General features: G+C 35.1%; 2 protein-coding genes across 26 annotated transcripts; one reads left to right on the plus strand and one right to left on the minus strand.

The window, feature by feature from the left end:
- Window positions 1-8,550: 8,550 nt before the first annotated feature.
- LOC101882029 (uncharacterized) lies at window positions 8,551-28,397 on the plus strand. Of its 22 annotated transcripts, none has more exons than XM_087281397.1 (8): window positions 8,551-8,717; window positions 11,509-12,069; window positions 12,797-12,958; window positions 18,415-18,474; window positions 18,817-18,843; window positions 19,396-19,528; window positions 19,772-21,972; window positions 22,028-28,397. In XM_087281397.1, exon 8 carries the CDS (start codon window positions 22,403-22,405, stop codon window positions 28,007-28,009), a length of 5,607 nt encoding a protein of 1,868 aa, XP_087137523.1. In that variant the 5' UTR covers window positions 8,551-8,717; window positions 11,509-12,069; window positions 12,797-12,958; window positions 18,415-18,474; window positions 18,817-18,843; window positions 19,396-19,528; window positions 19,772-21,972; window positions 22,028-22,402; the 3' UTR covers window positions 28,010-28,397. The 22 variants fall into 22 exon arrangements, 20 of the variants coding, with proteins under 20 accessions (XP_087137523.1, XP_088507307.1, XP_087137510.1 ...); XM_088651181.1 differs by having other exon boundaries at window positions 22,298-28,397; XM_087281384.1 differs by having other exon boundaries at window positions 19,772-28,397.
- LOC101885044 (uncharacterized) lies at window positions 9,561-16,942 on the minus strand. Of its 4 annotated transcripts, none has more exons than XM_088651188.1 (6): window positions 16,583-16,935; window positions 15,351-15,455; window positions 13,294-13,726; window positions 12,731-12,940; window positions 11,730-12,041; window positions 9,561-11,684 (listed from the first exon to the last, which is right to left on the minus strand). In XM_088651188.1, exons 2-6 carry the CDS (start codon window positions 15,437-15,439, stop codon window positions 11,505-11,507), a joined length of 1,224 nt encoding a protein of 407 aa, XP_088507314.1. In that variant the 5' UTR covers window positions 15,440-15,455; window positions 16,583-16,935; the 3' UTR covers window positions 9,561-11,504. The 4 variants fall into 4 exon arrangements, with proteins under 4 accessions (XP_088507314.1, XP_088507313.1, XP_087105080.2 ...); XM_088651187.1 differs by having other exon boundaries at window positions 15,351-15,663; window positions 16,592-16,908; XM_087248954.2 differs by having other exon boundaries at window positions 9,561-12,041; window positions 15,351-15,663; window positions 16,592-16,942.
- Window positions 28,398-72,089: the final 43,692 nt, after the last annotated feature.

The raw sequence follows: 72,089 nt of genomic DNA on the forward strand, positions 1-72,089 counted from the left end.
GGAGGAGATAGAGTTTAATTTTTAGTCTCAGAAGAAGAATAATATAGAAAAATAATAATAAGTTTAATAGGATAACAGTAGTCTGGCTTGCTACACAAGCCAGCCTAACTAGATTCTTAAAGTTTGAGAACAAACTTTGAGGCTGGCTTGTGAAAGCCTGACGGTAATAGTTTATTTAGTTTAAACAGTTTTAAAAAGTATGAAAAGATAGATAGATAGATAGATAGATAGATAGATAGATAGATAGATAGATAGATAGATAGATAGATAGATAGATAGATAGATTAGCATGTTATTACCATGATTTTAACGTGAAATAGCATGTTGTTAGCATGATTCTAGCATGAATTAGCATGTTACTAGCATGATTTTAGCATGAATTAGCATGTTGTTAGCATGATTTTAGCATGAATTAGCATGTTACTAGCATGATTTTAGCATTAATTAGCATGTTGTTAGCATGATTTTAACATGAATTAGCATGTTGTTAGCACGATTCTAGCATGAATTAGCATGTTACTAGCATGATTTTAGCATGAATTAGCACAATTCTAGCATGAATTAGGATGTTGTTAGCATGATTCTAGCATGATTTAGCATGTTACTAGCAAGATTCTAGCATGAATTAGCATGCTACTAGCATGATTCTAGCATAAATTAGCATGTTGTTAGCATGCTTCTAGCATGAATTAGCATGTTACTAGCATGATTCTAGCATGAATTAACATGTTGTTAGCATGATTCTAACATGAATTAGCATGTTACTAGCATGATTCTAGCATGAATTAGCACGTTACTAGCATGATTCTAGCATGAATTAGCATGTTGTTAGCATGATTCTAACATGAATTAGCATGTTACTAGCATGATTCTAGCATGAATTAGCATGTTGTTAGCATGATTCTAGCATGAATTAGCATTTCACTAGCATGATTCTAGCATGAATTAGCATGTTGTTAGCATGATTCTAGCATGAATTAGCATGTTGTTAGCATGATTCTAGCATGAATTAGCATGTTGTTAGCATGATTCTAGCATGAATTAGCATGTTACTAGCATGATTCTAGCATGAATTAGCATGTTGTTAGCATGATTCTAGCATGAATTAGCATGTTACTAGCATGATTGTAGCATGAATTAGCATGTTGTTAGCATGATTCTAGCATGAATTAGCATGTTACTAGCATGATTCTAGCATGAATTAGCATGTTGTTAGCACGATGCTAGCATGAATTAGCATGATACTAGCATGATTCTAGCATGAATTAGCATGTTACTAGCATGAATCTAGCATGAATTAGCATGTTGTTAGCATGATTCTAGCATGGATTAGCATGTTACTAGCATGATTTTAGCATAAATTAGCATGATTCTAGCATGAATTAGCATGTTGTTAGCATGATTCTAGCATGAATTAGCATGTGACTAGCATGATTCTAGCATGAATTAGCATGTGACTAGCATGATTCTAGCATGAATTAGCATGTTGTTAGCATGATTCTAGCATGAATTAGCATGTGACTAGCATGATTCTAGCATGAATTAGCATGTTGTTAGCATGATGGATAGATAGATAGATAGATAGATAGATAGATAGATAGATAGATAGATAGATAGATAGATAGATAGATAGATAGATAGATAGATAGAGGTAGATAGATAGATAGATAGATAGATAGATAGATAGATAGATAGATAGATAGATAGATAGATAGATAGATAGATAGATAGATAGAGACAGACAGACAGACAGACAGACAGATAGATAGATAGATAGATAGATAGGTAGAGGTAGATAGATAAAGGTAGATAGATAGATAGATAGATAGATAGATAGATAGATAGATAGATAGATAGATAGATAGATAGATAGATAGATAGATAGATAGATAGATAGATAGATAGATAGGTAGAGGTAGATAGATAAAGGTAGATAGATAGATAGATAGATAGATAGATAGATAGATAGATAGATAGATAGATAGATAGATAGATAGATAGATAGATAGATAGATAGATAGATAGATAGATAGATAGGTAGAGGTAGATAGATAGATAGATGGTGTGCGAGCCTGATTCAAACAAGCCAACCCCCGCCTCTCTACGATGTTCTGATGCTGAGATATAGCTGGTGCCATATCGTTGCTAGGTTAGTCTGTTTTGTTGCTATGGAGTTGATTGACAGCTTAGACTAATGATGTATCAAAGCTTCTTGCCAGTATGAACAGTTAAAAACAACCCCCATGTCTCTATCACAATGCAGCATGACAATATCAGTCTGAACCTCTTTAATGGCAGTCTATGGGACAGTTGCTAGGGTGCAGTATCTAGTTGTTAGGGTGTGGCTAGAAAGTTAAAAGGCAATCAGTGATTGGCTGCTGGCTAGACTGAGTTAAATGAGCTCAGCCATTAGTCTGTAGGACAGTCTGATGCAGAGTTATGAGCTCACAAAGTTTGATCCCATGTAAAGTCAATGAGAGTATTTTGCAATGGAAGTCTATGGGACGGTTTCTAGGGTCCAAAAGTGGTTGCTAGGGCGTGGCCAGAAAGTTTAAAGGTGGTCAGTCATTGGCAGTTTGATAGTCTGAGTTAAATGAGCCCAGTTAGAAGTTTGTGTGACATTCTGATGCGGAGTTATGAGGTCACAAAGTTTGATCCAATGTTACGTCTATGGGATTTTTCCGACGGTCCCGGGACGTTTTTCGGAAAACCGAAAGTCGGATCAGTCGGAAAGGATATAGCAACTCGAGTCAGAATAGTTCGGAGGTCTGACCCGAGTTTGATGGTCATAGCTTGAAAGGCCTAGGACGAGATAGAGTTTAATTTTTAGTCTCAGAAGAAGAATAATAAATATAACTAGATTCTTAAAGTTTGAGAACAAACTTTGAGGCTGGCTTGTGAAAGCCTGACGGTAATAGTTTATTTAAACAGTTTTAAAAAGTATGAAAAGATAGATAGATAGATAGATAGATAGATAGATAGATAGATAGATAGATAGATAGATAGATAGATAGATAGATGTTGTTAGCATGATTCTAGCATGAATTAGCATAATGTTAGCATGATTCTAGCATGAATTAGCATGTTGTTAGCATGATTCTATCATGAATTAGCATTTCACTAGCATGATTCTAGCATGAATTAGCATGTTGTTAGCATGATTCTAGCATGAATTAGCATGTTGTTAGCATAAATTAGCATGTTGTTAGCATGATTCTAGCATGAAATAGCATGTTGTTAGCATGATTATAGCATGTTGTTAGCATGTTACTAGCAAGATTCTAGCATGAATTAGCATGCTACTAGCATGATTCTAGCATAAATTAGCATGTTGTTAGCATGCTTCTAGCATGAATTAGCATTTGACTAGCATGATTCTAGCATGAATTAGCATGTTGTTAGCATGATTCTAGTATGAATTAGCATGTTGTTAGCATGATTCTAACATGAAATAGCATGCTACTAGCATGATTCTAGCATGAATTAGCATGTTGTTAGCATGATTCTAACATGAATTAGCATGTTACTAGCATGATTCTAGCATGAATTAGCATGTTGTTAGCATGATTCTAGCATGAATTGGCATGTGACTAGCATGATTCTAGGATGAATTAGCATGTTACTAGCATGATTCTAGCATGAATTAGCATGTTGTTAGCATGATTCTAACATGAATTAGCATGCTACTAGCATGATTCTAGCATGAATTAGCCTGTTGTTAGCATGATTCTAACATGAATTAGCATGTTACTAGCATTATTCTAGCATGAATTAGCATGTTGTTAGCATGATTCTAGCATGAATTGGCATGTGACTAGCATGATTCTAGCATGAATTAGCATGTTGTTAGCATGATTCTAGCATGAATTAGCATGTGACTAGCATGATTCTAGCATGAATTAGCATGTGACTAGCATGATTCTAGCATGAATTAGCATGTAACTAGCATGATTCTAGCATGAATTAGCATGTTGTTAGCATGATGGATGGATAGATAGATAGATAGATAGATAGATAGATAGATAGATAGATAGATAGATAGATAGATAGATAGATAGATTGATAGATAGATTGATAGATAGATAGATAGATAGATAGATAGATAGAGGTAGATAGATAGATAGATAGATAGATAGATAGATAGATAGATAGATAGATAGATAGATAGAGGTAGATAGATAGATAGATAGATAGATAGATAGATAGATAGATAGATAGATAGATAGATAGATAGATAGATAGATAGATAGATAGATAGATAAAAACAGTAGATAGATAGATAGATAGATAGATAGATAGATAGATAGATAGATAGATAGATAGATAGATAGATAGATAGAGGTAGATAGATAAAGGTAGATAGATAGATAGATAGATAGATAGATAGATAGATAGATAGATAGATAGATAGATAGATAGATAGATAGATAGATAGATAGATAGATAGATAGATAGATAGATAGATAGATGGTGTGCAAGCCTGATTCAAACAAGCCAACCCCCGCTTCTCTACGATGTTTTGATGCTGAGATATAGCTAGTGTTATATCGTTGCTAGGTTAGTCTGTTTTGTTGCTAAGGAGTTGATTGACAGCTTAGACTGATGATGTATCAAAGCTTCTTGCCAGTATGAACAGTTAAAAACAACCCCTATGTCTCTATCACACTGCAGCATGACAATATCAGTCTGAACCTCTTTAATGGCAGTCTATGGGACAGTTGCTAGGCTGCAGTATCTGGTTGTTAGGGCGTGGCTAGAAAGTTAAAAGGCCATCAGTCATTGGCTGCTGGCTAGACTGAGTTAAATGAGCTCAGCCATTAGTCTGTAGGACAGTTTGATGCAGAGTTATGAGCTCACAAAGTTTAATCCCATGTAAAGTCAATGAGAGTCTTTTGCAATGGAAGTCTATGGGACGGTTTCTAGGGTCCAAAAGTGGTTGCTAGGGCGTGGCCAGAAAGTTTAAAGGTGATCAGTCATTGGCAGTTTGATAGTCTGAGTTAAATGAGCCCAGTTAGAAGTCTGTGTGACATTCTGATGCGGAGTTATGAGGTCACAAAGTTTGATCCAATGTTACGTCTATGGGATTTTTCCGACGGTCCCGGGACGTTTTTCGGAAAACCGAAAGTCGGATCAGTCTGAGGAGACATAGCAACCCGAGTCAGAATAATTCGGAAGTCTGACCCGAGTTTGATGGTCATAGCTTGAAAGCTCTAGGAGGAGATGAGTTTTGATTTTTAGTCTCAGAAGAAGAAAATATAACTAGATTCTTAAAGTTTGAGAACAAACTTTGAGGCTGGCTTGTGAAAGCCTGACGGTGATAGTTTATTTAGTTTAAACAGTTTTAAAAAGTATGAAAAGATAGATAGATAGATAGATAGATAGATAGATAGATAGATAGATAGATAGATAGATAGATAGATAGATAGATAGATAGGTTAGCATGTTATTACCATGATTTTAACGTGAAATAGCATGTTGTTTGCATGATTCTAGCATGAATTAGCATGTTACTAGCATGATTTTAGCATTTATTAGCATGTTGTTAGCATGATTTTAGCATGAATTAGCATGTTACTAGCATGATTTTAGCATTATTTAGCATGTTGTTAACATGATTTTAACATGAATTAGCATGTTGTTAGCACGATTCTAGCATGAATTAGCATGTTACTAGCATGATTCTAGCATGAATTAGCATGTTACTAGCATGATTTTAGCATGAATTAGCACAATTCTAGCATGAATTAGCATGTTGTTAGCATGATTCTAGCATGAATTAGCATGTTGTTAGCATGATTCTAGCATGATTTAGCATGTTACTAGCAAGATTCTAGCATGAATTAGCATGCTACTAGCATGATTCTAGCATAAATTAGCATGTTGTTAGCATGCTTCTAGCATGAATTAGCATGTTACTAGCATGATTCTAGCATGAATTAGCATGTTGTTAGCATGATTCTAACATGAATTAGCATGTTACTAGCATGATTCTAGCATGAATTAGCACGTTACTAGCATGATTCTAGCATGAATTAGCATGTTGTTAGCATGATTCTAACATGAATTAGCATGTTACTAGCATGATTCTAGCATGAATTAGCATGTTGTTAGCATGATTCTAGCATGAATTAGCATTTCACTAGCATGATTCTAGCATGAATTAGCATGTTGTTAGCATGATTCTAGCATGAATTAGCATGTTGTTAGCATGATTCTAGCATGAATTAGCATGTTGTTAGCATGATTCTAGCATGAATTAGCATGTTACTAGCATGATTCTAGCATGAATTAGCATGTTGTTAGCATGATTCTAGCATGAATTAGCATGTTACTAGCATGATTCTAGCATGAATTAGCATGTTGTTAGCATGATTCTAGCATGAATTAGCATGTTACTAGCATGATTCTAGCATGAATTAGCATGTTGTTAGCACGATGCTAACATGAATTAGCATGATACTAGCATGATTCTAGCATGAATTAGCATGTTACTAGCATGAATCTAGCATGAATTAGCATGTTGTTAGCATGATTCTAGCATGGATTAGCATGTTACTAGCATGATTTTAGCATAAATTAGCATGATTCTAGCATGAATTAGCATGTTGTTAGCATGATTCTAGCATGAATTAGCATGTGACTAGCATGATTCTAGCATGAATTAGCATGTGACTAGCATGATTCTAGCATGAATTAGCATGTAACTAGCATGATTCTAGCATGAATTAGCATGTTGTTAGCATGATGGATAGATAGATAGATAGATAGATAGATAGATAGATAGATAGATAGATAGATAGATAGATAGATAGATAGATAGATAGATAGATAGAGACAGACAGACAGACAGACAGACAGACAGACAGACAGATAGATAGATAGATAGATAGATAGATAGATAGATAGATAGATAGATAGATAGATAGGTAGAGGTAGATAGATAAAGGTAGATAGATAGATAGATAGATAGATAGATAGATAGATAGATAGATAGATAGGTAGAGGTAGATAGATAGATAGATGGTGTGCGAGCCTGATTCAAACAAGCCAACCCCCGCCTCTCTACGATGTTCTGATGCTGAGATATAGCTGCTATTATATCGTTGCTAGGTTAGTCTGTTTTGTTGCTATGGAGTTGATTGACAGCTTAGACTGATGATGTATCAAAGCTTCTTGCCAGTATGAACAGTTAAAAACAACCCCCATGTCTCTATCACAATGCAGCATGACAATATCAGTCTGAACCTCTTTAATGGCAGTCTATGGGACAGTTGCTAGGGTGCAGTATCTAGTTGTTAGGGTGTGGCTAGAAAGTTAAAAGGCCATCAGTGATTGGCTGCTGGCTAGACTGAGTTAAATGAGCTCAGCCATTAGTCTGTAGGACAGTCTGATGCAGAGTTATGAGCTCACAAAGTTTGATCCCATGTAAAGTCAATGAGAGTATTTTGCAATGGAAGTCTATGGGACGGTTTCTAGGGTCCAAAAGTGGTTGCTAGGGCGTGGCCAGAAAGTTTAAAGGTGGTCAGTCATTGGCAGTTTGATAGTCTGAGTTAAATGAGCCCAGTTAGAAGTTTGTGTGACATTCTGATGCGGAGTTATGAGGTCACAAAGTTTGATCCAATGTTATGTCTATGGGATTTTTCCGACGGTCCCGGGACGTTTTTCGGAAAACCGAAAGTCGGATCAGTCGGAAAGGATATAGCAACTCGAGTCAGAATAGTTCGGAGGTCTGACCCGAGTTTGATGGTCATAGCTTGAAAGGCCTAGGACGAGATAGAGTTTAATTTTTAGTCTCAGAAGAAGAATAATAAATATAACTAGATTCTTAAAGTTTGAGAACAAACTTTGAGGCTGGCTTGTGAAGCTTAGACTGAAAGTTTAAAGTAATTCTAAGTTTTAAGTAACTTAAAGTATAAAAGTAGTTTTGAATGTAAAAGTATTTTTAAGTAATTCATATTTTAGGTTGTTAAAGTTTAAAAGTCATTTTAAGTTTTAAGAAAGTTGAATATTAAAGGTAGCTTTAAGTAGCTTAAATATTTAAAGTAGTTAAGTAGTTATGTTTTTATGTAGCTTAACAGGGAAGTGAAACACTCAAATTTACATTATTTTGTACATTGAATTCCACTTTAATGAAAATATATTAAGCAAACTGGAATGATGTATGTGTGTGTTTTGATGTGGGTGTATGCATGCATCAAGTTTATATGTATATATGTAAGTTTTATAAATGTTGTTTTGAACATAGGTTGATATGCGAGTAATGTATAGGTGCATATACAGGTGTTTTATGTGTTGATAGGTACAGTCTGATTTAAATCCTACATGGCGCCTCATACGATCAACTCAATCTCTGAAAATGTATGAAGAACATTAAAACTTGCCATGTGAAAAACAGCGCCTATCTTAGCTTGGTTTGAACACCAAAAGAGGTGAAGGCTTTAGTGGAGAAGAGTAAATGTACCCGCCCCTATGACGTCACCACCGGACCTGGTTGAAACCAAGGCTGAAACAGGTGAGACCATATTTGGCGCGTGACACGTGACTATCTTTGGCGCGTCTGCTAAATAGGTTAATAACCCTCTGATGCTGAGTGAGCTTCTCTTTCATTATGACCCGGGGCGGACTTACCAAAGACAGCACCAGGACATTTCACGTTGACCTAATGGTCAATCTGGAGTGCCACCGTGAATCTGGACCAATCGCCCACCACCAAGCGTGTAAGTGTATATGTCTGTGTGTGCACTTGTGTGACAATATGCCTATCTTTTTATTGAAAAGGGCCACCCCTTCTCAGGTGTGTTTTTCAGCATTGTGGCTGATTTATAGAATGTATACAATTCTCAGTAGGTCTGTGCAATTTATCGAAAATTCGATTTAGTTTTTTTACTTATAATGATTATAAAAAAAACATTAATCCAGATAAACGATTATTGCATCATATACCGCCCCGTTTAAAGCTGTACACATTTGTTGCTCTGCAAAGCTCAGTTCCACGTGAAAATGACTAAAACCATGTGCTGTAATTTTTGCAACACGGGATGTGCATCATGCATTGATGTACGTTCGAATCCTTTATATTTTTAACAGCGCGTAAGAGCACGTGCTGTTGGGTGTGTGCGAGCCTCGGAGCCATCTTAATGTGAGTGCTTTAATGGTCAAATACATGCACATTTGTGCCAGAACGCGGAGTTTAGTGAATATTCATAATAACCCTCGTTTGTGTAATAAATAAGTTGAGTATCTTGTATATTTGAGTATATATGCAGAAGACATGTGAAAGAGAAACCATATCAGAGCCGCACTATTCTTAAAGAGACAGCGCGCTGAAAGAGCACGTGCTGTTGGGTGTGTGCGCGCCGCATGGAGACATGCAGAGCATACACATCTTAATGTGAGTGCTTTAATGGTCAAATACATGCACGTTTGTGCCAGAACGTGAAGTTTAGTTATTATTCATATTAACCCTCGTTTGTGTAATAAACAAACAAGTTGAGTATCATGTATAGCTGAGCATATATGTGTAAGACATGTGAAAGAGAAATCATACCAGAGCCGCACTATTCTCAAAGAGACTTTTTAATTATTGTTAATAAATCAACAAATGGAGAAAATCTCTGCCCGCTGCTCTTGACTGAAGGGATTTTTTTTTTTTTTAGCAAAAAAGCATTTCTTACAGTGAAGATGCCTAAAGCACAGTTTAAACATAACAAATTTAATAACTCATTTCTAATAACTGATTTTATTTTATCTTTGCTATGATGACAATACGTCATTTTTTACTAGATATTTTTAAGATACTAGTATTCAGCTGAAAGTGACATTCAAATGCTTAATTAGTGTAATTAGGCAAGTCATTGTTTAACAGAAGTTTCTTCTGCAGACAATCAAAAATATATATTGCTTAAAGGGGCTAATAATATTGAGCTATTAAAATAGATTTAAAAATATTTAATCCTGCTTTTATTCTAGCCGAAACCAAACAAATAAGCCTTTTCTCCAGATGAAAAAATATTATAGGAAATACTGTAAAAAAAAAAAAAATCCTCCGTTAAACATAATTTGAAAAATATTTATATATAAAAAAATTCACAGAAGGGCGAATTTTCACTTCAACTGATAATCGTTTTAAGTAAATCGCGATTACCAATATGACCAAAATAATCCCAATTATGTTTTTTTTCCCATATCAGAAACTGTATTTCTCTCTCTCTCTCTCTCTCTCATTTTAATTACATTACAGCATCAATTCTTTAAAAGGAACACTATAAAATTGAAAAAGGCACAATAACTGTTCACCGGTAGTTTATCAATATGGGAAGAAACAATAGCTCAGCATATACCCTCGATCAATGTGTGAACAGATGTACAATGGAAATAATTAAAACCTCAGATTTAAAAATTGGCTTAAATTAACATCAAATAAAATTTAGAGAAGTTAGATTATTATAAGAAAAGTATTACAAAAACTGTTAAGGGTACCTAATATTTGAAATAAAACTACACCCTCTCTGAACTTTACAGATTTCCATGAGACAATTTGTTTTATGATTGGGTGCAGGGAGCCGAGTACTGCTCAGGAACAACAAACACTATAGAATCACTACCCAGGAACACTGATTCCTTTCGCTTCTTTCAATACATGTCCCTCTATGAACTTGGTATGTAAAAAAAAAAAAAAAGTGCGTCACTACCAGCACTGTAACACAGTTTGACATAACGTAATGTTTTACAGCATGTACCTTCACTTTAATAAAGCTTGAAAGAATTCACACTTACTGTTCCCTGTATGCCGTGATGGAGGTGGGTGATGAGAATTTGGCAAATGGATAATGGTGTAGCCATAAATAATTGAAAACATAATTATTATTAAAACCTAAAAGGTTGACTTGACAGTTTGATATAGTTCAAAAAGTTTTATGATAGTTAATGGTGTGAAATGATTAGACTTACTATGTAATGCAGAATTATAATGGTAAATAAACACAATTTACACACATTTAATTTTTTATTAATTACAATTGTATAATTGTGTTAGTTAACAAAACCGAAATACACATACATTGTTTCAAATATTTAATTCAACTAGCCTAATGTAAAATAGAAACCGTAAAGAACAAAGGTAAAACAGAACTGTAAAGAACAAATTTAAATGACTGTAGCCTAATTGAGAAAATTAAGCAAACTGGAAACTTTACTTGAGGGTTGTTCATTAGACTGTCATGAAAACTTTAAAATCATGACACGATATGTATATGAAAGAGTTTATGCATGCTTATGACAACTGTCATTAGCACAGTTATGCCATTTTAAATGCTAAAATTACATAATGTGACATGGCAACACGTTCATAACAACATGACATAAATGCATCGTAACCTATTTTTTGCTTTGTGACACCTAATGACAGTTGTGATAAGCTGGCAAAAAAAAGTTTTATTCATTATACATGTCACGATTAAAAAGGTGAGTTTTATGAACACCCCTTGAACCTTTCCTCACAAACCCTAGAAAAGGCAGTCCATTGAGTCCTGAGTGTCTTCTGGATGGACCTGATTGGGGTCAGCAGATCCTCCACTGTGAACATCTGGAGGGCCCTGATCCGCATCAGCAGATCCTCCACTGGGAACATATGGAGGAACCTGATCCACACTGGCGGATCCTCCACTAGGAACGTCTGGAGGGACCTGATCCACACCAGCAGATCCTCCACTAGGTACGTCAGGAGGGACCTGATCCACACCAGCAGATCCTCCACAAGGTACGTCAGGAGGGACCTGTTCCACACCAGCAGATCCTCCACGAGGTACATCTGGAGGGACCTGTTTCACACTGGCAGGTTCCACGTGGAGGACGCTTCCACAGATGTGCCTGAGTTTTAATTGAAGTGGGAGCTGGTTTGCCAGCTCCTCAATAGTGCCTGCATAGAAATGTACAGGCACTATGTACTCATCCATATGGCTATCCAGGAGGATGAGCTTGTCGTGCATCTCTGACACTCCAACGATCTCAAGAACTGCCTCCTGGATATCCCTATCAATAAGCTGGAAAACAAAAAAAAATTTAGAAAAGGTTAGTAGAAAAGATTCAACTTGCATTTGATAAAAGTAACCGTATTTTCTGTGGATTAAGTTATATTTTTTTAAATCATAAAGGGCGCCTATTTTATCAATTTTTTTCAAGGTTTAAGATAAGTTTTTGTGTCTCGAATGTTTTTGTAAAATGTTGGCTCAAAATACCCATCAGATTATTTATGATACCTTTCTCTATATATGAAATTTGAGCTGTAATGATATTATAGCTGTTTTGTTGCTTGTGCCTTTAATGCAAATGAGCTAGTTCATTAAGTTAAATCCCAAATTGATTTGCACATACAGTATTTTATAGAAACTATTCAAAAGTGCAATACTATATACTAATTGCAAATAAGGGTTTTCAGATTCATCAGATGAACTACATTTTGGTAGAAAAAATATATTTTTTTCGTATACATTTTCCAATAATTTATGTAATGCGAACAACAGAAAAAAAACTTAAGGAAAAGTTTAATTTGTACTCTTCGTGTTATTTTAATCAAACAGCCTTCTGTGATGTTTTATCCACTGTTCATCTGACACTACTATAATCGTTATTAAGGCAACAATGTCATTTCATTTCTAAATTTTTAATGTCTCTTGAAGGTTAACACTTTTAAATGTGTGTGGATTACAGATGTGCAGCATATAATGTTTACCTTAAAAGTTGTGTGATTAGAAGAGTCGAATTTTGCTCTTCCATCTGGTCTTCCGTTTACTTTCAGGTGACTGAGCTCAATGATGTCCCCGACATAGAGCTCGTTAAGTGCTTCTTCCCGCCACAGTGAGACATCGTGTACTACGGAGCCACATTTCATCCGCAGGTCCAGGATCGGTATGTGAGTGCGAGTCATTCTAGGCACTTCAACCTGGAAAATGACAAAAAGGTAAGTACTATAGTGTTTTTATTTATTTATTTTTTTCTTAATCCTGACACAAGAGTTTACTGTCATTAAGTCGGACTGTATGTTTTGGTGATTTGAAATGTCAACATTAGCAGAAATCGCCTGTCTAAAGACATGCGGTACAGCTGAATTGGGTAGAGTAAATTGTCTGTTGTGAATGAGTGTATATGTGTATGAGTGGATGTTTTCCAGAGATGGCTGGCAGCTGGAAGGGCATCTGCTGCGTAAAACAAATGCTGGATAAGTTAGCGGTTCATTCTGCTGTAGCGACCCCGAAAAGAAAATGAATGAATGAATGAATGAATGAATTCACTTACTTTTTCTAACTGCCCCCGTAGACTCAGGTACCCAGTTTCACTGAAGATATCCTCTTCCTCTCCTGTTATAGGTCGTGAAGGAGGACAGAGGGCCTCCCTTGCAGCTCTTTTAGCCTCCTCACTTATGGCTAGCGGAGCCGTCCTAAATTTGATGGTGCCTTTATTTACAAATAAACATCGGCGGCCATATTTGTTTGAGATGGTTACATTTTTTACAATATATGAGTGTCCCTCTTCAAATTCAGGGTCACTGCCGTTTTTTATGGACAGATAAACTGCATCACCATCCGTAAGGGCACATAAAGATGTGACTTTGTAGGTGTCAACAATTATTTTGTTTTCATGTTTAATAAATGTCACAGCCTTTTGGCTACTGTGCACTTTAACACAGGTGATGTGCAGTGGTGGTGGGCGGCTGTACGGTGTTGCCATCCTAAGAATAAGAAAAAAAGGTTACTCTGTATTAGTTGTAAATATTATGTAGAATAAATTATTATTTCTTTTTAACTCAATTCATCAATTAAACATATCAATTAATCTAAATCTGTTTGTCTTGACTGGAATGTTGTGCTACATCCTCCTTCAAAATATCATATATTGTGTTTTATAGAAGAGAGAAACTCAAAGATTTGTAAGCATATAAGGGGGGAGTAAATTGTTGTTTTTTTTTTTTTTGTGAGGGGGGTATTTATGCTTTTTAAAGATTATTAAATATTTTGCATGGCCAAAGTCTAACAATCTAGGCCCAAATCAAGGCCTTCCTAACATCTCAAGCATAAAGACAATTGGAAAATAATTGGCATACAATGAAGAGTCAAACTCTTTAAAACCAATAATTTACCAAACTTGTCACCAGTAATGGTTAATTTTACCAAATCATGCCCTAGGTGGGTGTGGAATGTCCTGACCTAACATTGTCTCAGTCTGCCCATGCATAGTACTGTATAACTATAATCATATTGGCATATCAGAATTAACAATTGGATAATTATAAATTGACACATTTTTACAGAATACCATCGATGCACTGTTTTATGAAACTCGTCACAATATTAGTCCTGCCTCTGACAATATAGGTTATAATGCTGTAATTGTTAAAACGAGGATAAAATACCTGGAAAAAACACTTCCTATCAGATCAAATCCTGTCAGAAAAACTATTATAGTTTACAGATTTCTATTTATTTCTTTAGATTTTGAGATTCTTGGTATGGGATTTCATCGAGGTCTGCAGTGTAGTATACAATTCATTGAAAATCCAGTAATAAATAATGCATTTATTCTTAGGAGTATTAACCTGTGCAGATACTCAGAGCACCGTTAAATATAAGCCACTGTTATTTTTTTAATATTTTATTATAAATTGGGCATATAGTATTACGCAATGTTTTATTTATATAGAGCATTTTTCTAAAGTTTTTTTTAATTTTTATTTTATTATAACACAAGAAGTTTGTAAAGGGTTCACTGTGAACATCAGCCTGCTTTCAAGATTTAAGATAAGTCTTTTGTGTCTTCAGAATGTGTCTAAAGTTTCAGCTCAAAATACCTATCAAATTATTTATTATACCTTCCTGGATATATATTAAAAGTCACATGAACATTATTTGAAGTAAAAAGTTAAACACAAACACAGCTAAATGAAATATTGAGTATTATTCAATTATACGACTAGTCTGTAACAGTTAGCAGAGTTTTTCACAGCATTTTTATTGAAGAAGTGGTAATTTCTTATTTATTTCAGTCACATTAACTTTTTAAAATTAAAATAAGAATGAAGTAAAAAACTAATTTAGATAAAATTGCCTCAAACACTAAAAACCCCATTCCTGGCGTATAAATGATCATACTATAATTATTAAACTTAACGTTACGCATCCAGCTGTATTCTGACAAGATTTGACTGGACAGAAGTGTTATCTGAGGTATTTAAAAACAAAAAACAAAACCATGTTATTTTATAAAGGCATCTGTAGAATTTATAGTATAATATCATAATTTAATTATACTGTAATCATAATCATATAAAAGCTAAATAAGAATTAAAAAGCTCTCACCTCAGAAGTATGCTGTCTGTTGTACAACTGAAAGAATTGACAGTGATGTGTATCCAGTCAGAAGCGAGACATCCATCACCAAGGCTCATGACGTCAGATGGAAACCTTTATCGAATGATGTTCATGCATTTTTGTTTATTATTTTTATTCATATAATAAATGTTGATTGACAATGTGGCGCATCCAATCAGAAGCGAGACATCCATCACCAAGGTACATGACGTCAGATGGATGTCCATGTGGATTGACAGTGAGGCGCATCCAATCAGAAGCGAGGCATCCATCACCAAGGGACATGACGTCAGATGGAAACCTTTTATCAAATGATATCCATGTCTTTTTTATTTTTTATTTTATTCGTGTAATGTTAATTGTTATTTAAAATTCATTATATGTAGTACATTGAAACATTTCTGAGGTCATAATTCATTAAAATATCACACTGATGTATTCTCTTATTAAATGAGTAATGTTTTACGTTGGTCACTAGAGTGTTAAAAGACGATTGTATGCTTATCAAAACAATTATTACGATTTTGTTTTGAGTTTTATCAGTAACAATACTTATAATTTTAGTTAATATCTTTTATATTTATAATTATGTATTGTACCTTATTTTGTACTAATATTTTTTAGATATAAGCAAGATAAGTTTGCGAAATACCTTGGTATTTCTTTAAAAAAAAAAAAAAAAAAAGGTAAACAAATTTTAACGTAAACATAAGAGCTGGCCAATGAGACCGCTGGGATTTTCCATAACCTGTCCTTAATCATCCGGTCCGATGGTCCGCACATTGGGTCTCGCATTAGGAACGATTTCTGAGGTAAATTTTCAATTAAATGTTAAAAAAATGCGTACGAGTGCTTAAATTGGCTATACTCAGACAGATATATTATGAACTAATTGTTTTTGAGAAACGAATAAATCGTTATTAAGCATTACTATTAAATTAGTCTTGTGAGGGAACTATACCGGATGGTGTGCGACGAATTTTGTCCTCAGTCTAATTTACTCGCATTTTATACCTCCTGTTCGTTATTTTGCCATGTAAACAGTATTAATTCAGTTTATAACGTTTGACCCCTTAACGTTATATGCTTTATAAAGAAATGCAGTCGTTTGTCACTAAATAAACTCTTGACTTTTATCCCAAAAGTATGCATTTTTTTCTGTTAGTCTCCAGATTTGATGAAATATTGATGGAATATCATGTCTTTACTTGATATTTTACCATTTTTACCCATACTGAGGCGATGAACTTAGAGCTTCATGCCCATTTCATTCATACGGGAAACCAGAGGGCGCCATACATAAAGGCCTTTGGCCTAGCGCAGGGGTGCTCAATCCTGTTCCTGGAGATCTACCTTCCTGCAGATTTCAGTTGGTACCCATATCAAACACATCTGCCTGTAATTATCAAGTGGTATGCAGGTCCTAATTAATTAGTTCAGGTGTGTTTGATATGGGTACCAACTGAAATTTGCAGAAAGGTAGATCTCCAAGAACAGGATTGAGAATCCGTGGCCTAGCGGATCGCACGTAGATATTTACACGCACTTCGTCTTTCCTTTGTTTACTAGCGTTGCTAAGCAACGCAAACAGATGACAGTAAAAACTTAACCCGTTATATAAGATGTAGTAAAAGCATTTTCATAGTATTCTCATTTTGTACATTTTATTTCTTATTCTGTGATAAGAATTTAGCCTGATGTAACCTTAGGAAAGCAGCACATAAACCACAAAAGTAGTTAAAGTGCTGCCTAACAGACAGACAAATAATGGAACTTTACATATTTATCTTAATAGACACATATTCATCCATCCCTGTGTATTATTTGGCACATCTCCCTTTTCTCCACGTTTTTCCCTTTTCAATTCAATCATTGTTTTGTTTTGTTTTTGGCATGACAAATGTATTGCCAGATATACAATAAATTCCTGTCTATGTATACTTAATATTCTAATGGTTCGACATTATATATTAACAATAACAATACAATTTATTCCTGGCTCAAAATAAGGCAGAGGTGGTGATCAAGAATTTTTTTCCTACTTGAAACAAACACATTTTGCATCAAGTAAATATAATTTAATTGAAAAGAGACATTAAATGTAATTACAAAACATTATTAGCTAATCTGTTTATTTAAAGTAATCTCACATTCTATGATATATATGAGTAAATATGAAATGGATGCAACAATAATTTAAAGTGACGCAGTGGGTTGCACGATCACCTCACAGCAAGAAGGTCGCTGGTTTGAGCCTCGGCTGGGTCAGTTGGCATTTCTGTGTGGAGTTTGCATGTTCTCCGCGTGTTGCCGTGGGTTTCCTCCAGGTGCTCTGGTTTCCCCCACAGACCAAAGACATGTGGTATAGGTAAAGTCTGTAGTGTGTGTGTGTGTGTGAATGGGTGTGCATGGATATTTCCCAGTGATGAGTTGCAGCTGAAAGGGCATCCCCTGCTTAAAATAAATGCTGGATAAGTCGGCGGTTCTTTCTGCTGTGGCGACCCCTGGTTAATAAAGGGACTAAGCTGAAAAGAAACTAAATGAATAATTTACAGGTGTTTTATTAAACTATAAAAAACTGAATTCAACTAAGTCTGAGACAGACCAAGGGTATTTTAAAGCTTACTGTACAATTATTTCAAAGATTTTTTTTTCTGACTACTGATGAAATGAGACCAAAAATAAAATAATAAACCAGCAAAATAATCATGTTCACAGCACAAATGCCATAATGACTTCATCACGTGTAGCTGTGACTGGTTACCTAATTGTTGTCAAGGTGGATGTGGTACAAATTTAACAAGAGAGAATTTTCTATGCAAAATCATGAATAATAATATTGTAACTTTAAACTAATATCAGTGAACTATAATAATGATTTCTTTATTTTCTTTTTATTGCTTGTCTATAAATGTGCCATGTCTATATCTTTGTATACCAGATCATTGCACCCTCTGCTCCAAGTTATCTTTTAACTAAATGTTTTGGCAGTAACTGTCAAGGTTTGTATTTGTTTATTTATTGATCTACTTATTTTTTACTCATCTTTTAGATTGTGTTGTCCTCTACCACTTCTTCCAGCTGAAGAGTGATCACCAGTACCTTTCTTAAGGTAATTAATGTTCATTTTCACCTCATTAGTAGTGATTTACAACTAATTTGTTTAATTTTTCTGTGAAAATTCTGAATCGTCTTAGATATTTCTTTGATTTAATAAATGTTTTTCATGGGATTGTGGCTGCATTGGCCTTCTTTGCAAGTATCATTTTACATGTTACACATTATCTGTTTAAATTTTAATTTATTGTACATGTACTGTAAGTTCTACATAGACATTGCCATCATAATTATCTACCATTTACAGTCCATATAAACATGTAATGCTAAGTAACACCAATGTCTCGAAGACTTAATGTATCAGATTGTGTAAACAAAATTGTCACTTTTATTACAGCAGTTGGACATCTTTATTACTGTCTATGTAAGAACCATTTTTTAACCATCTACTTAATGACTTTTATTTATATTTTTAGTATTAATTTTCCTCCCTCAATTCAATAAGTAATCATTTTGAAATTATTGACATTATATATTATTATTGTTATTATATATTATTATTAGTAGTATTATTTAGTAATTAGCTGTTAACATATTTCACGTTTAGCTGATCATTTTGTAAATCAAATGCAACCGTGTATAAAGAATGTTATTAACTATTTGTGTGTGTGTGTGTGTGTGTGTGTGTGTGTCTTGGTGTGGTTGTGTCCTTTACTGTCCTTTACTGTCCTGTCCTATCTATACCTTTATAATCATTTTTCACTCAAAACTTTGTATTGCTTCAATCTCCACCTCTTGCTCATTCCATTCTTTCTCTTCCGAAAACCAAAAACTTGCTGGCTGCTAAAAACCCAAAACGCTGCTGCACTGCTTGCTGCTTTGCTTGCCTGCGACCCAAATATATTACCACCCAAAACGCAATCCAACATGCAAAATCCCAAATGCTAATGCGTGCTTGCAATTGCATCTCAAAAAGAAAAAGCCAGAACAAATCTCAAACTCTTTGAAACCAAAAACTCTTGACTGTGAAAAACTCTTGATTCTGAAAATTATTTGACAGTAAAAAAGTTGATTGCCTGTGAAAAGCTCAAAGTAAACATCAAACTGAGGTAAGAACTACTACTGATTAAGAAAAGAGAGAAATTAATTTTCAGATTTCACCAACATTGAATATCAACTCTTTTGGAGTCAACAATCATTTTTGATTGATATAACTTCACAATAAGTAATACTTACTGTTATCTTGTTATACATCATATATTTTACATTTCGTTGTGACCTTTTACCTACTAGTACATATCTCTATTTTTAGTACTCATATCCTTTCACATCTGCATTTGCTTAATTGCCAGTTTCGAAACATCACAATGCCAAAAAAAGGAAAGAGGAGTGAATCTCAGAAACAGCGCAGAAAACGAGAAGCTTCATTTGGCACCAGTAGCAGTGCCAGCTCTGTATCAGGTAAGAATGATGCATACGTTATGTCTGTTACAGCATCCCACTGCCAAAACGATGACAGGTACAGTAGTTACTCTAGAAACCGCCAGTGTACTTGCAATTCATTGATGTTCCTAGCAGTCCACAATGAACGCAATGAGCTAAAGAGTTTTGACTTAGACTGGATTTTACAGAGAGGCGATGCAGTTTACACTGTTGTCAAACAATCGCTCCAAACCAAAGGCCAGTTTGTCGATAGTTTTTTAAACTTTGATGAGCTACCAAACTCAATGCAGACAAATGCTCACCAGTATGACATTCTTAAACATCCTCAAAGATCTGGGCTTCTAAAGGATACACCTGCCCTAGATGAGTATGAAAATCTTGAGAATACACTGCAGTGTCTTAAAAATGATGCGACTCATGCATTGCTGCTGTGTGGAGGATTGTGTATCGCTGTATTCAGAGATCGCTCAGGGAGGTTTGGCTACTTTGATTCTCACTGCAGAAAACCAGATGGCATGTATACAGGTGAAAGAACAGGGACAGCCGTGATGTTGACGTTTTTCCATTTAAAAGACATGGTAGAGAGACTACTTCTTTTGTTTCAAGGGTGCTTCCAGTTTAGTGATCAAGAACAATTTGATCTTTTACCAGTGTCATTCATTGAAGTTACAGAAACTGATGTGCATTCAGAAGTCCCAATGAAGTGCCGTGTGCTTGAACGTGAAGGAATACCATGCGTTTCTTTTGAGAAGGCTCCAAATCATCATTCACAATCTACAATTAAGCAGATAAAAACATTCAATAAGACTCAAAATAATTTTCTATCAGTTGCAGCATCCCACTGTCAAAGTGATGTCAGGTACAACAGTAACTCCAGAAACCGGCAGTGTACGTGCAATGCCTTAATGTTCCTAGCAGTCCACAATGAAAGTAATCAGCTACAGAGTGCTGATCTAGATTGTGTCTTACAGAAAGGTGATGCAGTTTATAGTAGTGTCAAACGATCTCTCCAGAACAAAGGCCAGTTTGTACATGATTTTTTAAATTTTGATGAGCTACCGAGCACAATTGAGACAAACTCCCGATGTTACAACATTGTAAAACATCCTCAGAGGTTTGGTTTTCTGAAAGATACACCTGCTCTAGGAGAGTATCAAAATCTTGAGAATACACTGCAGTGTCTTAAAAGTGGTTTAACTGATGCATTGCTGCTCTGTGGAGGCTCATGCATTGCTGTTTTTAGAGATCGCACAGGGAGGTTTGGCTATTTTGATTCTCACAGTAGAACACCAGATGGCAAGTATACTGGTGAAAAATCAGGCACAGCCGTGATGTTGACCTTTCTTCATTTAAAAGCCATGGTAGAGAAACTACTTCAGTTGTTTCAGGGGTGTTTGCAGTTGAGTGATCAAGAACAGTTTGATCTTTTACCTGTGTCGTTCATTGAAATTACTGGAAATTATTTCCACACGGAAGTCTCAGAGGAGTGCCATGAGCCTGAAGATGATGTAGCTAATGAACTGTCCCATTCAACTTATCAAGATAAAATTAATGTTGTAACTACCTTCACTAACAATCAGGGCAGATTAAAACCCAACGTATTAAGTGAGTTTTCTCATGACATCTCGTCAACTTGTCAGTTGGCTTTGTCAGCTTCAAATCAAATACATTCACCGTTGACATTTGAGAAACCAAAAAAACTGAATAAAGCTCAAAGGCGAAAGTTTTATTGCAACAAAAGGCGCAAAATAATGGCTCAGAGACAAGATAATTATACAAAAATACAGAATGCAAGTAAGGATTACGTGTATAAAACAAGTAGTGAATACAGACAAAAACATAAACAAGCCATGAAAAACAGCTATTGGAACAACATGATTTACAGAGAGCAGCACAAAAAAGCTATGAAAAGCAACTATGAAATTAATGAAAATAGAGAGAGAAAAAAAAGTAATGCAATTAGCAAGTACAGGAATGATGAACAATACAGAAATAGGAAAAAAAGTAAAATAATGTTAAATTACATAAATAATGAACAATTTAGAAAGAGACAAAGGAATTATATAATTCAAAAGTACAGGACAAATTATCAATTCAGGGAGAGACAAAAGTATTATATAATTCAAAAATACAGGACTGATGATCAATTCAGGGAAAGACAAAAGCATTCTATAATTCAAAAATACAGGACTGATGATCAATTCAGGGAGAGACAAAAGCATTCTATAATTCAAAAATATAGGACTGATGATCAATTCAGGGAGAGACAAAAGTATTCTATAATTCAAAAATATAGGACTGATGATCAATTCAGGGAGAGACAAAAGTATTCTATAATTCAAAAATACAGGACTGATGATCAATTCAGGGAGAGACAAAAGCACTATATAATTCAAAAATACAGGACTGACGATCAATTCAGGGAGAGACAAAAGCACTATATCATTCAAAAATACAGGACTGACGATCAATTCAGGGAGAGACAAAAGCACTATATAAAGGAAAATTATAGAAACAATGCCAAATATAAGGAACAACACATGCAATATCTTGTTAATAGATATTTAAATTATCCAGATTTTAGGCAAAGGCAAAGGGAACATTATAGAAACAGATGCAAAAATGATCCTCTTTTTTATGAAAAAAGAAAAAAACAATTTAAGCAACGTTATCAATGTGATGCACAGTTTAGGGCTCGCCAGAACAATTATAATTTATTCAAATCTAAAAATTTGAAAAAAAATGAAAAAATGTCTAAACTTAAGGCTCTTCACAAAGTGCACTGCGCACAGGGCATACAATGTAAATACAAAAAAATGTTTCTGATACGCCAGCAAACAGAAATGTTACAAAATATTCAGCCTGACATAGATCCAGTCATGGTAACTGCCTTAAATATGTTCAGAGATGTTATAAAACAGGGTCCAACTTATGTCTGCACATGCTGTGCCAGAGCACTCTTCTTAAATCAAGTACGTAGATGTGATCGAGAGAAGTATCAAAAGAATCCAGAACTGGTTTCACTTTGTTTGACTGCGAACTATGTACACAACAGCTCCAACTGTTCAGATCAATGTAACTTGGAAGACATGACAACAGAGTGGATCTGTCATTGCTGTAATACGACCCTTTTGACAGGTCAAATGCCAGATATTGCTGTAGTCAACAAGCTTCAGTTTTTTCCCATTCCCTCAGAACTTTGTAATTTGAATATCCTAGAAAGACATGTTATTGCAAAATACATTCCATTTGCTAAAATTTTAACTCTTCCTAAAGGTCAACAGAGAGCTATTAAAGGAGCTGTAATTTCTGTTCCATCTGAAGTAGAAACAACAGTGAATAGTTTACCTAGACCAAGAAATGAATCACAGCTGCTAACAGTGAAACTGAAAAGACGTCTATGCTACCAGGGTCACTATCAGTTTCAGACTTTAAACATGCATAAAGTTTTGTCTGCTTTAAAAAAACTGAAAGAAGTCCATTCAGAATATAAAAATATATGCATTAATGCAGCACTTTTTGAAGAAGAAATGTTTAGTGAGCATGAAGAGGATGAAATGAATATTGAAGATGGCAGCCAAAATGAGAACATTGAAGAACAGAGCAATGAGAATGTGCAAAATGATGACACTGAGACCACTGCAGAAGAACAATCAAGAGGTCTTGCTTTGGATACATGTCTTCAACCTCCAGATCTTGCTCAGCAGCTATTGTCCTATGATGATGGGATATTTTGTATTGCCCCAGCTCAAGGAAACACACCTGTAAGCATTTTTAAAGTACCTAAACTCGAATCCATGGCATTTCCAGTGCAGTTTCCAGACGGAAAGAACACCTTTGATGAGCCTCATAGAGCCAAACATATTTCCCCTAGCAGGTATTTTAATTCTAGACTGTTCTCTATAGACAATCGTTGTGCAAGAGATACTAACTATATCTTCTTTGCACAATTTGTGACCGAAATGCACATGGCCACATCTAGTATGTCTATCCAGCTGAGGAAAGCAAAACCCATGACCCGTGATGGACGAAGAATAAACTGTTCACTGCTGCAGGACAAACGGGAGTTAGAAAAACTTGTATTAAATAAGGAAGCAACACGTTTTATGCAGCCATTAAGAGGGACTCCAGCGTACTGGGAGAAAACTCTTCGTGATTTGTTTGCTATGCTTAGGCAGCTGGGCACTCCAACATTTTTCTGTACATTTAGTGCTGCTGAAATGAGATGGCCTGAAGTGATTACTGCCATTAAAACACAACAGCGTGAAACTGTAAACTTTGCTGATTTAGACTGGTCAGAAAAATGTGAAATCTTGAAAAGCAACCCAGTAACAGCTATGAGAATGTTTGAAAAACGCGTTGAGGCCTTAATGAGAGATTTAATCATGTCACCTGCTCAACCTGTTGGTGAGGTTATTGACTTTTTTTACAGAGTAGAGTTTCAACTTCGTGGCTCTCCGCACATTCATTGTTTATTTTGGGTAAAAGATGCTCCAGAGTTTGAACATGATCAAGATCAGGTGGTTTGTGATTTCATAGATAAATACATTTCATGCAAATTACCAGATGTAATCAAAGACCCAGAATTGCATAGAATTGTAAGTGAGGTGCAGATGCACAGCCGTAACCACTCCAAATCTTGCAGAAAGAACAATAAGCATTGCCGATTTGGATTTCCTAAACCACCAATTAATAGGACTATGATAACTCGTCCCAGACCTCCTCCAGAAAATCAATCAAATGAACAAGGTGAATCAACAGAGGAAAATCATCCTTTTAATGCTAAAAATGCTAAAGCTGAGCTTCAGAAAGTGTGGGATCTACTGAATGACTCAACTAAGAGTTTTGATAACGTAACAGATTTACTTAATCAAGTAAACATGACTTATGAGGATTATGAGAATCACATTGACGCTCTTTCTAAATCAAGTGTAATAGTTATGGAGAGACGACCACAGGACTGCTGGGTTAACGGCTATAATCCACTACTATTAAGAGCCTGGAATGCAAATATGGATATACAATTCATTCTGAACCCCTACAGCTGCATCATGTACATGCTGTCATACATTTCAAAAGCTGAACATGAGATGAGCGATTACTTAAAAACTGTTATAAGAGGGTCGAGCCATGATGACTTGTCTGACCGTGAATGCATGAAAAAGGTCATGAATGCCTATTCAAAGAACAGAGAAGTCAGTGCTCAAGAGGCCGTTGCTCGCACATGCAGCCTGAAGTTGAAATCATCATCACGTGCTGTCATATTCATTCCAACGGATGACAATGCTGTAAAAATGAGTTTACCCATGAAATACTTGCAGAATATGGATGATGATGTAGAGAATGTCTGGATGACTGGACTGCCAGACAAGTACAAGGCCAGACCAAACAGACCTGAATTCGAGAACATGTGCATGGCTGAATTTGCCAGTGAGTACCGCATTGTTTATGCAGGACAAACAAAGCGAAAAAATGTTTTGCCACTTCAAAATAAATTGGGACACATACAGAAAAGGACAAGGGGAAAGCCTGCTGTTATTAGATTTGCTCGATTTTCAGAGAAAAAAGATCCAGAAAAATTCTATGGAACTCTGCTAAAACTCTACTTGCCATATCGTACAGATAGCCAGTTGAAATGTGCACGATTCCCAACATATCAAACCTTTTATGCATTAGCTTCAGTAAAACTACCAGGAAGTGATGAAGTGCAGCGTGTTTACAACATTGTAAGTGAAAATCGTGAAAAATATGAAAAACATAATGAGGATATAGAAAGGGCAATTGAAGATTTTGAAAAGAATGGTCCAATTGAAGATGCATGGACTACATTGGCACCGACAAATGAACTGATACGATTGGAAAGCATTATGGAGCGAGAACCTATTGATCCTAATGAAGTTAATGAACAAGATGACATTCCTGAATACACTGCATCCAGCGCTGTCAGTAACACAGCTATGCTGCTTATGGAGGCTGCCAAACTAAATACTGCACAGATTCGCAAAATGTATCAGAGCTTGAACCAAACACAAGCTTCCATATTTTATGCTGTGCGGGACTGGTGCAAAAGATGCGTTTCCGGTGAAAAACCACAACAGTTTCTCTACTTTCTTAATGGAGGAGCCGGTGTGGGCAAATCACATGTTGTTAAATCTATTTATGCAGAAGCATCCAAAATACTGCGTAGGCTTCCATGTATGCAAGAGAATACTGACATTTCCAAAACTACTGTTCTTTTAACTGCATTCACAGGTACTGCAGCCTTTAACATCTCTGGTAAAACACTGCACTGTCTTCTAAAGCTGCCAAGAAGCTTAAAGCCTCCATATCAAGGTCTGGGAAACATTTTAGATGAAATCAGAGCAGATCTTTCTAATGCACACATTTTAATTATTGATGAAATATCGATGGTGTCAAAGCAGTTATTTGCCTATGTAAACTGGAGACTTCAACAAATTAAGGGAAATCAGAAACCTTTTGGTGGTCTGTCTGTACTCTGTGTTGGTGATTTTTACCAGCTTCCACCACTGGGAAGAGCAAAACCACTTTGTGTTTATGAGGAGCATGTGTTGGACTTCTGGAAAGATCATTTTCAAATGATAACGCTGACACAGATAATGAGACAGAGAGAGGATCTTTCATATGCTGAACTTCTTAACCGTCTTAGAATAAAACAGAAACACGAGAAGCTAACTGATGCAGACAAATGTATGTTAGAAGCTGTCATAAGATCTGCCCCTGAAGAGTGTCCCTCTGATGCTCTGCACATCTATGCAACTAATAAAGAGGTAGATAGTCACAACACAGCAGTCATATCGTCACGTTTTTCTGAAATTATCACAGTTTATGCGAATGATTACAAAAAAGATCCACGAACGGGTGAAATGAAGCGCCAAGGTGTACCACTAAAAGGTGACAAACGTGATCTTGTTGATACACTACAGATTGCTATCGGTGTACGAGTAATGCTTATTAGAAATATTGATGTAGAAGATGGTCTGGTGAATGGTACTTTTGGAAAGGTAGCAAAAATAACAACTCTGAACCGAGATGATGTTCCGTTTGTGCACTTAATTGGTTTGCATTTGGATGATGTGAATGCTGGACAAAAACATCGTAACAAAGCACCTGGAGATGACAATATTGTCTATATTGAGAGATTAGAAGAACCACTAAAAAGAAAAGGAACAATTCGTAGACAATTTCCCATGAAACTTGCTTTTGCTTGCACCATACATAAAGTGCAAGGAATGACAACTGATTGTGCCGTTGTATCTCTGAAACATGTATTTGAACCTGGCATGGCGTACGTTGCACTCAGCAGAACAACAACACTCAGCGGATTGCACATTATCGATTTTAATGAAAATAAAATTTTCTGTTATCCAGAAATACGCACCTCCTTGGAGAGCATGCCAAAAGCTGATTTTCACAATTTTCAGCCCATCTTAGATTTATTGCAGGATTCAAACCTAAATTCAGCACTTAAAATCATTCACCATAACACAGAAGGTCTTCAGTGTCACATGGATGATTTAAAATGCCACCATGAACTTTTATTGGCAGACATATTGTGTCTCAGTGAAACGCATCTATCTGGCTCCTGTGTTCCTGAATATCTCCAGCTGGATGGATACACCATGTACAAGCGCAACAGGCATTCATCCTACACAAACTATGCACATTTAGCGAACAAGAGTGGTGGTGGTGTAGCCATATATGTGAAGAACATCTTTCAAGCTCGTCCTATGATGTATATCCAGAATGTTACAGATTTGGAATATCTGGTTTTGAAGATAGAAACCCCCAAACAAGCACTTCTTGCAGTGATCTACAGACCACCCAGTTACCAACTATCAGAGTTTTTGCTCAATCTCAATGGCCTTTTGACTTCTCTGGAGATTCTGAACATCAAGCCTGTTATAGTGTGTGGAGACTTCAATGAAGATCAGCTGTCCCGTTGCAACAAACCCATTCTCAATTTGTTTCATGATAAAGGATACACACAACTCATCAGCACCGGAACAACAGAAAACAACACTCTTCTTGATCCTGTTTTCATAAGCAGCGCACACTCAAATGTAAGAGCAGGAGTTCTACAGACATATTACAGCTATCATGATCCTGTGTATTGTGTTTTAGAATAGATACATCAAATATAGAAAAACTGCATACGTCTTATTAAGCTTTTTTGTAATATAGTTAGATAACTTATTGAAATAATAATCATAATAAATGCAAATTATACTAAGCTGTTCACATTGTCTTCTTGTGTGCATGTGTGTGTGAATGTGTTATTATAGACTGTCTGTCTGTGTGTGTCTGTGTTTGAATGTATTAGATAAAGAATGAATGGTGAGTGAATGTCCTTTCCAAGGATCGCCACCTTGACGTGGTGGAAAGGCTTGTGTGTACCAGTGATCCCAAAAGTAAGCCATTTTGGAGCATTTTACACTCAATGGCTGTGCTTAGGGGGAGGTTCCAGACTAAGGCGATCCAAAACATTAATTTAATAAAATATTATGCTGTGTGGAATTACTTGACTGTCTTTATTGATTTATGCAAAACTGTTAATTCAGTGACAAAAACTTTCAAATATACAGATACTAAATTAGCCTATTGTTAGCATGATTCTATCACAAATTAGCATGATGTTAACATTATTTCACTGCATATGTTGTTAATATGATAAAAGTATGGGTTAGAAGATTATTGGCAGGATTTTAGTACAAATTAACGTGTTAAAAGGATTCTAGCATGTTAGCATGTTTATAGTTTGAATTAACATGTTGTTAGCATGTTTTGAGTATAAATCTACTACAAATTAGCATGTTATTAGCATAATTTTAGTATGAATTAGCATGATAGCATGATTTTACTATCAATTACCATGTTACTAGAATGATTCTAGCATGAATTAGCATGTTATTAGAATGGTTCTTGCTTAAATTGGCATGTTACTAGCATGGTTCTAGCATGTTACTAGCATGATTATAGCATGAATTAGCATGTTGTTAGCATGAATTAGGATGTTACTAGCATGATTCTAGCATGAATTAGCAAGTTATTAGCACGATTCTAGCATGAATTAGCATGTTACTAGCATGATTCTAGCATGAATTAGCATGTTATTAGCATGATTCTAGCATGAATTAGCATGTTATTAGCATGATTCCAGCATGAACTAGCATGTTACTAGCATGATTGTAGCGTGAATTAGCATGTAAGTAGCATGATTTTAGCATGAATTAGCATGATTCTAGCATGAATTACCATGTTGTTAGCATGATTTTAACATGAATTAGCATGTTGTTAGCACGATTCTAGCATGAATTAGCATGTTACTAGCATGATTCTAGCATGAATTAGCATGTTACTAGCATGATTTTAGCACGAATTAGCACAATTCTAGCATGAATTAGCATGTTGTTAGCATGATTCTAGCATGAATTAGCATGTTGTTAGCATGATTCTAGCATGATTTAGCATGTTACTAGCAAGATTCTAGCATGAATTAGCATGCTACTAGCATGATTCTAGCATAAATTAGCATGTTGTTAGCATGCTTCTAGCATGAATTAGCATGCTACTAGCATGATTCTAGCATAAATTAGCATGTTGTTAGCATACTTCTAGCATGAATTAGCATGTTACTAGCATGATTCTAGCATGAATTAGCATGTTGTTACCATGATTCTAACATGAATTAGCATGTTACTAGCATGATTCTAGCATGAATTAGCATGTTGTTAGCATGAATATAGCATGAATTAGCATGTTACTAGCATGATTCTAGCATGAATTAGCATGTTGTTAGAATGATTCTAGCATGAATTAGCATGTTACTAGCATGATTCTAGCATGAATTAGCATGTTGTTAGCATGAATTAGGATGTTGTTAGCATGATTTTAGCATGAATTAGCATGTTGTTAGCATGATTCTAGCATGAATTAGCATGTTACTAGCATGATTCTAGCATGAATTAGCATGCTACTAGCATGATTCTAGCATAAATTAGCATGTTGTTAGCATGTTTCTAGCATGAATTAGCATGTTACTAGCATGATTCCAGCATGAATTAGCATGTTGTTAGCATGATTCTAACATGAATTAGCATGTTACTAGCATGATTCTAGCATGAATTAGCATGTTGTTAGCATGATTCTAGCATGAATTAGCATTTCACTAGCATGATTCTAGCATAAATTAGCATGTTGTTAGCATGATTCTAGCATGAATTAGCATGTTGTTAGCATGATTCTAGCATGAATTAGCATGTTGTTAGCATGATTCTAGCATGAATTAGCATGTTACTAGCATGATTCTAGCATGAATTAGCATGTTGTTAGCATGATTATAGCATGAATTAGCATGTTACTAGCATGATTCTAGCATGAATTAGCATGTTGTTAGCATGGATTAGCATGTTACTAGCATGATTTTAGCATAAATTAGCATGATTCTAGCATGAATTAGCATGTTCTTAGCATGATTCTAGCATGAATTAGCATGTTCTTAGCATGATTCTAGCATGAATTAGCATGTGACTAGCATGATTCTAGCATGAATTAGCATGTAACTAGCATGATTCTAGCATGAATTAGCATGTTGTTAGCATGATGGATAGATAGATAGATAGATAGATAGATAGATAGATAGATAGATAGATAGATAGATAGATAGATAGAGACAGACAGACAGACAGACAGACAGACAGATAGATAGATAGATAGATAGATAGATAGATAGATAGATAGATAGATAGGTAGAGGTAGATAGATAGATAGATAGATAGATAGATAGATAGATAGATAGATAGATAGAGACAGACAGACAGACAGACAGACAGACAGATAGATAGATAGATAGATAGATAGATAGATAGATAGGTAGAGGTAGATAGATAAAGGTAGATAGATAGATAGATAGATAGGTAGAGGTAGATAGATAGATAGATAGATAGATAGATAGATAGATAGATAGATAGATAGATAGATAGATAGATAGATAGATGGTGTAAGAGCATGAGTCAAACAAGCCAACCCCCGCCTCTCTACGATGTTCTGATGCTGAGATATAGCTGCTGTTATATCGTTGCTAGGTTAGTCTGTTTTGTTGCTATGGAGTTGATTGACAGCTTAGACTGATGATGTATCAAAGCTTCTTGCCAGTATGAACAGTTAAAAACAACCCCCATGTCTCTATCACACTGCAGCATGACAATATCAGTCTGAACCTCTTTAATTGCAGTCTATGGGACAGTTGCTAGGGTGCAGTATCTGGTTGTTAGGGTGTGGCTAGAAAGTTAAAAGGCCATCGGTGATTGGCTGCTGGCTAGACTGAGTTAAATAAGCTCAGCCATTAGTCTGTAGGACAGTCTGATGCAGAGTTATGAGCTCACAAAGTTTGATCCCATGTAAAGTCAATGAGAGTCTTTTGCAATGGAAGTCTATGGGACAGTTTCTAGGGTCCAAAAGTGGTTGCTAGGGCGTGGCCAGAAAGTTTAAAGGTGATCAGTCATTGGCAGTTTGATAGTCTGAGTTAAATGAGCCCAGTTAGAAGTCTGTGTGACATTCTGATGCGGAGTTATGAGGTCACAAAGTTTGATCCAATGTTACGTCTATGGGATTTTTCCGACGGTCCCGGGACGTTTTTCGGGAAACCGAAAGTCGGATCAGTCGGATAGGATATAGCAACTCGAGTCAGAATAGTTCGGAGGTCTGACCCGAGTTTGATGGTCATAGCTTGAAAGGTCTAGGTGGAGATAGAGTTTAATTTTTAGTCTCAGAAGAAGAATAATAATATAAATAATAATAATAATAATAATAAGTTTAATAGGATAACAGTAGTCTGGCTTGCTACACAAGCCAGCCTAACTAGATATTAAAGTTTGAGGACAAACTTTATGGTGGCTTGAAAAGCCGAATCTGAAAGTTTGAAGTGGTTTTAAAGTGTAAATAGAATGTTAGTATGATTTTAGCTTGAATTAACATATTACTAGCATGAATTAGCATGTTAGTAGCATGATTCTTACATGAATTAGCATGTTGTTAGCATGATTTTAGCATGAATTAGCATGTTACTAGCATGATTCTAGCATGAATTAGCATGTTGTTGGTATGATTCTAGCATGAATTAGCATGTTACTAGCATGATTCTAGCATGAATTAGCATGCTACTAGGATAATTCTAGCATGAATTAGCATGTTACTAGCATGATTCTAGCATGAATTAGCATGTTGTTAGCATAATTCTAGCATAAATTAGCATGTTACTAGCATGATTCTAGCATGAATTAGCATGTTGTTAGCATGATTCTAACATGAATTAGCATTTTACTAGGCGGTTGCTAGGGTGTTTTAAGTGGTTGCTAGGTGGTTGCTAAGGTGGTGCAAGGCAGTTGCTAAGGTGGTCTGACTAGTTGCTAGGTGGTTGCTAAGGTGTTGCTAGACGGTTGCTAGGGTGTTTAGAATGGTTGCTAGGTGGTTGCTAAGGTGGTGCTAGGCAGTTGCTAAGGTGTTCTCACTAGTTGCTAAGTGGTTACTAAGGTGTTGCAAGGTGGTCGCTAGGGTATTCTGAGTGGTTGCTAGGTGGTTGCTAAGGAGTTGCTAGGCGGTTGCTATGGTGTTCTGAGTGATTGCTAAGGTGTTGCTAGGTGGTTGCTAAGGTGTCCTAAGTGGTTGCTAGGTGGTTGCTAGGGTATTCTGAGTGGTTGCTAAGGCGTTGCTAGGTGGTTGCTAGGGTGTCCTGAGTGGTTGCTAGGTGGTTGCTAAGGTGTTGCTAGGTGGTTGCTAGGGTGTCCTGAGTGGTTGCTAGGTGGTTGCTAAGGTGTTGCTAGGCGGTTGCTAGGGTGTTCTGAGTGGTTGCTAGGTGGTTGCTAAGGTGTCCTAAGTGGTTGCTAAGGTGTTGCTAGGCGGTTGCTAGGGTGTAGTAAGTGGTTGCTAGGTGGTTGCTAAGGTGTTGCTAGGCGGTTGCTAGGGTGTTCTGAGTGGTTGCTAGGTGGTTGCTAAGGTGTTGCTAGGTGGTTGCTAAGGTGTCCTAAGTGGTTGCTAGATGGTTGCTAGGGTATTCTGAGTGGTTGCTAAGGTGTTGCTAGGTGGTTGCTAGGGTGTCCTGAGTGGTTGCTAGGTGGTTGCTAAGGTGTTGCTAGGCGGTTGCTAGGGTGTCCTGAGTGGTTGCTAGTTAGTTGCTAAGGCGTTACTAGGCAGTTGCTAGAGTGTTCTGAGTGGTTGCTAGGTGGTTGCTAAGGTGTTGCTAGGTGGTTGCTAAGGTATTCTGAGTGGTTGCTAAGGCGTTGCTAGGCGGTTGCTAGGGTGTCCTGAGTGGTCGCTAGGCCCTTACTAAGGCATTACTAGGCCGTTGCTAGGTGGTTGCTAGGCGGTTGCTAGGGTAATTTGGGTGGTTGCTAGGCAGTTGCTAGGGTACCCTGGTTGGTTACTAGGCAAGCCTCACATACATGCTTGATAAAACATTTATACTTAGTAAGCATTTCTAGCAAGTTACAGTACTTGGCTAGTCAATATTAGCATGTAGCTAGTCACTGCTAGCATGTGTAGCATATAGGAAGTTCCGTTTGCTAGCATGAGTCAAACGAGCCAATCTCCAAGTCTCTACGATGTTCTGATGCTGAGATATAGCTGTTGATGAATGGTTGCTAGGGTATTCTGTTTTGTTGCTATGGGCGAGGTTACAGAGTGAACTTGAATGTGGTTGGTTGTCTTAGTCAAAGAACCAACCCCCATGTCTCTATGACACTGCTTTGCAAAGATATGCATCTTGGCCTATTTTAATGGAAGTCTACGGGACAGTTGCTAGGGTGCAGTATGTGGTAGTTAGGGGTGTGGCTAGAAAGTTAAAAGCTCATCAGTTATTGGCAGTTTGGTAGTCTGAGTTAAATGAGCTCAGCCATTAGTCTCTATGACAGTCTGATGCAGAGTTATGAGCTCACAAAGTTTGATCCCATGTTAAGTCAATGAGAGTCTTTTGTAATGGAAGTCTACGGGACAGCTGCTAGGGTGCAGTATGTGGTAGTTAGGGGTGTGGCTAGAAAGTTAAAAGCTCATCAGTTATTGGCAGTTTGGTAGTCTGAGTTAAATGAGCTCAGCCATTAGTCTGTATGACAGTCTGATGCAGAGTTATGAGCTCACAAAGTTTGATCCCATGTTAAGTCAATGAGAGTCTTTTACAATGGAAGTCTACGGGACAGTTGCTAGGGTGCCATAAGTGGTTGCTAGGGAGTGGCTAGTAAGTCTAAAGGTCATCAGTGATTGGCTACTGAGTTGAATGAGGCCTGACTCTAGTCTGTAGGACAGACTGATGCAGAGTTATGAGCTCACAAAGGTTGACTCAATGTTAAGTCAATGGCAGTCTTTTACAATGGAAGTCTATGGGACAGTTGCTAGGGTGCCAAAAGTGGTTGCTAGGGAGTGGCTAGTAAGTTAAAAGGTCATCAGTTATTGGCTGCTGGCTAGACTGAGTTAAATGAGCCCAGTTAGAAGTCTGTAGGACAGTCTGATGCAGAGTTATGAGGTCACAAAGTTTGACCCAATGTTAAGTCAATGGGAATTTTGGGAATTTTCCGGGTCGTTTTTCGGAAAACCGAAAGTCGGATCAGTCGGAAAGGATATAGCAACCCGAGTCAGATCAGTTTGAAGGTTTGACGAAAGTTTGAAGTATGAAGCTTGAAAAGTTTAGGAGGAGATACACTTAGAAATTAGTCTCAGAAGAATAAGAAGAAGAAGAATAATAACTAGATATTAAAGTTTGAGGACAAACTTTATGGTGGCTTGAAAAGCCGAATCTGAAAGTTTGAAGTGGTTTTAAAGTGTAAATAGAATGTTAGTATGATTTTAGCTTGAATTAACATATTACTAGCATGAATTAGCATGTTAGTAGCATGATTCTTACATGAATTAGCATGTTGTTAGCATGATTTTAGCATGAATTAGCATGTTACTAGCATGATTCTAGCATGAATTAGCATGTTGTTGGTATGATTCTAGCATGAATTAGCATGTTACTAGCATGATTCTAGCATGAATTAGCATGCTACTAGGATAATTCTAGCATGAATTAGCATGTTACTAGCATGATTCTAGCATGAATTAGCATGTTGTTAGCATAATTCTAGCATAAATTAGCATGTTACTAGCATGATTCTAGCATGAATTAGCATGTTGTTAGCATGATTCTAACATGAATTAGCATTTTACTAGGCGGTTGCTAGGGTGTTTTAAGTGGTTGCTAGGTGGTTGCTAAGGTGGTGCAAGGCAGTTGCTAAGGTGGTCTGACTAGTTGCTAGGTGGTTGCTAAGGTGTTGCTAGACGGTTGCTAGGGTGTTTAGAATGGTTGCTAGGTGGTTGCTAAGGTGGTGCTAGGCAGTTGCTAAGGTGTTCTCACTAGTTGCTAAGTGGTTACTAAGGTGTTGCAAGGTGGTCGCTAGGGTATTCTGAGTGGTTGCTAGGTGGTTGCTAAGGAGTTGCTAGGCGGTTGCTATGGTGTTCTGAGTGATTGCTAAGGTGTTGCTAGGTGGTTGCTAAGGTGTCCTAAGTGGTTGCTAGGTGGTTGCTAGGGTATTCTGAGTGGTTGCTAAGGCGTTGCTAGGTGGTTGCTAGGGTGTCCTGAGTGGTTGCTAGGTGGTTGCTAAGGTGTTGCTAGGTGGTTGCTAGGGTGTCCTGAGTGGTTGCTAGGTGGTTGCTAAGGTGTTGCTAGGCGGTTGCTAGGGTGTTCTGAGTGGTTGCTAGGTGGTTGCTAAGGTGTCCTAAGTGGTTGCTAAGGTGTTGCTAGGCGGTTGCTAGGGTGTAGTAAGTGGTTGCTAGGTGGTTGCTAAGGTGTTGCTAGGCGGTTGCTAGGGTGTTCTGAGTGGTTGCTAGGTGGTTGCTAAGGTGTTGCTAGGTGGTTGCTAAGGTGTCCTAAGTGGTTGCTAGATGGTTGCTAGGGTATTCTGAGTGGTTGCTAAGGTGTTGCTAGGTGGTTGCTAGGGTGTCCTGAGTGGTTGCTAGGTGGTTGCTAAGGTGTTGCTAGGCGGTTGCTAGGGTGTCCTGAGTGGTTGCTAGTTAGTTGCTAAGGCGTTACTAGGCAGTTGCTAGAGTGTTCTGAGTGGTTGCTAGGTGGTTGCTAAGGTGTTGCTAGGTGGTTGCTAAGGTATTCTGAGTGGTTGCTAAGGCGTTGCTAGGCGGTTGCTAGGGTGTCCTGAGTGGTCGCTAGGCCCTTACTAAGGCATTACTAGGCCGTTGCTAGGTGGTTGCTAGGCGGTTGCTAGGGTAATTTGGGTGGTTGCTAGGCAGTTGCTAGGGTACCCTGGTTGGTTACTAGGCAAGCCTCACATACATGCTTGATAAAACATTTATACTTAGTAAGCATTTCTAGCAAGTTACAGTACTTGGCTAGTCAATATTAGCATGTAGCTAGTCACTGCTAGCATGTGTAGCATATAGGAAGTTCCGTTTGCTAGCATGAGTCAAACGAGCCAATCTCCAAGTCTCTACGATGTTCTGATGCTGAGATATAGCTGTTGATGAATGGTTGCTAGGGTATTCTGTTTTGTTGCTATGGGCGAGGTTACAGAGTGAACTTGAATGTGGTTGGTTGTCTTAGTCAAAGAACCAACCCCCATGTCTCTATGACACTGCTTTGCAAAGATATGCATCTTGGCCTATTTTAATGGAAGTCTACGGGACAGTTGCTAGGGTGCAGTATGTGGTAGTTAGGGGTGTGGCTAGAAAGTTAAAAGCTCATCAGTTATTGGCAGTTTGGTAGTCTGAGTTAAATGAGCTCAGCCATTAGTCTCTATGACAGTCTGATGCAGAGTTATGAGCTCACAAAGTTTGATCCCATGTTAAGTCAATGAGAGTCTTTTGTAATGGAAGTCTACGGGACAGCTGCTAGGGTGCAGTATGTGGTAGTTAGGGGTGTGGCTAGAAAGTTAAAAGCTCATCAGTTATTGGCAGTTTGGTAGTCTGAGTTAAATGAGCTCAGCCATTAGTCTGTATGACAGTCTGATGCAGAGTTATGAGCTCACAAAGTTTGATCCCATGTTAAGTCAATGAGAGTCTTTTACAATGGAAGTCTACGGGACAGTTGCTAGGGTGCCATAAGTGGTTGCTAGGGAGTGGCTAGTAAGTCTAAAGGTCATCAGTGATTGGCTACTGAGTTGAATGAGGCCTGACTCTAGTCTGTAGGACAGACTGATGCAGAGTTATGAGCTCACAAAGGTTGACTCAATGTTAAGTCAATGGCAGTCTTTTACAATGGAAGTCTATGGGACAGTTGCTAGGGTGCCAAAAGTGGTTGCTAGGGAGTGGCTAGTAAGTTAAAAGGTCATCAGTTATTGGCTGCTGGCTAGACTGAGTTAAATGAGCCCAGTTAGAAGTCTGTAGGACAGTCTGATGCAGAGTTATGAGGTCACAAAGTTTGACCCAATGTTAAGTCAATGGGAATTTTGGGAATTTTCCGGGTCGTTTTTCGGAAAACCGAAAGTCGGATCAGTCGGAAAGGATATAGCAACCCGAGTCAGATCAGTTTGAAGGTTTGACGAAAGTTTGAAGTATGAAGCTTGAAAAGTTTAGGAGGAGATACACTTAGAAATTAGTCTCAGAAGAATAAGAAGAAGAAGAATAATAATAAGTTTACGTGAGATAACAGTATGTTGGCTTTTCAAGCCACCATAATAAGTTTACGTGAGATAACAGTATGTTGGCTTTTCAAGCCACCATAATAATAAGTTTAATAGGATAACAGTAGTCTGGCTTGCTACACAAGCCAGCCTAATAATAAGTTTAAATAGGATTTCAGTAGTCTGGCTTGCTACACAAGCCAGCCTAATAATAAGTTTAATAGGATAACAGTAGTCTGGCTTGCTACACAAGCCAGCCTAATAATAATAAGTTTAATAGGATAACAGTAGTCTGGCTTGCTACACAAGCCAGCCTAATAAGTTTAAGTGAGATAACAGTATGTTGGCTTTTCAAGCCACCATAATTATTTGGTTATTTGTAGTACAATGCTCAGTACTGGGTTATGGCAGGATAGGCATCTACTGGTAAAACAAGTTACTGAGTAATTGGTAGTTCATTCCATTGTGGCAACTTGTGATAAGACAGGGACTGAGCCAAGGAAAGTGAGTGACTGCGTGGTTATTTGTAAACGTAAAATAAGGTTTTTATTTATTTATTTATTTTAATATATATATTTTTTATGCATGTATAATGTATATGTTTATTATGTGTATATAAATACACACATGCATTTCTATAGTAAATAAAATGTTTATCTATATTTAGATATAATTTTAAAAGATTGTAAAAATTGTATATACATTGTTATATTATATTATATTATAGTATATTATATTATATTATATTATATTATATTATATTATATTATAAAAAAAGTTGTCTGTGACACACTTTTTTTTTTTTTTTTTTTTTTTACTTTGGCTTTTGAATTTGCAATTATAACCCAAATAAATTACTTTAGTAAAATACTAAATTGTAAAATACTATAAATTGTATGGTGTTTTTAAACTATATCCCATACTACAATGCATTGCACTGTATATATTACAGCTTTTTAAATGTAATAATAATAATAATAATAATAATAATAATAATAATAATAATGAATGCTACAGCATGCTGTCCTTTATTAACTATAGTGAAGTGAGTAAACTGTAGTGTATTGTAGTATTCTATAATTTGTTTATATTAATAGTTGTATTTCCACAAAAATCCAAGTATTTTAATACATGGTATGGTTCAAAATCACTATATTATTTATTTATTTATTTATTTATTTATTTATTTATTTATTTTCTTCTGGGATGCACTGACTGTGCATTGTGCTGACCACACATCCTACATGTATCTATGACTGGATATTGGTCAGTGACACTCAGGATCTATTGTGCATCATATTCTTGATTATTAATTACAGCATATGTGGTCTTCAATCATGAGATCAGTGAAATTGGAGACTTGCTGTACTGCAGTGACTTTGCAGCTTGTGCTTTATGGAGCAGAGCAGAATGGATTTTATATATAATGGATTTTTAAACTATATGGATTTTATATGCTGTGGTTGGCAAGTACTGTAATCGGTGTCCGGCCGAACATCGGTAACAATGACTGTCGCAGCAAGCCTATTGATTACCTCATCCCTGAACATGATTTCTGCCCTGCAAGTCATGTCAGATTGATTTCAGTCAGCTGTGCAGGTGAATACAAGAACTCTGAAGATTCCATGGTCCTTTATGCTGTCAAAAAACTATTTTATTGTTGTTGTTGTTGCTGTTAGCTTGTATTTGATTTAAATATGCCACATCAAACTTTCATGTTGGTTAAACTTCATTTCATGCTGGTTTCATGTTGGTTTAATTTCACACTGTTTCTTAAATCTAATCCTCATGTTTTTACATTGCTTTGTACATGTCTATAATATATATATTACATGTCTATATATAACTGCATGTACATATACATATATATATATATATATATATATATATATATATATATATATATATATATATATATATATATATATATATATATATACAGTTGGAGTCAGAATTATTAGCCCCCCTAAATTATTAGCTCCCCCTGTTCATTTTTTTTTTCACCAATTTCTGTTTAATGGAGGGAAGATTGTTTCAGAGTATTTCTAAGCATAATAGTTTTAAAAACTTATTTCTAATGGCAGATTTATTTTACCTTTGCCATGATGACAGTAAACAATATTGTACTTGATATTTTTCAAGACACTTCTATACAGCTTAAAGAGACATTTAAAGGCTAAACTAGGTTAATTAGGTTAACTAGGCAGGTTAGGGTAATTAGGCAAGTTATTGTATAACGATGGTTTGTTTTGTAGATTATTGAAAATAAAATAGCTTAAAGGGGCTAACAATTGTCCCAAAAATGTTTTTAAAAAATTAATAACTGCTTTTAATCTAGCCGAAATAAAACAAGTAAGACTTTCTCCAGAAGAAAAAAAAAAAATATATATATATATATATATATATATATATATTATCAGACATACTGTGAAAATGTCCTTGCTCTGTTAAACATCATTTGGAAAATGTAAAAAAAAAAAAAAAACTAATCAAATCAAAAGGGGGCTAATAATTCTGACTTCAACTGTATATATATGTATATATATATGTATATATATATATATATATATATATATATATATATATATATATATATATATATATATATATATATATATATATATATAAGTATATATATATATATATATATATATATATATATATATATATATATATATATATATATATTTATATAAAGTTGAGAGTAATTTTACTTCATTATTGTACTTCGATCATTATTTTGGGGATTTGTACTTTAAATAACCAAACACATTTTGCTGTTATTTATTCTGCCAATAGGATTCATTTAAAAATTCCATGAAATTGGTCAGACGTGCGTTTATTGGTCATTGGGAAGTGATGTTATGTCACATCAATCAGTGAGGGGAAAAAAAATGAGGAAGAACTGTGATTTATTTGTGACAGGTCCACAATCACTCATATGATCAAGTTCACCCATGGTTTGCAAATAATTTATTTAAGAGATATTAAACGGAACGTAATTTGCAAAAATCACCTTTATAAAAGATTGAAACACAGTTGTGTGGCAACAGTGTGTAAATAAAGTCAGAGCCTCTTAACTATAATGATTAAAATTAAGTGACCTATTTCTTATAATCACATTTGATATGAACTTTGATTGACTTTCCCCCTTTATAGGTGTCATTTGAGGGGAAAGCCCCACCCATTAGTGGTGATTTCTTCCTCATGAGTGAACCCTGCGTGAGAAGCAGCCATCTACCATTACAGTTTTTACACAGTATGTTGAAGATAATGCCACTTACAGAATTATAAATTTGGAGTTTTGGGTTCACAAATTAACTTTGTAGTCATCATAGACAACCTTCTTCTAAGCCTTTTTTTTTTTTTTTTTTTTTTTTTTTTTTACAGAGATAACATTCGTCATTTTGAAACTGACACTAGTGATGCATAGGTGTTGGGAGCTCCGTATGTAGTCGCCAAAATGATGCAATTTGGATCAAATTCTAAAAGGCACATTTTTTTTTTATCTTTTGTGAACTATTTTAAGCTGAAACACACACCCTAAGGACATAATTTTTTTTAAGTGGCATAACAGGATCTCTTTAAGGATTCATTCAAGATGAAATGTAAAATTTGTCTCCCACTCAACAGGAAAATATGAAATCAGATTTTTTAAATTTTTTTTTTATTGGAGTTGCATGTTGAATAATGACAGTACGTAGATTGATACAATAGTTAAATACAATTGAAAATACTATTGGATAAAAAAAAAAAAAAAAAAAAAAAAACTTTGCATATGATTTATTCACTTTGTGTTGTAGTAGATTAAAAAGTAGATTTTTGACTTTCTTTTCTTTTTTTATTTCATTTATTTATTTATTTTTATTATTATTAATATTATTATTTTTTTTTTTTGCTGTAAGGCGAACGTGTTACCTACTGCTTCACCCTGCAGCCTGCTTGAACCACTTCTTTCATATATGTTTTAAATTTATTTTGGTATGTTTCTGGACTTTGAATGAACTAGGGGGCGGGATGATGGTGGCACTGTCACCGCACAGCAATACATGATTGAATACATGTGCAAACACTTATCTTGCAAACACCAACATGCCTGGCACCAACAACCATACCGCATTCAAAGTCACTTAAATCACCAATTGTACCCATTCTGATGCTCAGTTTGAACTGCAGCAGATCGTCTTGACCATGTCTAAATGCTTAAATGCATATAGTTGCTGCCATGTGATTGGATGATTAGAAATTTGCACTAATGAGCAGTTGGACAGGTGTACTTCATAATGTACATACGCATGATATCACAAATTCACATGTTTGTTTTTATAGGTGAAACTGAGTTTTTTAGAAGGCTTAATTTCCATTTTTCCAAAATAAAAAAATAAATAAATAAACAACTAAACTAACATTAAATTAAATACAATAATAATAAGCTTTTTAGTCAAATACTGCTGCATTTAAATATAAAACTATGAATATAAGATTTAAACATCATTTAAATATGCCATCTATATTTCAGTGTCTCTATTTTTTCTAATTGGCAAAGATTATATTCCTCTGTTGACAACACGTCATGTTTTGCTGATTCATCATTGCTAGATTATCTAGTATTCCATTCTCGTCTCGGGGGAGGAATTTTATACACCTTAAGCAGTCAGTGGTACTGCTTTTCCTGGCAGTTTTCATGCCAATTTCCAATTTATAACCCTAGAGCTGCGTCCTTGACCACCGTCGAGTGTTCCTCTGTGGCACGCAACCCCAAGTTCATTAAATACTTCATTAGCCAACGCTCCTAGTCAGTGGAGAAGACTGCTGTTGATGGACCACACGAGAGAGGCACCTGGGTAATACCTCGAGAGACGCAGTGGGCCACTGCAATTAATAAAGTCTGCTTTCTCTTTCAAAGCACATCTCTCATGCCAGGGTTGGACCTTAATAATATGCCCGCACGGCGCAGAGATAACCTCTTTTCTCACCCACACTTAATTTTCAATCAAAGTTCCGTCAGAAGCCATTTCCAGTCACACTTAACTGCATTAATTTATTTCATGTGAATTAAAGGAGGTAATGGGAACATTTATCAGATTCAAGAGGCCTAAAGAAGCTAGGCTTTCTTCCAATGCGTTGTAACGTAACAGTTACAGGAGTCCTGATTGCGCTTGGTAATTGGTTGTTAAAATTCTGTGCTGTGAGCACAATAATTATGTTGCAGCACAAGTTTAGTGGTGGTTCAGTACATAAATATTTATTGAAAATACTTTTTTTGACAAATTCAAGGGGTTTAAGATTCAGAGCAATGGGTTGAGGATTAATTCTGTTAATATCAGTCAATTAATCAAATTTTGAAAGCTTCTAAGATGAACCAGAAAGCACAGAAGACTAAAATTCCTAAAATAAACTAAAGTTCTGTAAAGAAGACTAAAATTCAAACATAAAATGGAATTAAAAATGCTTTAAGACACCACAAAACATATGAATGAATAAGCAAAATGTGAACTGGTGTCAAAGGACATTGGAAACAACAAGACTGAATACAGGATTTCGGTAAAGACAATGAAGAGGCCAGGGTAAAAGAAAAATTTCAAAGCATCCCACACTTCAGGAGCTGCTATAGATCTTACACTTTGTCTTAGACACAAGATCCCGCAGTGATTCACCAAACAAAACATTTTGTACTATATGAATGTCAAGCAAAAGAGAGATGCATTTATTTTTTTCACTACATGAGGACAAACCAAACACTGTTTTCTCTTTGCTGAACCTAAAATTAAAAATGTAATACTTGTTAGTACAATGTTCTAATGGTTTGCTTAATTCTTTGTGCAATAAGCTCTGCTTAAAGAGCTAGTTTAAGTGCCATCTCAAAATGTTATTCTAAAATGAATGTTTCTTATTATTCAATAATAAAAAAATAAATAAATAAATAAATAAATAAATGTCATAAACTGAACCTACACACAGGGGCCTTAGAAAAATGCCAATTTTAGAAGAAGATGTCTTAAAGGCTTTTGCATGTGAACTCTTTATATGTAGTTTTTTTTTTAGAGTAGAAAACATGATGTCAGTAAATTTTAATTTAAGTGTTATTTTAAATAAAGCTAAAAGCCCTAAATAATTGTAATATTAATAGTTTAAGTCAGAATAATTAGCCTCTTAAATTATTGACTTCCCTGTATATTTTTCCCCAATTTCTGTTTTTAACAGAAAGAAGATTTCTTCAACACATTTCTAAACATTATAGTTTTAACAACTCATTTATAATAACCAATTTCTTTTGTATTTGTCATGATGACAGTAAATAATATTTTACTTGATTTTTTTTTTTTTTTTTTGCAATTCAAAGGCTTATCTAGGTTTATCTAGGGACGTTAGGGTAATTGGCAACACATGCTTATTCTGAATATGTAGTCCTATACATTGCTGGAGATCGTGAATTATGTAGCCAGAAAATCATATGGCTGCAAAACAAATGCTACGGGGTGGTATGTTGCCGTTCTTTTTCACGCATACCAGCTAACCGCTTACCTCCATGTGGATAGCTTTCCCACTGTTACTAGTTTGTCCAGTTAGCTCAAGCCATCTATTTCCAATGAAAAGTAGCTAAAGCCTGGTCGAAAAGTAGCTAATTGTTGTCAGATTATGTCATGCAGTAATTTGCATATCAGTGACATTATCACATAGTATCTGACAACCATAAGCCCATTTCTTTACAATCTGAAGCGCTGTGTATTATATTATATTATATTATATTATATTATATTATATTATATTATATTATATTATATTATATTATATTATATTATATTATATTATATTATATTATATTAAAACAACGAGGCAGTGGCGCAGTAGGTAGTGCTGTCGCCTCACAGCAAGAAGGTCGCTGGTTCGAACCTTGGCTCAGTTGGCATTTCTGTGTGGAGTTTCCATGTTCTCCCTGCCTTCGTGTGGGTTTCCGGTTTCCCCCACAGTCCAAAGACATGTGGTACAGGTGAATTGGGTAGGCTAAATTGTCCGTAGAGTATGAGTGTGTGTGTGGAAGTTTCCCAGAGTTGGGTTGCGGCTGGAAGGGCATCCGCTGTATAAAAACTTGCTGGATAAGTTGGTGGTTCATTCCGCTGTGGCAACCCCCGGATTAATAAAGGGACTAAGCTGACAAGAAAATGAATGAAAAAATTATATTAAAACATTACACTCAGATGCAAAATAGGTTCTTATTAACATATCACTGTGATGACATCATTGTGTAATCATAACTTAAAACTACATTTTTATGTAGTTACAAAATATGTCCATTTAGATTTGTATGGAAAATATACTTGACTGTTTGTAAAAGTAATACAAACACTTGTTGATAAGAATTTTTATACTGATAATAAACAGTTACATTCTTTTAAACAATTCTTTTTAAACAGCTTGTGTACTTACTCTTTTTAACTTGTGAAATTAACACATTTGTGAAAGTGACAACAATTAGAGCACTAAGGGAATTTATTGCTACCTAAATTACCAACATTTATATATGTTAACAAATATCAGTGAAGCCCGCAGCCACTGGTCTTTTGAGTCACTTTTTTAAAAATTGCTAAAAGGAGCCAACTGAATGTTAAAAGTGGTAAATTTGTTGCTACAGTAGGTGCTTATTGAAAAAAAAAAAAAAAAAAAAAAAAAAAAATATATATATATATATATATATGTATATATATATATATATATATATATATATATATATATATATATATATATATATATATATATGTATATATAGTTGCTAGGGTAGAATGAAAAGTTGCTAAATCTAGCAACAAAATTGCTAAGTTAATAACACTGGTTAGCTCGCCATGTACAGGGCTGTACTTGAGACACAGAGAGGAGTTGTCCACAACGATGGGGTTCAAGTCCAGAAAGGAACGGTTCCAGAAAGGTGGTAAGACAAAAACAGAAGTAAAAAAAAAATGAATTAACAAGTAAATAACAGGATAAGAATGTAGCAAAATCTCAAAACATGGTAAAAATCATGCGAGCGCTTTTCTTTTTCTGGATTGCCTTTTTTTAAATGGTCTGTTGGGTTCAGGAAAGTGGATGGGCGAATAAATAGGTGCTTTTGAAAACACTATCGGTTGGGTTTAGAAAAGGAGGAGTCATCGGTCAGTCAGTCATTCAGTCATTCAGTCATTCAGTCAATCAATCGACAGAGGCCTGTGGTGCATTTATGCGAGAACAGCGGTCACAAATCGGACTCACATGGGAAATTTAGGATATTAAAATGCGTACACTGTGGTCTCTGGTGGATTCTTGGGAAAAAAAAAAAAAAAAAAAAAACATACTCCTGGGACATATTTGGCACTCTCCAGAAATGTATATACATAATGTATATAAATGTACATTTTAGAATAGGCCGGGGTTGGTAATTAGGCAAGTTATTGTATGAGGGGAAAAAAAATAAATGTATATATATATACACCTCTGAACCATACTGACTGAAGGCAAATTTTATGAGAATCTTGTTCAATTTTTGGGAATTTCTGTGCCCAATAGAGCCCCTTTCAAGATTCCACTTTGCTGCAGACAGCCTCAGAAATTGCTGCATTTCAGGCTAGAGTGGCAGCATTATAGTCAATCCTCAGTAAACAGAAACTTTCCTTTCTTGTAGAAAGAAAAAAGGGGCACAGCTGAGCCATGGCTTCCCACCGAATTAATGAGGCCTTTAGTGAGAGAGAGGAAGCAGGGATGTGGGCAAGAGGAAGGACCGATAGCCCTGGGATTCCTATTCAATAACTGTTATTGCAGACGTACAGTCCTCTCGCCAACATTGACATTATTCTTGGGGAAATGGTCGGATCCTGTGGGTTTATTCAAGCTATTGTGTGCCGGTGCCTACTGTCTATCCTCACACCATTTCTGCCTTGTCCTTCTCTGACATGCCGATGTATTTGTAAACGTGTGATGGAAGCTTGAACATGGTGTTTTCAAATAAAAAAAGCTTTTCAGGCTAAAAGCATTTCTTGGTTGTCCCTCGGCTGAAAAGGGGGATCAATGCCAGGTTACTATTTGCCCTGAGAGGACACTTATGTGTTTTTCAAGGTAAACCATTGAAATTCTCTTTAACCAAGCTGTTAAAACCTATAAACAAGAAGCAAATGCACTTCATTTAAGATAAATAACCATGACATAAAGCAATAGCATCAAAACATGCATGTAATTTTCATGTCATCCCCAACATTTAATTTCCGTGGTCTCTTCTGCACTCGACAGGAATCTGCTCACAGCTGCGAGCGAGGTAGTGGAAATGGCCAATCAGAGAGTGATGGTGTGGAATGGCTAATTAAAAACCAGCATGCCAGAAAGAGAAAATCTCATGCACATGACCTATGAGACACTTCCTGTTGAGGCGCTGAAATCAAAATCTCCAGCAGAGTTATCGGGACATGTTGGTCGAGAGCATTCATGCTTAAACTTAATTAGTTCTTTTAGAGCACAAACAAAAATGACGTGTATATCACAAAATAGATAATTGTTTGTTGATGGAGAAAAATTAGCATACATGCTGTTAACGTGTGATTAGTGATTAGAGTTTGTGATTTTGTCAGATTTTCTTTTCTTTTTTTTTGGTTGACCACAATTATTTGTCACATTCATTTAAACATGAAATCACATGTTTGTATGGCTCTTATGACAGTGTTTATATAATATAATATAATATAATATAATATAATATAATATAATATAATATGATATGATATGATATAATATAATATAATATAATATAATATAATATGATATAATATAATATAATATAATATAATATAATATAATATATAATATAATATGATATAATATAATATAATATAATATAATATAATATAATATAATATAATATAATATAAAATAATAAATATAATTTAGGACAATGTGGTGGGGCAGTGGGTAGTGCTGTTGCATCAAAGCAGGAAGGTTGCTGGTTCAAGCCTCGGCTGGGTCAGTTGGCATGTGAGGAGTTTGTATGATTTCCCCTTGTTGGTGTGGGTTCCCTCCGGCTGCTCCGGTTTCCCCCACAGTCCAAAGACATGCGGTGAAATGGGTAAGCTAAAATTGTCCGTAGTGTATGTCCACTGTGTAAATCATATGCTGAATGAGTTGGCAGTTCATTCTGCTGTGGTGACCCCAGATTAATAAAGGGACTAAGCCGAAAAAAGAATGAATGAATAATATAATATAATATAATATAATATAATATAATATAATATAATATAATATAATATAATATAATATAATATAATATAATAAAAACAATCTTAATTGTTATTACTGTCAAATTAATAATTCATTCATTCATTCATTTATTCATTTATTCATTCATTCATTCATCCATTTTCATTTAGCTTAGTCCTTTTATTCATCAGTGATCGCTATAGCATACCTGTCAACATTGGAATGTGAAAACAAGGGATATGCCCACTATAATAATGGATTCTGCACACATCTAATGTTATAGTGAAAGCATTTGACTGCTTTTCTAACTTTTTATGCTCATTTAAGACGAAATTAGTTGTGTTTGAAAAAAAAAAAAAAAAAAAACACTAAAATCGATATCTTTATATGTTATTATTGTGTGTGTATGTCTGTTTAAACACGCACCCAAAAGCCAGACTTTCTCTCCGCTTCAAATCGCGTGTACAGAATCCGTTTGGGAAACAGCGTCTGTTTATCACTATGGAGAACATCAGCTGACAGTCATGCACCATTATATGACTGTTTTGAGGATTGTATAGGATGGGCGATGGCACCTGTAATCAAAAGGAAAGGGAGTTGCGCTGTTTTTAATATTTTTTTTTATAAGTGTCATTTATAAGTTTTCATATAAGTTTATAAGTTTTCATTCCTAAACAAAGCGAAAGCACTGAACAGACTCACATTTAAGAGCAAGGGGAGACCCCTGCTGGTTCGGCGATATGGGTTGCATTTAGGGAGGCTCGGCTGTTCAGAGAAAGACTGAAAATACGGGAGAAATACGGGAAAAAAGCTTTACGGAATGATAGCAGGATAGAACTGTAAAATACGGGAGAATCCGGGGAAAAACGAGAGGGTTGACAGGTATGCTATAGTGGAATTACCCGCCAACTTATCCACATATGTTTTACACAGCAGATGGACTTTCAGCTGCAACCCAGTACTGGGAAACATGCATACACACTCATTCACACACACTACGAGTCATTTACTGTAGTTTATTCAGTAAACCTATAGTGCATGTCTTTGGACTGTTCGGAAAACCGGAGCACCCGGTGGAAACCCAGGCAAACAACAGAAATGACACCTGACCCAGGCAGGACTCAAACTCAGGTGATGTTATCTATATGTATGCTTCTTCTCAGAGTCTGCATGCATTGGATAGTGTTTACCATGGTGCAATAAGATTTATGACACATTTTAAATATCTTACTTATTATTGTGTACTGTATACTAGGCTAGGATGGTCTGCTTTGTCCAGTCGTAGGTTCAAGCATTGGCATATCCTTGTTTACAAATTTATACTGGGTTTAATTCCATCATATCTACAGAATTACATTTGTAAAATAATAATAATAATAACAAAATTAAAAAAATAAAAAATTAAAAAAACTGCTTAGCTATGGCCTTCGGTCACAGTATATTTATTTACTGTCCTAAAGTTCCTAGAGTTTGACTGAGATGAGAAAAAAAAAGGCTTTTGTACGCAGCACCTTTTGCATGGAATAATCTACAAACAAAGTTGCAGTTTAAAGAATTAATTTGACTAAATGCCTTTAAAAAGAGTTTAAAAGATTTAGAAATTGAAACAGGCTTGTATGTTTTGAATAGTTTATTGTCAAAGTGTGATTCATATTAACTATCAATTGTTTTTTGTTTGTTGTTTGTTAGATCCATGTGACATATATACTGCTTAATCTTGGCAAGGATGCTGTTGTAAAAGAGATTATTTCATCGTAACGTGTCTTCTCTGGTAAAATAATTGTTAAAATAATAAAAAAAAAAAAAACAGTGACCTTCTTGCTGTGAGGTGACAGTGCTAACCATTAAACCACCATGTTGTCCCCAAATTATATTATATTATATTATATTATATTATATTATATTATATTATATTATATTATATTATATTATTTTAATTTTACTATATTATATTACGTTACTTTACATTACTTATAACCAAAATTATAATGTGCTTAATAATTGTACTTTCATAATTTGTAAATGGTAGATTTTTCATTGCTAAACTAAGTATTGCATTATTTACAAACCATTTGTATTTAAGAGTAGTTTTTTTTTTTGTTTTTTTTTGTTTTTAATCATACAGAATGAGTTAGTAAATTATTAATTAATTATTGAAATCAATGTTTAAATATCTTATTAATCAGGCATATAGTAATAGTTATGTTTTTGTATGTAATAACTCAACTTCATGCAGTTTTGTGTCCTAATCTAAAGTGAGGACTATTTATGCTTTATAAATCCCATATAAATGACAATTTAAGGATTTGTATTCTTCAAATGAACAATTATTTTAGCAATCTTAACTAAAAAGTAAAGTTACTGTAAACTTTAGGCTAAATAACAGAAGTGTCAAAATATGTCATAAAACTGGATAAAACAACAACAATATACTAATTTAAAAATATAATAGGATGCAATGTTTAAATTGTACAGCAATTTTATTTTAGATAAGGTTGCTATATACTCCATTTGCTACATCTTCAAATGAATAGAAACATATATATATATATATATATATATATATATATATATATATATATATATATATATATATATATATATATATATATATATATATATACATATTTTTTTCTTCCTGTTTAGAATTTAACTGAGCCTTTAGTTGCCATTTCTAAGGGATTTATAAAGCATAAATAGTTAAACAGCCAACAACTTTTTTTAAGGGTATCAAAATGAAGTCAAACTAAATGTGTAACAGGTTTCTGTACATCGAGAAAGAAAGCATATCAGGGAATAATGTTGTTTTGTTTTTCTTAGAATAGTGATAATGCAGTTTGCATGAACATATCGTAGCCGTGTTTTGTGTTTCTTTCCTTCCTGAGACCTCTTGAACCAAGCTACAAGGTAAAATAATAGCAGTTCAGTGAAAAAAGGGTAAAACGTTGAAAATCAATCCTGATGCAACACATAACCCTTTTTCACACAGAGGAATCATCTTTCTACAGCCCCTTAACTCAGGAAATGAAGATACACTGTGGATGAGAAAGACTTTGTTTTGACATCATATCTCAAAACACCCAGTCGGCAGGGAATTCACAACTCCGGATGAACCTAGTTCAAGAAGGAAGTTTATAAGACACGCATGCGTACATATGCACAAGTGCCTTATTAAATAGGGTATAAAACATCTGTCAAATTGACAAGTGTGATGCAATGCCGGTGAAAGAGAACCTAACCAAATATGGGGCAAATGCAAGTCATGTTAAAACCCTATTTAGTGCATTTATCTAGAATTCTAAGGCATCTAAATAACAGCATGTTTAAAACTATAAAGCATGCAGCCAAACTAGAAGATGTCATCCAATTTTTAGGTTATGTATGTTTTGAGTGCTTATTTTAAAATTGTATAAATACAAGTTTACTTTAAACCATATATTTTATACAATGGTTATGTCTGGTTCTTGATTGACTGATAGCTGTGTGATATTCTGCATATAACAGCACTCGCACCATCTTACTCCACTGCCACTTGTATGACGACATAGACTGCATAATAAGTCCTTAACGGGGAAAAACAACATTTTCTCAGCGTAAGTTTCAAACTATAGCTGAACAAATCATTCTAAATGGGGTAAGTGAAATTCTGAGTCGATCTCTCTTTTGTATTTTGCAGTGCTGAATTTATACCATAGAAACAGAGTTTGCTTTGCTCTGTTTTTTTTTTTTCTTCTTCTTCTTCTTCTTTTTTTTTTTTTTTCGGGGTTAATTATTGTAGGATCCCAATTGCAACAGAGGAATATTGAGACACCTCTGTAGACTTATGGCATTTCATGCCATTCAACCTTATAATCTTAAAATGTGAGCAAAAATGACCTGTTTTGTCATCACTTTAGAAATTACGCTAGAGAATCATTCAAATACTAGCTCTAAACTGTTGTTGGCATGAACTAGAAAAAGGTTTCTGCTGTTCTGATTGTTAGCTGTAGGATTAAATGAGTGGCAGAGGAAAGTAGTTCCTTGTACAAAAGGATTTTTGAGACTCTCCGTGTTTGATTTTCTTTTTGTTATACACACATGCTTATGCCGTCGAACCGTTGTATAAGTGAATTATCACACTCGTAGAGATAAGGTATGGCACTAATGGAGGGGCAATAAGACACTCGTTCTGCGGCCTCAAGCCAACGCAGGCCTTCCACCAGTGCTGATATACAGCCAATAATAGTTTCCAAAAATGCGAATGAAGGGGGATATATATATAAATATCCCCCTTCATTCGCATTTTTGGAAACTATTATTTTGCAAAACGTACAGTCTGCAGTATAGAGTGTTTCTTCTACTGGATGTCTTGCTAATTAATTCCTTGGAATTTCCATAAGCAATATTAATTATTGTTGACTTCATTGACATGGTCTTAGCCATGCAGTGTAGAAGAGTAGCACTAAATTCTATGATTTTCAGAGAAGACAGGACACATCATTTATTTATTGACTCTAATTGTTGTGCTACACATGACACAGATTTGACTGCACTCATCAAATTTTTCTGTCTGATATGCACAAGTCCAAGTGAGAGTCTGAGTGCAAATTCAGTCCCTGACAAGTCCATTCATAACTGCGAGTTCAAGTACCCCTACTTTAGCATGAATATATTAGTCATTTGTTGCAACAAAAAAAGCAGATGTGAGACGCAGGTGATTCAGAAATATTACAGCCCTGTTGCACAAATCTCAGCCTGTAACGTGACAAGGTTCTGCATCGTTCCTACACTCAGTTCAGTCAAACGCCAAATTATCGCCTTCACCGAAGCATTTGACACTGATACGTCACAGTGATAAAAAACATCTTGCATATACAGCACACTAGCAGCATGACTCTCTGCGGGTTTCCATCGAGACAGCCACACTTTGCCATCTTTCCCTTTCATTCTGATGACTCCTGTCAGGAAAAAAAATGGAAAGATCACATGTTAAGACTGCTCCGGAGGCAGCTTTGAGCATTTGTTGTTCTTCCATTACATAACTACCTGCATCCTAATTGCTAGATGCTCGCTGAGGATAACAGCCTCATTATAAACAGCACAGTTGACATTGCAGCCCCTATGAAGAGTTTGATGTGGAGGTTTCTGTGGGGTTGAATAGGTTGTATCAGAAATTCACAAAGCCAAGGTTTTATTTATTTAATATTTTATTTTTATATTTTATTTATTTTTTTTTTTTTTATCACACAACTAATTACAAGAATGCATCTGATTCTCTGTGGGTTTCTCCCAGATGAGTGGGGCAAGGAACAGTTGGATTATGTTAGGAACTTTCGAGATTAGAAAGGTACGTAACAACAAGGCTTGTTAGCAAATCGCCTCAAAACATTGCTGAAGCAGGAGATTATAGAAAATGTCAAGGAATATTGCTGTGCGAGGAGAAGGGGTGCACTAAAAGGCTTAATTTTCATTAAGTTTCCATTAGTTATCTGTTTCTGTCTCTATCAAATAAAAAAAAAAAAAATAATATATATATATATATATATATATATATATATATATATATATATATATATATATATATATATATATATATATATATATATTAATAGAAGTAAGATCTGAGGTGATTTAGTGTGAACATAAGCTGAATGTATTGTAGAGGATTTTAAGTTCCCATCAATGCTTCAGACTGTGTAAAAGTAAGGCCAAGATGCTGTAAACAACATTAAAAAGTATCCCATAAAAGAATAAGATGGACATTGGTGGACAAAAGAAAAGGTCCACATTGTCGCCAGATAATGTCAACAGACTGGACTGTCTTAGCAACTGGCTAAATGTAAAGGAGGACTAAGCAAAATTGTTTCTACTTTATAATTAATGTTCTCAACTATCAGCAACACAACTATTCAATGAATACTACTGTTTGTATTCAATACTTTTTTATTATTATAATTTTCCAATTTCCATATTTGCAAAGACTATATATTGTCTTTTTTTTTTTTTTTTTGCAGTCCACTTAGAATCCAACATGGAAATCAATTTATTTTATTATTATTATTATTATTATTATTATTATTATTATTATTATTATTATTATATATCACTTTTATCGGCATTGATTGTTTCGAAATTCAAATGGCACTAACACACATATATATATTTTTTTTTTCTGTAATAAATATGGCTGTCAAGCCAAGATTTTGATGGATTAGAGTGGGTATGTTGTTTACATAAAAAAATCTGTGTTACAAGTAAACAAACAATATAATAAACCATTAATTTTGAGTTTATATGTAATGTGTGTATATATATATATATATATATATATATATATATATATATATATATATATATATATATATATATATATATATATATATATATATATGCTTGAAACTGTTATATGTATTTGTTTTTTTGTTTGTTTGTTTGTTTGTTTTTTCTTCAATAAACTGGCTCAATACTAATTAAATAATTAATTAGTAACATGTCAAAACATTTTCATTTTTGGATTAACTTTCCCTTTAATGTCTGTAAACTAGTTATTATGTTGAAATAATCCTTAAAATAAGCTGTTAACTTATTGTTATCTTACCAATATTGCAACTAAATCTCCTTTTTATCACAGTTATTGAATTTATGATGTAGTCGTCAAGATTTGAAGTGCTTCCCAATAGAGAAGGGGTCTAGGACCATTGAGTTTGAAGTAAACAGCTCTTCCAGTGGGGACTCAGTGCCTGCCTTTGAGCAAAATTTGAAGACAATGTGCACATTGAGACACAGAGGGATCTTTTAGCTAATCCTGCAGAGCGGCCTGCCGAGGGGCCAATCAATGGAGCTTTTATTAGGCGGGCCTGATACATGCCAGCACTTTGCTACTCTTGTAACTAGCACTTAGGAATCTGCAACCAGGGAATTCAGACAGCCGTGTGAAGATGACCTTGACCGTTCAGAATTCCCTACTAAATAAACTTGCCATTTGGGTGCGGAACTCATGCTCCACGGATATTACAAAACGGTAGCAGGTCTGAATAAATACGGCCACACTCTTTGAGGAGAAACACATTTAAACGCCAGGGATGAAGTGCCACACGCACTTACATCACATGCCCTGAAAAGTACTGAGCGCGTGCAGAGGGTTGTATGATAAGTGTTTTTTACTGATTCAATCTAAGATTTTACAATGATGTTTCTTTCCCTTTTCTAGAAATAGAAATCATTCTAATATGCCCAGATTTGATTTAATGTAAACCCAAAAGACCCATTCACTGCAAAATTTAAAAAATAAAATAAAATAAAATGTGCCAATTCCAGACACTGCTGAAGCAACAAAGCATTAATAATTCACCCAAACATGACAATCCTGACATTTATTCACCAGATGTTCCAAACTTTTTTTTTTCTTCACATTGGTAACCGAGTGGATGTGTGAGAAGAGTGTAAGTAAACCTCATTTTCTTTGACTCAAAATATGTACTATTGGCTGGTGCAAGATGCATCATGCTCAGAATGGGGTGAGTAGAACTGGAGGGGTAGTGCATTGGTGCCGTGACTCGGATGGTTTAAAAAGGTGAGTGTACTGAGGTCAGCTAGTGAGAGTTGTGCAAGTAAATGTAACCCTCGCTGCCCTACAGGTTTATTCCAGACTGAGGTTAGAATCCTTGTTAACATGCCTGTCTTTTCAAATCTTGCTTTGAATGGGGGAATAACTGGAGGATTATCATACACAAATGACACTTCCTACAGTAATAAAAATAACAATAATAATATTAACAAATAGATCAATTAATTACAAGAAAAGTGTTTTTTTAATTTTTTTAAACCTGTGACCACAATAAGGGCCCTATCATTTTGCTGCAATTAGGCGCAATATGTGTTTGCCCTATTTTCAGAACAGCACAATCCTAATTTTCGCCTTTTGTGGCACGTCGTTTAAATAGCAAATCCATGTGTGCCACTTTGTGGACTTATGGGTGTTCCGGTCTAAAAAAAGAGGTGTGTTAAGGTGCATTGTTGGAGCGTTGCTATTTTGAAAAACTGGAACAGACTGCACCATTAAACAAACAAAACTTAGTCTAAAGTCTAGCACAGAACGCGTTAGTTTTGCACCTACGCAGGTCCAAATACGTATGCTTAATACATGCAGGATGTACAGCAATATACAAATATCTTTACATATGAAAAAATATTAAATATTAAAATATTATTCTCAACTTTACTATATAAATTATTACCTCCATGCCTTCGTGTCGGGGGGCTTTTTTCAGGTTTTCATGGAAATTTGCATTTGTATAATTATGTGTTATTAGCAGCATTATTAATGCCATGCATATATACATTTGTTTTAATAAAAACAAGTTTAGGTTTGTCCACCTGTCAGGTTTTGGAAATGTATGCATCACCATTTAAGGGGCATAAGAATAGGATGTGTGTTTGGATATAACTCAGTTGTTTGATCACACTTTGTTGTTATTGTTAATTTATTTGTTTGGGAATTAGAACTGAATTAAGAATAGTATTGAAACAATCTTTGTGCTTAACAAACACAATTAAATTCCTTATCTATAAAAGTAAAGGAGTAAAGTAAAAGTAAAATAAAGAGAAAGTAAAGAGCGCGAATGGAGGAGGCTCGTTTGTTATCCTCGTGCTGCAGATGGTCTCTTTTCTCGCTAGTGAAGCGTTCAGTTTTTTCCTCTCAGAAAGTCTGCCATGTAAATAGCGAATGCACCATGCCACGGCACAACTGAATCCTAAAGGGAATGGGAGATGAGACTCTGATTGGTTTAATGCACGTTATGCTCAAAACCCACTCATAACTCACAAAGAGAATAAACACAACCCTGTTAGACCGTGCACCAGGGCACAACGTATATATTTTTTTCATCCTTAAAATAGCAAAGTGGATTTCGACACTTAGCCCCTATGGCTTTTGCATCCTGCGCTTTAGACTTTGCGCCAGGGTTGTTAAAGTGGAGCCCTAAAATTATCAGAATTATACAATTACCAGAATGGTTATTATATTCATTCAGTATAAGATGCCATATTGTCAGCTCATAATTATATTTCATCCAAAGCTTCTTTTGAGATATTATAATTTACCTTTGAATGTCTGTCATCATGTTTGTTCTTTTGTTTTATGAAGTCATTAACTTTAAAATACTAAGGATTTTAACATTAATATTGTAATTTGAATTGTTTGAAATAAAGCTATGCATTTGCTGTGGGTGTAAAAATAAATTGTTTCTTTAGTGCACTGCAATGCAGATGCGGACAATTTGGTATCAGTTCAGTATTAGATCATAATCTATAATTCTATGATAAGGGAGGCAAGCGCGAGTAATTAAAACGCAGAAACTTTGCACAGTTCACTGTGTGTGTTTGCTGGACATTCACTGATACTAAAGTACAGCAAAAGCTCCTATTGTATAGCTGTAGAGAAAATGAAAGTAAACTACATTTCTTTATCTCTCTCACTGAAGCCTATTTGACCTGCTGGTGTGACATTCCCACTCCTGTTGGCTGCTATAGCGATAATTGTAGATCCAGACACGAGCGTGTCTACAGAGCGGGTTTTCTACATCACGTCTATCATGGATCAGCTGTAATTTCTACTACCGTTTATCAATGTCCCTTATTGATGAACAGCGCCAGCGCATTAGAATCAATCGCAGCTCAACCATAGGTGTTTAACAACTCACTCGACAATGCTTAAAAAACAAGTGAGAAAATAGTTAAGTTTGTTTATTTGCTTTAAATCCTCATGTGCATGTATTTGAGTTTTGTTTGATGCAGACTGTTTTCTTTAAGCAGGTAAAATTAAAGGTACATTTCATAAATCTGACTGCTTGTATTAAAAGACAAGATCATATTACAAATACATATAAAATGTTATACATATGAAATTATACTTTTTAATACAATAATTATTGCACTGTGAAGTAAAATATGAAATCGTGTATGGAAAGCATTGTCCATGCACCGAGATACAGAATTAAACCGAATTGATGGCATGATAATCAAAACTAAACCGAGCCGTAAGACGAGTGTAGGCTCACACCTCTAGTATTTGCTATCAAAAAGTTATGTTTTTGTTAGCAGGAAGTTGCTAGGCAACAGAGGCACACCTACTAAAGGCAAGGCAGTAAGTAGCGGATGCTGAAATACATGCACTCATTGTGACCTCTTTGGTAATTCAAGGTAAAAGAACTCTTGTGTGTTTTGTCATTTTTATAAATCAACTATGTTAAAAAGAAATATACACTCATTTAGGAAAAGCCAGGGTGGTATAATTATATGGGTTTATTTTAAAAGAGTTATTCAATAACAAAATAAAATAATGGTCTAGCATTAAGGAAGTTTTGTACTATTCCCCAATCACAAGGACAAAGAAAATTAGTGCTTTAAAAATAATAGCCTTTTTAAATAATGTGCATGCACCTCTTTTTATAGCACATTCCAAAAGCTTTGCATTTTCCAACATGTCAGTGATTTAGAATTTGGCAAACAGACACATTAATTTTCTAAATCACAAAAAGTGGCACATTCTTTATGGTGTCAGAAAAAAACACTTTTATAGCATGCCATCCTGGGGACATGATTTCCTTAAAAGCACTGCCCGCAACTTCACGGCTATTAAAGAAAAAAAAAAAAGGCTCTATAGCCCATTGACGATGAAAAAGAATTAGCAATCAGTTATATGAGCTCACTGAAGTGAAAACAGCAGCAGCGCCACTGACTGACACATTAAAAGATGAAAAGAGCGAACTTGAAATAAAAACGCCTTTGGAGCTGTTATATCCTGTTTTGGTGCACTGCAAACACTGAGAGACCTCTCAAAGTCAACAGAAAATAATAACATTAACGCTCGTGGATCATAATTTCATGTCATTATCATGCAAATTGTCAGAAGATCTTAGAAAATTATGACATCTGCAATTATTTCAACAATGTTTTATGTCTTTCTCCAGAGCTTCAAGCTAAACAGTCATTTGATTAATTACAGCCTATAGAGATGTTTCTTGAAGAAATAAAAGCAAATCAAACTTCTGTCTGAGGCTTTCTGTGCATTTCCCATCATTAATAATTCCTCACACCTGTGTGGATTTTGTACTGAGCAGGTTCTGTACATAGAGAGGCAAATTTCCACACTGCTGAATAAATCATGTTTTATTATGATTTATCGGACACAGTGAAGTAAGTTCGTCAATTGAATTTATTTTCCTGCATGGGAAACTAGACCTTCTATCAAAGTCCTTAGGGTCTATTATGTATGTATGTATGTATGTATGTAAGTATGTATGTATGTATGTATGTATGTATGTATGTATGCATGTATGTATGTATGTATTTATTTATGTATTTATTTATAATTTTTTATTCAATTATTTTACACTTTAGCAACATTATATTTACACCAGACATTATGTTACAATACTAAACAGATTTTATCAGGTATTTAGTTAAATTCATTCATTCAGTTTCCTTCAGTCCCTTTATTCATCAGTAGTCCCCACAGCGGAAAGAACTGCCAACTTATGCAGCATATGTTTTGCACAGTGAATTCCCTTCCCACACTGCAACTCAGTACTGGGAAGCATCTATTCACTTTAACATTCACACTCATATACTACGGCCAACTTATTTTATTCAGTTCATCTATATTACGTCTTTGGACTGTGGGGGAAACCAATTCACTTGGAGAAAACCCACATGAACACGAGGAGAACATGAAAGCACCACACAGAAAAACCAAGTGACCTTCTTGCTGTGAGGCGACAGTGCTTACCACTGAGCCACTGTGTCGCCCTATCTTTATTTAAAGTTTTTTGTAATAATAATAATAATAATAATAATAATAATAATAATAATAATAATAATAATAATGGTGACGCAGTAGGTAGTGCTGTCGCCTCACAGCAAGAAGGTTGCTGGGTCGCTGGTTCAAGCCTCGGCTGGGTCAGTTGGCTTTCCTGTGTGGAGTTTACATGTTCTCCCTGCGTTCGCGTGGGTTTCCTCTGGGTGCTCCAGTTTCCCCCACATTTCCCCATTTTGCTGTCTGTTTCGCTCTATGATTTTGCTATAAGAGTGTCATATCATCCTTCCGCTATTTTCCCAAATTACGTGAATCACCTGAACAGAGGAGCTTGGCTGGATGCGCCCTGGCCCGAACCAACCACATGGATTGAACAGGACGTTGTTAAAGTTAGGAGGAAAATAAATATATTTATGCTTTTTGGAGTCAAACACTTTGGACAATGCTTGAACTAAATTTAAGACCTCATAAAAACACAATTTAGACTTTTTAATACCTGTTAAGGGCCTTCATTTTCTCATAATTAATTTATCAACTTTTAACACTTTTTAAGACCCCACAGACACCCTGCAATAGTAGTAATAATAATAATAATAATAATAATAATAATAATAATAAAACAATAAAATAAAATAATAATAATAATAATAATAATTATAATAATAATAATAATGTAATTTAATGGACCAATAAAACAATTCTAACTAACATTATTAACCTCCTATTATCCTTGGGGTCAATTTGACCCCATTCAATGTTTAACTTATATCAGGGGTGGCGAACCTGTTTGGCATGATGAGCCAAAAAAAAAACTTTATCACTGCAAAGAGCCACACAACAGATGTGCAAACAACAGTATATCTGTCACAATAACTTATACACCTAATTATATAACGCAATAGTTTTCATGGATTTAAAGAGCCCATATTATACATGAAATAGGGTCATATCTTGGTTGTAAGGGTCTCCAACAACAGTCTAATATGCATGCAAGGTCAAAAAACACTTTCATGGTCTTATAATCTGCATTTATTTTTACCTAATTATCCCAGCGACTCCTGTATGAATCGTTCAGGGATTCATTTGTTCCCAAACCCCTCCTTAGCGCGAAGCTAATCTGCGCTGATTGGACCAATGACAGTCTGTTGCGATTGGTCGACTGCCTTCAGTCAGAGAATGAAATGCCAAACAGCTAATCAGCAATATAAAAGTAATCACAGTTCATACACGCTCGATAGTGTAGGCGTGGATTTTAGCTGCCAGTGGGTCAATGTAAATACAGACTATGGACTTGAAAATTCAGACGACTAACTATTTTATTGAGCAAAAACTCCAAAAACAGTTAGGAGATCTCCTAGCTTCTCACTCTGCTCTTTTCACAGACACACACACACATATTGCACACACACACACACACACACACATACGCACTTAACCCTGCTCCGGACGACAACGCGCGCGCACACACACACACACGCACACAAACACACACACCTCCGGACGACAGCGCGCGCACGCACACACAGACACACACACTACTCCCCGTCCACGGAGCTCTGTTAACAAAGCAGCACGCGTCGCGTTTTTAACGTGACTTTGCACGCGATAAGAGAATATAGCCAGTTAACCTGATACAGTACACGCGGTTACAAGTAACAAATCACAACTAAATACATTTGCAAGCTGGAGTCAACGAGGCAACCTTAATCGCACGTACTTACACTTGAGAAATGGAGGAAGAAACCCATCCTGACGTCTATCAGTAAGTTACTCTTTACTGATCCTTCCTTTAACAAACGCAGATGAAGTATTCTTTGTAGCATGTAGTTTCCAGAAGTTTCCAGTAGTTTCCAACTGCTTGGCTATAATGCTGAGGTTTCATCTTTGGGTAGAGACTCAATATATCCATCTGCAGTGTGACTTCAATCGACCGGCATGTTTGTGTTTGTGGGTGTGTGTGTGTGTGTCTCGGTTTCTGCGTCAGAGGGCGGGGCCTCAGGTTTGAAATCTCCCGGGTTTGCGCGTGCACGTGAATAACTTGGTTTCGTTCGTACGTCATGGCGAAACACCTAATGAATCGGTATCAAGGCGACTCGTTTGAAGCACTATGAGTCGACTCTTTTTTAGATGAATCAACCGTTTTTAACACTGTACACTAACAGATTTAAGCCTTAGCTGGATACTCCACTTCACTTAGAGCTGTGTTACACACTACATGGAGGGGAATTTTCAAAAACCCATAATATGGGCTCTTTAAATTAGCCTACCTCATTTTACTTGACTCAGTGGGACACCTGACATTCCTTGGTTTCCACAATCTTTTTCAGGTCTGGCTCGTATTCAGTTGTGGCTACTCATAGTAACTCTTTCACATGTGTGTCAGTAAGAACAGAGCGATGCTTTGATTTCACTAGTTTCAGTGTAAAATCCCATTCAGATAAAAATGTTCTGCCCTCATCTTCGTATTTACGCTTAGCTGTACGCTTTCCTGACTCTGCCATGACGATTGATATTAACTAACTGCACGTCACTCATGTTGCGCCCCAATCAAACGGGGCTTCAGTGTCAACCCTTGACTGAAGGCGTGTCTGAATGGAAGCGTCAGAAAATAAAATTCAGTCAGCAATAGGCCACTTTCTAGCAGGTGTATTTGCATACAGCGATCTGATTGGCTAACGCGTCCGTAAGCGCTTGAAAAGTTGAGCTACTCCCAGCTTCTGCAGCGAGCAACGTGAAGCACCGTGTGAATGGGGCATTAGTCAATTGGTTATTATATGTTAAATCGCGCAAGAGGTTGAGCCGCACAAAAGCAGAAAGAGACGCAGAAGCCCCGTGTGAATGGGGCGTTAGTCAATTGGTTAATGTATGTTAAATCGCGCGAGAGGTTGAGCCGCACAAGAGCAGTAAAAGAGCCGCAAGCGGCTCGCGAGCCGCGGGTTCGCCACCCCTGACTTATATGCATATATAGTTGACATTTATTTTTTTTTTTCTTCATAATTAATGACTTTTTTTTCTAATGTAATGGGGAAAACTTGGTAAACATAAAACTAACATGATATATATATATATATATATATATATATATATATATATATATATATATATATATATATATATATATATATATATATTTTTTTTTTTTTTTTTTTTTTTTCAATGTCCTCTACACATTTTGTAACGTCTGTGTTCCTTTTCCTTGTCGGTGTCAATTTGACCCTTTTGCTGAATAAAGCACATGAAAGATTAAAAATTTACACAAATTATTTTTTTTTTTCTGCTGATATTGAGGTCACTACAACTTGCTATGATTTTATGATATGCACTATATTTTTTATGTTAGGTATAATAAAAAAAGTCATTCATTCATTCTTTTTTTTTTTTTTTTTTTTTTGGTGTAGTCTCTTTATTAATCCGGGGTCACCACAGCAGAATGAACCACCAACCTATTCAGCACATTTTTACACAGTGGATGCCCTTCCAGCCGCGACCCATCTCTCGGAAACAACCATACACACTCATCCACACTCATACACTATTTAGCCTACCCAATTCACCTGAACCACATGTCTTTGGACTGTGGGGGGAAACCGGAGCACCTGGAGGAAACCCACACGAATGCAGGGAGAACATGCAAACTCCACACAGAAACGCCAACGCCAACCATACACTACCTACTGTGCCACTGCGTCGCCTTATAATAAAACAATAAAATAAAATAAAAACGCAACCATACCTGTAGTATCACAATAATCACTGACGGTTCACATGACATGGTCGTAAGAGGAATACAATTAGCATTGAGGACTTTAATATTTCCCATTAGAGTTAGAATGAGAGTTAGCCATCAGAAATATATTTTAGCTCAGCTTGTTTTTGAACTGCTGTGATGCAAATGATGTTAGCTTCTATATTTACTTATATCTATTGAACTACTCTACTGCAGAGATGGTCAAATGTGCTTGTTTAAGTTCCAACAGTACTAAATCATTCTTCATCGTCTCTAAATGTGTTAGGAAAATAATCTATACTAACGTTAAGTAAGCTTGACAATAGCAGCATAGCTTGCTAACTAATACAGCTATTGGCAGGAAGACAATTTATTCTCATTAGCAAGCTGAACTCAAGCTATATGCAATCAATTTTTCACTATTAGGCTCAACATTTTAAAATGTTGATGATGGATTCGAAAAATACAAGCTGATGTGGTTGTTTTACCTGCAGAAAGATCTGATGGGGACTTATGCCACAGAACATTATTCCATCACAAAATAATAAAGCTAAATAAATTTGGTTTCTATAAGGTCTAATATAAACTCTCAACCTCTTTCTTTCACTCTGCTCTGTTTATTTCTAGCTGCGCATCTTTGATGTTGTGGTGACAGCTGTAGATTAATTACTACCTGCCAGCAGTTACTTAAAAATTAATCTTCAGAACCTTCTAGAAGGATGACAACTTCTTAAATTATGCATAACAACATTAGAAGACTCAATGTTTATGAATCTTGCTTACTGGGAAATCAAGGAGGGTTATAGCAGTAGCGTGTGGGAGGGAAAATTAATAAAATAAAACAAAGAACAAATAACACTGGTATGGTTTAATTGATATCACTATTAAATTACTGTTGGTAATAAATAAAGTTAATTGATATAAGCTTAAGATAATTAATATGAGCTTATATTTAATATAAGCTGGGTCAGTTGGCATTTCTGTGTGGAGTTTGCATGTTCTCCCTGTTTTCTGCAGGTGGTCCGGTTACCCCAAGAAGTCTAAAGACATGTGGTACAGGTGAATTGGGTAAGCTAAAATTGTCTGTAGTGTATGTGCGTGAATGAGTGTTGTAGCCATTTTGGGTTGTGGCTGGAAAGGCATCCGCTGTGTAAAACATATTCTGGATAAGCTGGCAGTTCATTCCGCTGTGGATAATCCCTAATTATTAAAGGTACTAAGCTTAAAAAAAAAAATGTTACTAATAAATATATATATATATATATATATATATATATATATATATATATATATATATATATATATATATATATGAGCAATATCACACGAGTAGCAGTGCGATATGGCTGTATATCGGCACTGGTGGGAGGCGTGCGTTAAACAGCCATATCGCACTGCTACGAGTGTGATATTGCATTCATACAACAGTTTGACAGCATAATTATGTCTATAGAAACAAAATCAAACATGGAGAGTCTCAAAAACCCTTTTGTATGAGGAACTACTTTCTTCCGGATTCAAATCATAAGCTTACAGTTAAACAGTTGAGCGTGCATCTTTTAAGCTTTAGATCTGTAGTGTCTGCTTTTTGCTGGCTGTATGTGGGCGGAGTAATACACAAAGGGTAAAGAGGCTGTAGGAGTTCGGATATTGCAGAATATCGCACTGTTATCAGCCAATCAGAATATATATATATATATATATATATATATATATATATATATATATATATATATATATATATATATATTCACTACAGTTTGGCAAATATAATTGACAATATAATACTTTATACAAGAATGTAGTTGTTTAGATTGCAATTATGCAATTTATTTATAAGGATAGTGTCTATTTTAAATATTTTTAATTTTGAAGATTCAGCACATTGTCCGCTATCAGCCTGTCATACTGAGCCGGTTACAAAGACAGTTGTGCCACAAGATGCCAACAGAGACAGGATAGGGAAAAACTCAGTGCTTTATTTTTGTATTTCAAACTACAGCCGATCAAATCATTATAGAACTGGTAAGTGAAAAGTCCATCTCTCTCTTTTATATGTTGTAGTGCTGTATTTATACTATAATCTGACAGTTTTTGCTTTGCTTTGGCTTTTTTGAAGTTTAATATTGTGATCTCCCGATTGCAACAGAAAAAAAAAAAAAAAAAAAAAAAACAGGGAAAATAATCTAAAAATACTGGGAAATAATGTAATTAATAATAATCATTCAAATACTGTCTCTATAGTCATGTTTGTGAAGTAGCAACGGTTTCTACTGTTCTGACGTTAGCTGTAGATAAGAATGAATAGTGAAAGAAAGTAGTTCCTCATACAAAACGATTTTTGAGACTTTCTTTGATTTTTTTTTTTTTTATATACACGATTATGCCATCAAACCATCAAACTGTTGTATAAACAGAATATTACACTAGCAGTAGTCAGTTTCATAACAGACTTTCATATTCTGATACTCAATCCCATTACATTTTCCTGAGATGTATATATCTGAAAAAAAAGATAATTTTCAGATTTAAATGGTAATTAAAAAAAAATGCTTATTTTCATATGGATATTACGGTCAAAAATACAAACTTTTGGTAGATCAAACACTGAATGTGCTCTGTAACGTACATCTGAACTTAAAGCTGGGGCATTTATTTATTTGCTAAAATATAATGTCCACTATGGAGGACAAAACGGGTGTCATGGGTTTAGAATGCATTTAGACTCAATTCAGTGGGACTTGCTGAATGTACTGCAAATTGTACTGACTTTTAGTCAGAACAATTTGATTTGATTTAAAGTGAATCATATTTTATATGTTTCACTTTTATTGTATAGTAAAACAGTAAGCAAAATATAAATGCTATTTTTGTCAATAGAAAAAGTTCACATTTTAACTAAAACTCTGAACAGCTCTTCTCAAGGCCAAGTACATTCAGCTAAAAAAATAAAGAAAATATATATATATATATATATATATATATATATATATATATATATATATATATATATATATATATATATATATATATATATAATTTATGCCCCCAGACAACACAACAAATCAAACTTTTTTCTTTGTTCGTAAAATGCTTGTTTGATTGAGTACTGATGAAACAGAGTTTGGGGATCTGAGCAAATCACATTGGCTTAGACTTACTGCATAAGTTGTAGCCAAAATGACTCATTTTTAAGCCAGAAATGTGTTAAAACACATGGTGTCATCACAGGCAACCTTCTCTTCTGTGTGAACAACATTAAGGCAAACTCTGTGTCCTGCTGCTTCATATTCCACAACAAAAGGAAAATAAGACTCTTTCTCGACAACTACTCAGATCCTAATCCAGGCCCAAGTCATTTCACGTCTACTGCAACTCCCTCGCCGGCCAACTAGCATCTGTCATCCCCTCAAGCGCATCTGAAATGCTGCTGCTTAACTCCGGAAATTCTCACATTATACCTTTGCTCAGGTTTGTTCCCTGGCATGTGTTAGGATTTAATTCAAGACATTGCACTTGGCTTACACTGTCGCCAACGGCTCAACCCTCCCCGTTCAATCGAATCTTTTACCAAGCTGTACACCCCAAACCAGCTGCCACCACTGCTCGTCTATCCCTGACTTGTTTTTGGTTTCTAAGCTTGTTTAATAGTTTAGGATGTATAATCACATGCTTGTGTTTGTAAATGCTTTGGGCATTTTTGGCATTTGACATCTAGCTTGGTAAATGGCTGGATGGGCCAAGCATCACATCACCCAGAAAGCATATTTGATGTGCAAATGTGGGCATTCATGTGTTGATGTTTGGGTTTTTTAAGTTTCAGAAAGTTTGGAACAAGCTTACATTCAGCACCTGGGGCCTCATGTATCAACGCTGCGTACGCACAAAAACTTTGCGTACGCCAGGTTTCACGCTCAGAATCGCTCACGTTTGGATTTACTAACAATGAACTGAACGTGGGAATGTGCGCAGCTTCACGGCAGCTTTCTGGCAGGCGTACGCACATTTTTTGTGCGTGTCTGTTTTATTTCCATTGGCGACTCCTAGAGGCAGTTGTGTTAAATTCCTCTCTACAAAGTGTCTGAGCCTTGCTATGGCAGCTGTATGAGGCGGGTTCAGCAGGTATATAAGGTTTCCATACCATACATTTGACCAGCTAAACATTAAAGCACAATTTGCAGCAGTCGCCTGTTTTCTCAATGTAATCTGAGCAATCTACTGCACGCACATTGCTATAAAGACACTATCTGAAGATGAATTTGCATGCGTGAATCAGAAACATTTCCATTCAATAAATGTGCAAATAAAATATGATGCACAAACTTATTAATGATTCCTACTTGTCTTTCTCGTTATAAATAGTTGGCAAAATCTGATATGTAGCGGGGGAAAAAACAAGAAAGAGTTCATCAGACGCTGGATTCAAGCCAAGTTCATGCTCGAATGTATCAATTCATGGTCACATGCGTTTTACGAGCGCGCCACTGAGACTGTTAAGCGTCCTGCAACATTTTACAGATATAAACCACACTATTTCTTTTTTTTTTAATGCACTCAGTGCGATGTTCAGACCCAACTGTGTTAACCGCATCAGCTAAACTCTCCCACTCTATTTTTTTTTCTTTTTTTGTTAATTCCGGAGAACAAACTTGCAAATAACACCGCTTTTCTCCGGTCTACCTCCGAAAGCAGCACCTCCAATTCACATTCTGTTCAAAGTTTCTCTTCTTGCTTGATTTTGCCATTGCTTTTTCGTTGGGTTTTGCCATTAGCATAGTCATTAGCATATTCATACGGGGGAGGAGGCAGGGAGGGGTTTTGTGCTCGTGCATGTTGCACTCAGTTTCACGTTCATTCAGATGTACAAAAGAATATGCGTGAGATTCGGCGTACGCAGTGTTTCATACATCTGAAATTTTTTCTGCGTACGCACATTTACAGCTTTGTGCGTACGCAATGTTTTAGTAAGATTTCCACGCAAGTCTTCGTACATGAGGCCCCTGGTCTTTTTGGATCATTTGAACTGTTTCCCAAAATCAAAAAGTTTAAACGTTTTTTTTTTTTTTTTTTAACCTTAAATATTAGCATGTTATCAAAATATATGTTTATTTACTTTTTTGAGGAATGCATCAGGACTCAGTGCTTTTATAATAATAATAATAATAATTATATATATATATATATATATATATATATATATATATATATATATATATATATATATATATATATATATATATATATAATATATATATATATATATATATATATATATATATATATATATATATATATATATATATATTATATATATATATACATATACACACACACACACACGTCATCAGTAGGACGTTCACATTTCCTGTTACAGCTACACTGTAAAAAAATCCAACTTGAAAAAAGTGTATTATTATTATTATTTAATTTAATTTTATTTTATTTTATTTAATTTTATTTAATTTAATTTTATTTTATTTTATTTTATTTTATTTTATTTTATTTTATTTCATTTATTTATTTATTTATTCATTTATTTATTTATTTATTTGGTTTGGTTTGGCAAAAATCAGTAAAGTTGTCTGTACAACTACATTTTTCACATAACAAATGTACTTAACCTAAATCTAAATTTTCTTCATTAAGTTTAAAATATGAGTTTTGTAAGAAAAAATGAGCAAGTTCACACAAAAAAAATCTTCTGCCAACCTGTTACTTTAAATTGAGTTATTCTCAGACCTCTTAGCTTAAAAAAAGGTTGCAGTATTTCTAACAACAACAAAAATAATAGTAACACCAATAATAACATTAACGTCATTATTATTAGTAACAACAGCAACAACAAAATACTAAAGCAATAATGCTAACATAATTTTTAATTATTATTCATTTGTAATGTATCTTTTTTTGAGGAGGGTACAGCTTCAGAAAGACTTTTATTGTGAATGTTCATCTCACATTTACCTAGTTTGATCTACAAAAAGAAGCGCTTTGCGCACGTGGACTGAATGAAAATTTAAATAGCTAAAAAGATCAACTATTAAATTGAACTTTCAAAACAACTACCCAAACGATAAATCTAATGATCAAACACTCAAATAATAAACCAAAATACATTTTCAAATGAGAAATCAAATGTATTTGATGTTATATTTTCACAATCCACTCAGTAAAATCATGTAATAATTAAATGACAAATGAAATGCTCAAACTATACATCAAATGAAGGAACCAGTTTCTGATCATTTACACAGTTGGGAGCTCATGGTGGACTGATTACTCGGACTATCAAGACACCTCATTCACACATACCCTTTGCTGAGTCTTGTTTTTCCCTGTAAAGCATTGTATAGCATTTGTCCTGTCATGTTTTGATTCAAGTCTTGTTTACCATTATTGTTGTTTTGCCTCATGTACTGTGTTTTTTTTCTGTGTCTAATAAATGTTTTGTTAACATTTGTCTGTTTTTTATTATTAATATTATTGTTATTATTATTTTTTTAATAATTAATATTTTTTTTCCATATTTTTTTGTTCACTCAACTACAGACATTTTAGGTCAGTTCAATGGATTTTTTTCAAAAGTTGAGTAAACAAGAAATAATGAAATGATATAAGGATTATGTTTTTTTTTTTAATTATTTATTTTATTATTCACTCAATTTCAGGCATTCCAATTCTGCAGACAAAAAAAAGCTTTGTTAGAATGTAGTTCACCTCTCCAGAAAACTAACTAGAAAAAAAAAGCTTATTAAACATGTTAGATGCCCTAAATAAATTGAAAAAAAAATTAATAAAATAAAATAAACAACATATAGTAACATTTTACATTATTTTGATAGTCTCCTTGAAATTGTATTGAATATAAGTAACTACACTACAAGTAAGTTTCCAGTCTCCTTAGAGTATAGGAAATTGATAGTAGACTGATGGGATAGGGTTTGAAGAATGCATTGACAAAGTTTATAGAATGTCTGTTGAGGGACCAAAATAAAGTGTTAGCAGATATTAAAAAGACAGTCTAGTAATAGTGTAACGATTGTTGAAATCTATGCAATGTTATTTACAGCTAAGGCATTCTTTTGAATCAATCACCAAGAGTTACACTCAATGTACATCATATATGGAAGTTTCACTACAATTGACTACACTGAAAGAGAGGGGTTGGCAGAACACGAATAACCATGGTGGCATCAAAATATGACTCACGACTCAAGATTAAATGCAAAATGTTTCATACCCACATCACTGGAAAATATTTATATATTCAGCTCAGCTGCACTTGATACATTCAAGCTGAACTACAGCCGAATCAATTCCAAGAGGAAATCCGATCATTATAGATTCAGCAATGCTATTTACAGGATGAATTGTTAAGATTGTTTTAATACTCCAGTGGCAATGAAGTCAATAAATGCTAATACCCCTAAGCAATCTTTGTTTATTTCTGGAAACATCTTTAGAATTACCATATTATTAATGCCTGGTTTATTTATTTATTTTTTATTTTTGGAGAAATTAAGCCTGTAGATGCTCAGAATGAAATTCTACATTACTGCACATATGCAGAACAAGAGATATGGAAAAATGGTTGAAAGAAGATACAGTATATTACTTAGGGTTCATTCATCACACTGGAAACAGAAGGTCAAATGGAGTGTGTATTCTTAGCTCAGTGCACACCACTTAAAGATATTTTATTTATTTATTTATTTATTTATTTATTTATTTATTTATTTATTTATTTATTTATTTATTTATTTATTCATTTATTTAGGTTTGTTTAGATAGGCCTTACAAGTATGGATGCGTGAAAAATTGACAACAAAGGCTAACTGGAACTGGATAGGCTGCTAATTGCATTTTTGTCAATAGTTAATTCAGTAAAACACCAACAATTTTGTATTCCTTTCCATAGGCATGATTACACAGGCAAATTATTGAAGAAAAAGAAAAAAGAAAAAGATCAATAAAAAAATATTTTTTTGTGTGCTCATTTAGACCGCTTATCAAAGCATAAATGGGGTCTATCAAGTCCATCAACACACTCATAGATTGCACAATCATGCCCCTTTCATGCATTTTAATGTATATGCTGTTCAAAAGAAGACAGTCAACTGATATTGTACACTATTGTTTGCTCAAGCTGTGCAACTTTCAAAAGAAGCTTCCAAATTATCTTTTTTTCTGGATTTGTATGCTGCTTTTGACACCCTAGATCTTCTTGTCAACCTTCATGGCCTTTCAGGAGCCATGCTCCAGTGCTTCAAGTTTCACCTTTCAGTTACATTATTCAGGATGACTTGAAGAGGTGAGGTGTCTAAATTACAACTTTAAGCTACTGGGGTGCCATAGGGCTCTGTGCTTTGACCACTTCACTTCTCAATATGTCATCACTAGAATGAGTCTTTGTTTCCTTGCCACTGCTATTCTGAAAACATTGAGCTGTATTGGAAAATCTCACAGAAAGCCCTTGTACGTTTTGACAGTTGCATTACATAACCAGCTCAAAATACACTGCTTTTCTAGTAAACTGACAAGAGGATAATTTAACAATATGTTTTTAAATGATGAAAATCATTAACAGTGCAAAAAATAAATGCATAATATAGATAATTAGCTTAATTGCTTTAGAAAAAAAAAGTTTTTTTTAGCATGTTTACTGTTAAGTGCTATACTTAGTTTAGAATAGTTTACTGTATATGATGCATTTTTTTCAAACACAATTATGCTATAACTTGTTAGTGTCACCAGACATTCATTGAACATAACAAAATGTTGACATTATTACAATTAAGGCTGCACAATATGTGGTTTGAGCATCGATATCGCAATGTGTGTGTGTCCGCAATAGTCACATCGCAGGATCGGCAATGTTA

This window comes from Danio rerio, chromosome 14 (genome assembly GCF_052040795.2).
Source record: "Danio rerio strain M-AB ecotype USA chromosome 14, GRCz13ab, whole genome shotgun sequence".
NCBI classification, from domain to species: domain Eukaryota; kingdom Metazoa; phylum Chordata; class Actinopteri; order Cypriniformes; family Danionidae; genus Danio; species Danio rerio.

What these genes read in the sequence shown, in the direction of transcription:
- LOC101885044 (XM_087248954.2), bottom strand. Translation starts at nt 15,439, where the DNA reads ATGAGCCTTGGTGATGGATGTCTCGCTTCTGACTGGATACACATCACT. An exon ending in ACAGACAGCATACTTCTGAG is followed by an intron (nt 13,727 to 15,350) that starts GTGAGAGCTTTT and finishes TCTTATTCTTAG; the next exon opens with GATGGCAACACCGTACAGCC. An exon ending in CTAATCACACAACTTTTAAG is followed by an intron (nt 12,042 to 12,730) that starts GTAAACATTATA and finishes TTTGTTTTCCAG; the next exon opens with CTTATTGATAGGGATATCCA.
- LOC101882029 (XM_087281384.1), top strand. Translation starts at nt 19,787, where the DNA reads ATGCCAAAAAAAGGAAAGAGGAGTGAATCTCAGAAACAGCGCAGAAAA.